This window comes from Heteronotia binoei, chromosome 12 (genome assembly GCF_032191835.1).
Source record: "Heteronotia binoei isolate CCM8104 ecotype False Entrance Well chromosome 12, APGP_CSIRO_Hbin_v1, whole genome shotgun sequence".
NCBI lineage: Eukaryota > Metazoa > Chordata > Lepidosauria > Squamata > Gekkonidae > Heteronotia > Heteronotia binoei.
The window spans coordinates 16,495,962-16,567,774 of record NC_083234.1 but is presented as its reverse complement, the minus strand read 5'-3'; the positions used below and the strand labels follow the sequence as shown (position 1 = coordinate 16,567,774).

General features: G+C 46.7%; 2 long non-coding RNA genes across 3 annotated transcripts; both read right to left on the bottom strand.

Moving 5' to 3' along the window:
* Window positions 1-13,925: 13,925 nt before the first annotated feature.
* Window positions 13,926-19,447, bottom strand: LOC132580076 (uncharacterized). Its single transcript, XR_009556028.1, has 2 exons — window positions 19,116-19,447; window positions 13,926-15,413 (listed from the first exon to the last, which is right to left on the bottom strand). It is a non-coding gene; the product is annotated as an uncharacterized LOC132580076 (long non-coding RNA).
* Window positions 19,448-26,415: 6,968 nt separating this feature from the next.
* LOC132580607 (uncharacterized) lies at window positions 26,416-30,358 on the bottom strand. Of its 2 annotated transcripts, XR_009556070.1 has the most exons (4): window positions 30,035-30,262; window positions 28,703-28,825; window positions 28,307-28,496; window positions 26,416-27,544 (listed from the first exon to the last, which is right to left on the bottom strand). It is a non-coding gene; the product is annotated as an uncharacterized LOC132580607 (long non-coding RNA). The 2 variants fall into 2 exon arrangements; XR_009556071.1 differs by lacking the exon at window positions 28,703-28,825 and having other exon boundaries at window positions 30,035-30,358.
* Between the last annotated feature and the right edge of the window lie 41,455 nt (window positions 30,359-71,813).

Genomic DNA, 71,813 nt, shown 5'->3' with positions numbered 1-71,813 from the left:
AACCTGGTGAAGGTGCGGGGAGAACACCTTTGGATTGGGCAGCTGCTAAGGTTGCCAATCTCCAGGTTGGGTCTGGAGATCTCCCAGAATTACAGCTGATCTTCAAATTACTGAGAGTTTCCATGGAGAGTCCCCCCTGAAGAAAATAGCTGCTTTGTAAACATAGACTCTATGACTTTATACCCTACTGAGGTGCCTCCCCAAACTTACACCAGTTTGGTGTAGTGCTTAAGTGTGCGGACTCTTATCTGGGAGAACCGGGTTTGATTCCCCACTCCTCCACTTGCACCCGCTGGAATGGCCTTGGGTCAGCCATAGCTCTGGCAGAGGTTGTCCTTGACAGGGCAGCTGCTGTGAGAGCCCTCTCCAGCCCCACCCACCTCACAGGGTGTCTGTTGTGGGGGAGGAAGGGAAAGGAGATTGTGAGCCGCTCTGAGACTCTTCGGAGTGGAGGGCGGGATATAAATCCAATATCTTCATCTACCTCACAGGGTGTCTGTTGTGGGGGAAAAAGGTAAAAAAGATTGTGAGCTGCTCTGAGACTCTTCGGAGTGGAGGGTGGGATATAAATCCAATGTCGTCTTCTTCTTCTTCTTCTTCTTCTTCTTCCTCTTCTTCTTCCTCTTCTTCTTCCTCTTCTTCTTCCTCTTCTTCTTCCTCTTCTTCTTCCTCCTCTTCCTCCTCTTCCTCCTCTTCCTCCTCTTCCTCCTCTTCCTCCTCTTCCTCCTCCTCCTCCTCCTCCTCCTCCTCCTCCTCCTCCTCCAGGAATTTGTTAACCTGGAGGTGGCAGCTCTAGGACCCATTTTACCTCTGCGCTGTTTCTATACTCTTAAGAGGCCCCAGCTATTTTAAGCCTCAAGAAGAAAATGAGAAAAGACATGCACAGTACAGATACCTCCCCCCCACAAACCCAGTAGCCAGGGCTTTTTCTTTAAGCAGGTGGTTCTGCTGCATGGACTAAAAGAAATCTATACAATGGGACTAAGAGGTTTCTGCGAACCTGGGTTAACTCCCCAATTTTAACTTTTAAAAGGGGGATGAGGAAAAAACAGATTTCAGACGGCCAGCAAAACCTCATGAGAGTCCCTTGCAAGATCTCGGCAGCCCTTTTCAATGGCCTGGACAACTCAGACTGTATCTGATGGCATCTGTGGTTGCCCAGACAACCTAAAATGGCTGCTGAGATCTCATGAGTCTACCTTACAAGATATCAGACATCATATATTCTGCTATGAAAGCATAATAACTGAACTGGATGATAACATAGGTGGAAAGATCAGGGGTGTGAGTGGAGAGAAGGCAAGTGGGGCTGGAGCAGAGGAAGGGAAAGAGATAGGGTTGCCAATTCCCAGGTGGGGGCAGGGGATCCCCTGGTTTGGAGACCCTCCCCCTGCTTCAGGGTCATCAGAAAGCGAAAATGTCTGCTGGGCACTCCATTATTCCCTATGGAGACCCATTCCCATAATAGGGTATAATGGAGAATTGATCCATGGGTATCCAGGGCTCTGGGGGAGCTGTTTTTTTTGAGATAGAGGCACCAAATTTTCAGCATAGCATCCAATGGCTGTCCTCCAAAGACCTCTAATTTTCAAAAGGATTGGACCAGGAGGTCCAATTCTATGAGCCCCAAAAGAAAGTGCCCCTATCCTTCATTATTTCCAGTGAAGGGAAGGCATTTAAAAGGTGTGTGGTCCCTTTAAATGTGATGGTCAGAACTCCCTTTGGAGTTCAATTACATTTGTCACACCCTTACTCCTGGCTCCACCCCCAAAGTCCCCAGATATTTCTTGAATTGGACCTGGCAACCCTAGAAGGAGAGCACAGATGGGCAAAGTCTGGTGAGGAGGACATATCCCTCTTTGTGAATCCCTGTAGGTTGCTTCCCCCCTTGCATAGCCTATGTTTTCATGAGTGGAAATCAGTAACCCTCCCTGTGCCTCTGCCACACCAGCCCCATTGATTTAGAGGTGTCAAGCTGGAACCTAGCAGTTTATATTTGACCTTTCAGCTCCTTGATGAAGCAGAAGACAATGTGGTTGAGTTATTCCTACCTCATCACCTCTCCTGGTATACCAAGCAGGATTTCTGCTATTCTCACAATAGCATCTGAGATAAGACAGGCATCAGAGCTTGTCAAAAAGTTCAGTGCAGCTCTTGGCCAACTTTACCTTTATCCAACATTACCTTTCAAGGCAGGTTCACAGAATAGAATCATAGAGTTGGAAGGAACCTCCAGGGTCATCTAATCCAAACTCATGGACAATGCAGGAAATTCACAGACACCTCCCCCCCCCAACATACCCCCCAGTGACTGTTGCTTTGTGACCTAAAGAGAGCAAAGAACCTCTAGGATCCCTGGCCAAAATGGCCTGGAGAAATTGCTTCCTGACCCCAAAGGGGCAATCAGCATTTCCCTGAGCATGTAGGAAAGGGCCACGAGAACTGATTCAGCCCTTCCTGCCCTCCTCCTAGGGTTTCCTATTGTACCATAGAGTTTTCCCTCCCAAATTGCTAGAGTGTACAAGAAGACCATAGAGTTTCCCCAGAAATGCCTAGAGCGGCCAGCGAGCTATGTTGCCGGTGCAATAACGTCACTTCCGGATGACGTCATCGTGCCGGTGATGTTGGGGGAGGTTCCCCCCGCTGGTCCTATGTGGGCCGGTGGGTTGGGAACCTTCAGGGCAGGAGAACCCCGACCCAGCCTGGGGGCTTGGCAGCCTACCTCCTTCTTGTGATCTGCCTAAATTCACAGAATCAGTATTGCTGTCTAGCCGTCTATGTTCTTTCCCCCAGCCTTGCTTGAAAGGTTCCCTAGTGGTGCTGAGCAATCCTTCAGCAGTCATTTTAGGGAGGGGCTGTAGATCAGTGGAAGAATATCTGCTTGGCATGCAGAAGTTCCCAGTTTCAATCCCTAGCATCTTTAATTTAAAAGACCAGGCAGCAGTTGATAGATCTCTTCCCAAGACCCTGGAGAGCAGCTGCCAGTCCAAGTTGACAATACTGACCTTGATGGAGCAAGAGCAGTAGGTTCAAGGTGGACAAAAGGGAATATTGCTTTCCGCAAAGTGATGAAATGTGGAATTCACTTTCAGAGGATGTCGTGACGGCCACAGGTATAAACAGCTTTCAAAGGGGATTAGATAAGATTCATGGAGGAGAAGTCTTATCAGTGGCTACTGGCCGTGGTGACTGAGGGGAACCTCCACATTCAGAGACACTAATCCTCTGAATCCCAGAGCCAGGAGCAACTTTCCCTCTAAGCTGCAATGTCTTGTGAGCAAAAATTCTACTTTGTAAACTACTGGCATTAAAGTTGGGAGCTATTGCAAAAATTAAGTGTGCTCTGGGGCCATCCTTCCTGAGCTAAGACAAAAATGTGTGAGCTGGAGGCTAAAAATCTGTGAGCTAGCTCACACTAGCTCAGTTTAAGAGAGAACACTAACTAGGAGGTAACATCAGGGGAAGACCTTGGCCTCTGTGCCCTGTTGTTGGATCTCCAGAGGAACTAGGTGGAAACCGTGTGAGACAAGATGCTGGACTGGATGGACAATTGGTCTGATCCAGCAGGACTGTTCTTAAGGGCCCTGTGGGATCTTTCTCAATTCCACAGGGCCTGCAAAACTGAACTATTCCGACGGGTCTTTAACACCTAAACCGGGAGAGAACTGCCACCTCACACCACTGAGGAGCTACGGACATTATAGGATCACTAACACTATATCAAAGTTGTACAGCACCACAAAATGCTTTAAATTGTATTTTATTGCTTTTAAATTGTATTACAGGGCTTCTGGTTTGGATTTCATGGAGAATTGACGAGCTTTCCAGTGGGGGAGCTCACCAGACCCTCTCTTCTGGACAGAGAAGGTGTTTTAATACTTGTTGTCTACATCATCTAGGCAAGATGATGGCCAAGATATGCTTAAAGTTCTGAGGAGAGGTACTTTGGCTAACGAGAAATCCCAGGGGGGTTTTCTTTTTGGCTTTGAAGAATCTCCAGAGAAGAACCGCTTCCAACGTCTATAGAGGGTATCTGGGGTCGTTAAATCGACATAAATTCAACGTGTGCCAAGCTTCTTAAGGGCTAATTAATCATGGATGAGAAACAGACCAGTGTGTTTGATGTCAGGACTTCAAAGGTAAAGAGATTTTTATCTGTTGCTCCAGGACTAAATTGGGAAATATTTGGAAGGCAAACAAAGGTCTGGACACATAAACAACTTGTAATAATAAAGAAGAAAGTGGAGGGAGAAATCTTGGACTGAGTTAAACAGATATAAGGCTTAAAAAAGGCAAAAGCTGATATTGTTTGGAATTTTTGTGGTCACTCCCCCCGAGAGTGGAAGAACTGCAGATCAACAAGTCATTACAGAAAATGACGTCTGGGAACATCGTGAGACTTCACAACCATAGATAACAAGACTTTGTGACAAGTGTGGGTGGAATAGGCCATCAAGGGAAGGGAAAACTACAGTTTTTTTTAAGCCCCTCTAAGACTAAACCATAGAGAAACATCGAGCCCCATTTTGGGAAATTATAACTTTTTAAAAATTAATATCTGGACCCAAGGGCATAGGAGGATGGCGATTTTGGGCTTTTCTGAAAGGGCATGCCCTAATCTATAAGACTAGATCATTTAAAAAGAACTTGGTGACTTCAATTGTAAAGCCTATATTTATAATGGGAAGGCAGTAATGTCAGCCCAAAAACCATTACAGACAAGATCCAAGACACTAGAAGAGGGCAAAAAGGCTGATAAAAAAGAACATGGAAGCTAGATTGTATAAACTGATTAAAGATTCTATAAGTGATTGTAAGCAGGAATTAAAAAAAGATATAGAAGTTCTCAGTAAAGAGTTTAAATCAGTATCCAAAAAAATCCAAGAGGTGGAAGAGAAAGTGAAAGACCATGATGAAAGAATTAATACAGTGGATTCCACTATTAAAAAATTGCAGGACTCAGCAGTACTGCAGGACTGCAAATCAATGGAAAATCAGATACGTTTGAGAGGTGTGCCTGAAAAGGATGGTGATTTTAGGAAATACATAATAAGGATTATTGCTGAATATGTTGGAGATGATCCTGAGGAGACTAATTACTTTTATGACTATATTTACAGGGTCAATTCAGAATATGCAAGGAAAAATAAACTACGAAGAGATGTGGTAGTGAGATGTGTAACAAGAGACTTGGTGGGAAGGATTCTAAGTAAACAGTATGAAGACAAGCTGATTGTGGAAGGCAGTGATGTTAGAATTATGAAAGAATTACCAAGGAAAGTCTTAAGTGACAGAAGATTATATAAAAAACTGACTGAGCAATTGAGAGAGAGTTAAATGAGATATAGATGTATTCTCCCAGAAGGATTGGTTTTTGAATACAAGGGGAAGAGGATTACCATTACAAGCACTCAGGAGATGGAGAAGTTTTTGGTGGAGAATAAAGAATTTGGAGGTTCAGATTAAAATAGAAAACCATGATGGATTACAAATTATCATCTTGGAATGTAAATGGACTTAATTCACCACAAAAAAGAAAGGCAACTTTTCATTGGATTGGGAAGCAAAAATGTAACATAATTTGTCTACAAAAAGTACATATTAAATGATTGGATTACAAATATTTGTGGAATAAGCAATTTGGTATGGAATTTTTTTCATTGGCTAAGGAGAAAAGAAGAGGCTTTTTTTTTTTAATGTAAAACAGGAATTGGAACCAAAATTGATTTTTGAGGATGATGATGGTAGATATATTGCAGTGCAAGAGATGATGAACCAAAATAAGACTTTGCTATTGGGACTGTATGCTCCTAATGGAGCAAAAGATTCTTTTTTTAAAGGACATTGATCAAGAGACATATGAGCAAATCATGTTAATGGGAGACTTTAATGGTACAGTTAAAAATATTTTGGACAGATCTGAGAAGAAGAATAATGAAGGTAAACTACCAAAGTCTTTTTTTGAATTAGCCAAGCAAGAAAATCTTGTAGACATTTGGAGGGAGAAAAATCCTACAGTTAGAGACTATACCTTCTTCTCAGCTCGACATAACTCTTTCTCAAGGATTGATATGTTATGGAGTACAAAAAATTTGGGACTTACAACAAAAAAAAAATAGAGATTCTTCCAAAAATAAGAGCAGATCATAATCCAATAATGTGGTCTACCAAAAAGACTTTAAGATGGTGAATAAATGAAAATTTACTGCAGAAAGATGGGGTAGTAGAATCTCTGCAAAAAGAGACTAAAGCCTTTTTCCAAGTAAATGAAAATGAGAACATTCAATATCAAACGGTGTGGGATGCTTATAAAGCGGTGATGAGAGGTATTTAAATTACATTAAATAATAAAGACAGAAAAGCTAAAGAGAAACAAATGACAGACATACAGCAGGAGATTAAGAAGGAGAGAGAGCTTATAAAGAGACCGGGGAAAAAGAAGATTTTAAAAGAAATTGGAATTCTACAGGACCAACTAAGACACTTGTTAAATAAAGAAGTAGAATGGAACTTAAAAAGGCTTCAACAAAAATCTTTTGAGAGTGCAAATAAAGCTGGAAAATACTTGACCTGGCAAATGAAAAGAAAAAGGGAAATAAAATTGTTAATAAAATTAGTTTGGGCAACAAAGAAATTGTTGACCAGGAAGGAATCAAAAGAGAGTTTTATAAGTATTATGCAAATTTGTATAAAAGTCATGTGGGGGGAAAGAGAAAATAGATGCCTATTTACAGGAAATTAATGTTAAACCCCTAACGGACAATATGAAAAAGATCTTAAACGATCCAATTGGTAAGGAAGAAATTGAAGCGGCAATTAACTCAATGAAGCCAGGGAAGGCTCCGGGTCCTGACGGTTTTACAGCAAGATATTATAAAGTTCTTAAAGAAACTCTACTTCCAAAACTTCAGAAATTGATGAACGTTATAAGAATAGATGGGAAGATACCTAATACTTGGAAGGAAGCAGTAATCTCGTTGATACCAAAAGAAGACAGAGATGTGACTAATGTAAAAAACTATAGATGAATTTCATTGCTAAATAATGACTACAAAATATATGCTAGAATTTTAGTGGAACGCCTGAAGCAGCATTTGAATAGTTTTGTTAAAGAGGAACAAGCAGGGTTTCTCCCCAGAAGGCAATTAAGAGAAAATATCAGAACTGTAATAGATATAATAGAATATTATGAAAAACATCCTGAAAAAGAAGTAGCTTTGCTTTTCACTGATGCAGAAAAAGCTTTTGACAATGTTCATTGGGACTTTATGTTTGCAGTAATGGAGAAAATGGGATTGGGTGAAGACTTTGTTAGAACGGTAAAGGCAATATATACTGGCCAACAAGCAAGACTTTGTATAAATGCAGATTTGACAGAGAAAATAGCAATTTGTAAAGGAACAAGACAAGGGTGCCCTCTATCCCCTTTGATATTTATAATGATGCTGGAAATACTGCTTATGCAAGTTCAAGAAGATAAGGCGATAGAGGGTTTGAAATTAAAAGGCTTTTCTTACAAATACAGAGCGTTTGCAGATGATGTAATGTTTATAAATGAAAACCCAACTCAAGTTACACCGTTGCTGCTCCAAAAAATAAAAGAATATGGTGATCTGGCAGGCTTTTATGTAAATATAGAGAAAACAAAAATTTTGTGTAAAAATATGTCAAAATCTAAGCAAATGGAATTACAAAATTTAACAAACTGTGAAGTGGCCTCTAAAGTAAAATATTTAGGAGTAGAAATTACAACAAAGAATATTGACTTATTTAAAAACAACTATGAAAAGCTTTGGTGGAAAATTGAGGTGGACTTACAAAAATGGAATAAGTTGAATTTGTCTATCCTGGGTAGAATATCGGCAATAAAAATGAATGTATTACCAAGAATAATGTTCTTGTTTAAAACTATACCAATAGTGAAAGAAGATAAACAATTTCATAAATGGCAGAGGAAACTTTTGGAATTTATATGGGCTGGCAAGAAACCAAGAATTAAGATAAAGATCCTGACAGATGCCAAAGAAAGGGGAGGCTTCCAGGTACCGGATTTAAGACTATATCATGATGCAGTTTGTTTGGTATGGATTAAGAATTGGATAGTGTTATTAAACAGAAAACTATTAATAATAATAATAATAATAATAATTTTTTATTTCTATCCCGCCCTCCCCGCCGAAGCAAGCTCAGGGCGGCTCACAACATAAAATGCACATTACATCAATTTTACAGTATAAAAACATGGTTAAAACAGTTATAAATATTAAAATTAATTTAACAATATGGCGTTATAACATTAGATTTTTAGTAAATTTCAAATAATTAAACCATTTCCAGCAGCATACCTAGCTTTATCATTAATTCTATCATTAGTTATAGGCCATCTTGAAAAGGTGGGTCTTACAGGCCCTACGGAATCGATCTAAACATCTTAGGGCCCTCACCTCCTCAGGGAGTTGGTTCCACAGTGTTGGAGCGGTGACAGAGAAGGCCCGATCCCGGGTGGCCTTCAGTCTGGCCTCCCTTGGCCCAGGGATATTCAACTGGTTTTTCCCAGATGACCTCAGTGCCCTCTGGGGCTCATATGGGGAGAGACGGTCCCTCAGGTAGGTAGGTCCTCGGCCATATAGGGCTTTAAAGGTGATAACCAGCACTTTGTAGCGAACTCGGTACGCCACCGGCAGCCAGTGCAGCCCGCGCAGCCCCGGCTGTATGTGCTCCCACCTTGGGAGCCCCAGCAACAGCCTGGCTGCCGCGTTCTGCACCGGCTGCAGCCGCCGAGTTCGGCACAAGGGCAGCCCCATGTAGAGGGCGTTTCAGTAGTCCAGTCTCGAGGTGACTGTAGCATGGATCACCATTGCTAGGTCACGGCGCTCCAGGAAGGGGGCCAACTGCTTCGCCCGTCGAAGATGAAAAAACGCGGACTTGGCAGCGGCCGCTATCTGTGCCTCCATTGATAATGAAGGCTCCAGAAGAACCCCCAGGCTCCTGACCCTATGTGCCGCTTTAAGCTGCACACCGTCAAGGACTGGCAAGGGGATTTCCCTTCCCAGGGCACCGCGACCCAAGCAAAGGACCTCTGTCTTCGTTGGATTCAACTTCAGCCCACTTAGTCTGAGCCAACCTGCCACGGCTTGCAATGCTAGGTCCAGGCTTTCTGGGACGGAGTCAGGCCGGCCATCCATTAGTAGATAGAGCTGGGTGTCATCAGCGTACTGATGGCACCCAAGCCCAAACCTCCGGGCTATCTGGGCAAGGGGGCGCATGTAAATGTTGAACAACATCGGGGAGAGAACTGCCCCTTGTGGCACCCCACATACTAGTGGGTGCCTCCGGGACCGCTCCCCCCCAATGGCCACCCTTTGTCCCCGTCCTTCGAGGAAGGAGGAAAGCCACTGTAAGGCCAATCCCCCAATCCCCACGTCGGCGAGCCGGCGGGCCAGTAGCTGATGATCGACCGTGTCGAATGCGGCCGACAGGTCCAACAGTATCAGCACCGCCACGCCGCCTCGATGCAGATGCCGCTGGAGGTCATCCACCAAGGCGACCAGCACTGTCTCCGTCCCATAACCCGGGCGGAAGCCGGACTGGTGAGGGTCTAAGGCAGAAGTGTCATCCAAAAAACTCTGCAACTGTAACGCCACTGCCCTCTCTATAACCTTACCTAAAAATGGTAGGTTCGAGACCGGCCGATAATTTGCCAATTCGGCCAGATCTGCTGTACTCTTTTTTAGGAGAGGGCGGACCATGGCCTCTTTCAGAGATGTTGGAAATTGCCCTTCCAAGAGGGATCTATTTATGATATCCCGTATAGGATATCTAAGCTCCCTCTGGCAAGATTTAATTAGCCAGGAGGGGCATGGGTCAAGGTCACAAGTTGTAGGGCGTACAGTTGAGAGGACTTCGTCGACTTCCCCAAGACTAAGTGCGTCGAAGTGATCCAAGATAATATCAGAAGACAGGCACGGAGCCCCGGGTTCATCTACTGCATTCAATGTGGCAGGAAAGTCCTGGCGGAGTGACGAGATTTTATCTGCAAAAAATTTCGCAAAAGCCTCACAGCCTATTTCCAATTCTCTCATATTTGGTCTGCCTTGGAGCAGAGTGGTCAAATTTTTAATTATCTTAAATAATTGTGCTGGGCGCGAATTTGCAGATGCAATCCTAGCCGCAAAGTAATCCTTCTTTGCGGCTTTGACTGCCATCTCATAAGACTTCATAAACGTTCTATAGGATGTTCTCGTCACTTCGTCACGAGTATGCCGCCACCGCCTCTCTAGTCATCTGAGTCCCTGTTTCAGTTGGCGTAGCTCCGAGGTGTACCAGGGAGCCAGCCTACTTCGAGGGCGCAGAGGACGCCGGGGTGCAATTTCATTGATGACCCTGGATAACCTGTCATGCCAGGTATCTACCAGGTCATCAAGGGAGTTGCTAGGAGGCCAGGGGCCCCGCAGAGCCCTCTGGAACCGCTCAGGGTCCATCTGACTCCGCGGGCGAGCCAAAATAGGCTCACCGCCTGTACAGGGTTGAGGAGGCGCACCCATACGAGCCTTGAGGGCTAGGTGGTCCGACCATGGCACCGCCTCTACTGCGATACCGTCCACCGAAATCCCGGACGCAAAGATCAAGTCTAACATGTGTCCGGCCTGATGCGTGGGGGTGGTGACAAATTGGGAGAGTCCTAGTGTCGCCATGGAAGACACTAGGTCCAGCGCCTGATTGGAGGCCGCGTCATCTGCATGGACATTGAAGTCACCCAAGACCATAAGCCTCGGGAACTCCAACGCCCAGCCCGCCACCGCCTCCATCAGGGCTGGTAAGGCGCTGGCTGGTGCGTTAGGCGGACGGTACACCAGCCAGATCGCCAACCCCTCCCCCACTTCCCACGCCAAACCGGCACACTCCAAACCCTCGATCGTTGGGGCCGGGAGAGCCCTGAAGGAGTAACCCTCCCGTATGAATAGCGCCACCCCTCCCCCCCGGCCAGTTGTCCGTGATTGGTGAAAGACCGAGTAACCCGGGGGCGCCATCTGGGAGAGAGCCACTGTCTCTCCATCCCGCACCCAGGTCTCGGTCACGCAAACCAGGTCCATATCCTGCTTAAGCAGGTAATCCCTAAGGATTGAGGTCTTATTATTTATGGACCTGGCGTTACATAACACCAATGACGGAGACTGACTTTCCCTCTTAGCCCCACTACCTGCCACCCTCGGGATGGGACGCAGACCGGACGAGAGCCGAGCACTGCCTTGTCTCCGCCTCCTTCCCACATAATTCTGTCTGCTCCCACCGTCATACCTTCCCCTCCCCATGAGCACTGGGATCCCTAGGCCAGACATCCGCTCCGTACCCGATCCTTCACTAATGTCAGTTAGCTTACTGCCCAGTTATCTTCTCTAGAGCTTCACCACCCTCACCCTCCTCTATTTCACAATTCCAAATTGCCTGGCCCTTTATTAATTAATCTATAGTTAATTAAATTAAGCCTCCCCCTGCCTTATCTCCATAATTTAGTTGGCTAAAAACTTTAGTCATCTATGGCATCTTAATAACTAAATAAATATATATATTCCCCCCCATTAACCTTCCAATTAATCTGCCAGAAATAATAAATATACAATCAATCAAGCCAACAATTAATAAATCACTAATTAATTAACTAATTAACACTTTAATCTCTTAAATTACCGGCAATATAAACTTCCAGTGAGGAGTGGTAGACAAAGCTACTAGTCTGGGTAGTGGTCTTACAAGCTTAAAGTGCTAGTGTTTTTAAATGTCTTCGGTTTCCGACTGGGGTTTCTGTTGACACAGTCTATCTGTTGTCCCAGGTCCGATACTTTCCAGCAGCTAGGGGGCCCAGGAGAGCTGAAACTCCCGCTGTGTCCCCCCAGTAGCCTGGGTTGAGCCCTAATGAACTGGCTCAGAAGGGGTTCCAGCTCCGCCGTCGCTGCCTCGGGGTGCAGTCTGGTCCCTTGTGCTCGGCTCGCCAGATCTCCGCTCACCGTTCGCCCCGTACAGGGCCGCCTGGTTGCGGGCGTCTGGCTGTCGGCTTTGTTCGCACCCCAGCTGCGATCGTCGTCGCGTCGTCCCCACAGCTTCCATTGGCTCTGGTTGGAACGGGCCAGTTGAGCTGCGTCTCGTCTTTGTTGTTGTTTTTGTTGTTTATTTCTCGCCGCCATGCACGGTGCCTCACGTTCTTACCGGCTACTCCGTGCACTTCAGCCCACAGCTCTGCGTCAGCCTGGCCCGGCTCGGTCAATACTCCAGCCTGTGGCCGCGTCTCGTCTCCGCGCTGGCCTGCGTCGGCCCGGCTCGGTCAGTGCAACGCCCCAGCTCTCGGTTTGTTTTTACTTGCGATAGAAAGCCAACGCTGCTTCGGTGTAAGTTGGTTTCTTCTTTCTAGTCACTCCAGTCGTTCCGATATTCTTACTGCTGATGTTTGCTGTTATTTGATGTTGTTTGGCGTTAATTGAGTTTGAATTTCGTCGGAGCCTAATGCTCCGTCGCCATCTTGAACGAACGATAACATTAGAAGGCCATGGAAAGGTTTTTGGTTGGCATGCATATTTGTGCTATGGGAAAAGTAAAATGGATGGTTTTTTCTCACATCATTATGTAAGAAGTAGTTTGCTTAAAACTTGGAGATGAGAGGAAACCGTTGTGGATTGTGCCAACGGAAGTAATAAAGTTATATTCGGATATTGAGGAAGAGAAATGGTTACCATATAAACAATTGTTAAAAATACAAAGAGGCAAAGGAGAATTAAAATCAGTGGAAGAATTGGATTATAAATTTAATTGGTTTCAATGGTTACAAATTAAAAGTCTGCTGAAGCAGGATATTAGGAATGAAGAAATAAGACAAGAACAAACAGAAATGGAGAAAATGCTGTTTGGTGAGGACGTAAAATTGATCTCAAGAGTATGTAAACTGTTACTGAAATGGTCTACAGAGGAAGAAGTGGTAAAATCTTAAATGATAAAGTGGGCAATTAATATAAACAAGGAAATTCAGATGGAACAATGGGAATATTTGTGGAAGAACTCTATGAAAATATCGACATGCAATAACATAAAAGAAAATTGTTACAAAATGTTGTATAGATGGTATATGACACCAAAAAACTGTCAAAAACAAATAATCAGATGTCTGATCGATTTTGGAAATGTAAAAAACATGAAGGGTCCTTCTACCATATGTGGTGGACTTGTGAAAGGGCTGTACAATATTGGCAAATGATCCAGCAAGAAATGTCAAAGATTTTGGGATACAAAGTGAAGAAGGCACCAGAAATCTTTTTGTTGGGATTACAAATAGAAAATTTTCCAAAGCATCACAGAACATTACTTTGGTACATGCTTTCAGCTGCACGGACATTGTATGCGCAGTTGTGGAAGCAAAATAAAATTCCAGAAAAATGGGACTGGTTATGAAAACTATGCACTGGAGTGAAATGGACAAATGAACAAAAAAATGTTAAATTACCTTTATTGCTTTTATATTGTAAGTAACACTGGGGAAGTCTTGAAAGGGAGGAGGCGAGGTGGAAAATGTGATGCAACATATTGACTTTTATTTGAGAGAAGTAAATGAAATAGTGATATAATATGTTGTAGAACAATAAAAATTGTTTTTACACACAAAAAAATTGTATTACAGATGTTTGAACTGACTGTTAGTCACCCTGAGTCCACTTATGGAGAGAGCGGGATATAAATATAAATAAATAAATATTAAGGCTCTGATTCAATATAAGGCAGCTTCATGCACTCATTCGTTTATTGGGCAGCAGACTTTCCCCCTGCAAGTTCATTTTCTATGCCCCCATTCCTCCCAGTTGTACTGATCCAATTGTGATTTTTCAAAGCCATGCTCACCTATCCAGGGACTAAACCCATTCAAGAACATGCAGACAGCAAGACAGGGTTAAAAACTTTATTGAGAGATTAAGACAAAATCCATTTCCAATTAGCCAGGAAAGCTGGGGCAGATATTTTTTTTTTAAAAAAAAAATCCAAATGATCTACAACCTTCTTCGATACCAACAATTTCCATCTAGGTGAACAGTGAAAAACATTTGTCACGTGAAACATATTCCGGCTTTGCCTTCAAGGGTGTATTAGGGAAGGTACTGGACAGATGTTCATGAGATTCCTTGTCAGCTAAGTGTCAGTTCCTGAAAATGTACTATGCCTCACCCTGGTCTGTACAGTTTTACATAGGTGGTTTAGCTAATTGAAGGCGCACTAATAGTTCTTACCGGCTGTTCTTCTGAAAGGCTGACCTCAGGTTTGTACAACTGATGTTGAATCCAAGAGATATCTGGAGGGGGTGCAGCATACCTGGAATCATCATTGCTCTAGTTTTTCAAAACATTTCACAAATAATGGGGAAGGGGGAGAGAAGGAAACCAATTGCACAAGAGATTCACATAATTCTCCAGATTTCTGGTAGCCCACAGTGGAAGAGATAACAAGTGGTAAGAAATTGAGAAAGTGTCCAAAAAAAAAAAAAAGGCAATTCAAAGTAGGGTGCAATTAAAACCAAAAATCCCTGTGGGCTATCAGAAACACTGGGATTTGCTGCATTCCTGTGCTTCACCTTTGTACCTAAAGATCAAGTTCTCCCCCCTCTTTTGGTAAGTGTGTCTCTTTTTCACTTCTTGTTCCGTCAGAGCCAAGAGAGATCTCATGGAATACGTTGCGTAATAACCTCAGCAGCAGTACTCTAAGATGCAATTGTCCAATAGGCCCATTCATATGGAGCAGCTGTGTGACCAGTTTCATATAGTTTTTACTTAGCATGACAGTCCAGTTTGTTTCAGTTCTCATTACATCTAAGTGGAGCTCATCGGTACTAGAATCTGAAGACCCTGGATAGCTGGATCTGCTGCAGAGATCACTGTGGATCTTTCATTTGGGCTTCCAGGCGAGCATTTTTTTCATTGTCCAATATTTCAGATTCCTGAAGGATCTGGGCCAGATTACTTTCGATGGCTTCTTGAAGGACACTAAGCTCCTTCATGTCTCCACTTCCTGGCATTTCTTCTGTCTCTACTTCAATGGTCAGCTTCTCATCGTCATGGTCCGGATCCTGGGGCTTGGAGAGTTGCACGCCCATCATCTGGCTAAGAGATTGGCTTCTGGTGTGTTGACGGACAACAACCGGTACCACTCGGCTACTGGTTGGTTCGCCTGCTAATTGCGCTTCTGGAGTAGTCTCCATGGGAGCAGGGCTTTCTTCAGTTTGGACAGCAATATCCCGTCTTGGTGGCTGATCCCAGTAGGATTCTAGAACTCCACCTACCATGGTATATGAGCGGTTTCGCCTTGCTTGCTGCTGCCTATCTAGGTTGCTGTCCATTCTCCTTCTCTAGCACCTTCCAGTAGCCGTTCTAGCAAAGGGGTGTCTGCCAAAATAAAGGAAATCGGAATGTCAATAATCCTTCCAACTGTACTCAGGGCTTTTTCGTAGCGAAAGCCCAGTAGTAACTCATTTGCATATTGGGCCACACCCCCTGACATCACCATTGTTTCATACAGGGCTTTTTTGTAGAAAAGTCCAGCAGTAACCATTTGCATGTTAGGCCACACCCCCTGAAGCCACACACCCCTGATGCCAAACCAGCTGGAACTCTGTTCCTGCTAAAATAAAAAAGTCCTGGCTGTACTAACACTTCAACAGGAACAGCAGAGAGGAAGTGATAATCTTGTTGACCATATAGTTGCCCCAGCAGATTTAAAAAGGCAGTACAAGTGGATAGGCACAGCCTTTTTTTGCTGGAATCACCATTAGACATCAACACTGTCAAAGAACATGCCCCAGAAGGTAGGACCAGAACCAACAGGTTTAAATTACATCAAAAGAGCTTCTGGCTCAACATTAGGAAGAATTCCCTGAAAGTCAGAGCTGTTCCTCAGTGGAACAGGCTTCCTTGGGAGGTGGTGACCTCTCCTTCCTTGGAGGTTTTTAAACAGAGGCTAGATGGCCATCTGACAGCAATGAAGATCCTGTGAATTTTTTTGGGGGGGAGGTATTTGTGCATTTCCTGCATTGTGCAGGGGGTTGGACTAGATGATCCTGGAGGTCCCTTCCAACTCTATGATTCTAAGAGCTGTCTTGGTTTTTGTGCAAAACATTGTGCAAAGTTAGGCCATGATAAATATACTCCTCCTCACAAATGACTAAACACAGAGGTCATACATCATACACTTTACCAAAATGGAAAATAGACACCAGCTGGACTTCCAAAGGAGAAAGAAGGTCTGCACATGGTGTCTGGATACAATGCAGGACTGGGCTCCTTACCTTTAATAACTCCATACGGATGACACAGCAGGTACATCCTTTCTCCCCACCCTGCACCACTTGCACTAGGGGTGTAACTTGGGTGGGGCAAGGCTCAGTGGTAGAACATCTGCTTGGCATGCAGAGGGTCCCAAGTTCAATCCCAAGCATCTCCAGTTAAATGGATCAGAGAGTAGGTGACAGGAAGGAACTCTGCCCAAGACCATGGAGAGCAACTGCCTGTCTAAGTGGACAATACTGACCTTGATGAGCCAAGGGTCTACTTCAGTATAAGGCAGCTTCACATGTTCATGGAAAGATTACTTGCTGGCAGAGAGTACCAAACAAGAGCATAGGAATTTCTAATTTCCAGCTGGGGAAAACAGCTGGAGGAACAGCAAAGGACATGTTTCTTTAAACCTCCTCCCATTAAGAGAGCCAGTTTGGTGTAGTGGTTAAATGTGCAGACTCTTCTCTGGGAGAACCGGGTTTGATTCCCCACTCCTCCACTTGCACCTGCTGGAATGGCCTTGGGTCAGCCAGAGCTCTCATAGGAGTTGTCCTTGAAAGGGCAGCTGCTGGGAGAGTCCTCTCAGCCCCACCCACCTCTCAGGGTTTCTGTTGTGGGGGAAGAATATAAGGGAGATTGTAAGCTGCTCTGAGACTTTGGTTCAGAGAGAGGGGCGGGGTATAAATCTACAGTTTTCTTCTTCATTAGGTTAGGGATTGGCACTGGAGGCTTCAGGGCCAAGCGATCAGGGGAGGCTTGGAAACTGCCCAGCTCTGCCATCCTTAGCTTTGCCAACCTCCAGTTGGCAGGCAGGTAAGATCAGGACAGACAAAAGGAAATGCTGCTTTACAGACAGAGTGATTGAAATGTGGAATTCGCTGCCAGAGGACATAGTGATGGCCGCAGCAATAAACAACTTTAGAAAGGGAATAGGTAGAATCGTGGAGGATAAGTCTGTCAATGGTGACTAAGGGGAACCTCCACATTCTCTCCAAGAGAGCCAGTTTGGTGTAGTGGTTGAGTGCGTGGACTCTTATCTGGGAGAACCAGGTTTGATTCCCCACTCCTCCACTTGCACCTGCTGGAATGGCCTTGGGTCAGCCATAGCTCTGGCAGAGGTTGCCCTTGAAAGGGCAGCTGCTGTGAGAGCTCTATCAGCCTCACCCACCTCACAGGGTGTCTGTTGTGAGGGGAGAAGACATAGGAGATTGTAAGCCTCTCTGAGTCTCTGATTCAGGGAGAAGGGCGGGATATAAATCTGCAATTCTTCTTCTTCTTCTGAGACATTAAGCCTGTGAATCCAAGAGCCAGGAGGCAACATCAGGGGAAGGTCTTGGTCTCTATGCCCTGTTGTTGGCCATCCAGAGGAACTAGTTAGCCACTGTGTGAGACAGGAAGGAAGCTGGACTAGGAGGACTATTGGTCTGATCCAGCAAGGTTCTTCTTATCTCCTGGGATTACAACTAATTTCCAGGCAACAGAGATCAATTCACCTTGAGAAAATGGCCACTTGAAGGAGACTCTGTGGCATTATACTTCACTGAAGTCCCTCTGCAACTCCACCCCCCCTCCCCAAATCTCCAGGTATTTCCCAACCTGGAGCTGACAACCCTACCCAACACCCAATTCTAGCTTTTGTAGGAGAACTGCTGATACATTTAACAAAACTGTTGAATCGTTACATATCCAAGCTGTTTATGAGCCGCACCCAGAGTTTTCTAAATGCAATAGGCAGTTGTCAAAAATAAAGCCACATTAAGATCTTATGAGATAACAGTAACAGGATAATTCCACGGTTAACGCTGTAGCTCAATGCAAGGGACTTGTGCCTGTAGGGTGGCAGGCTGTTAACTTAATCCAGTAGATTGTAGGTACGATAGAGCCTACAGCTCACACTTGCCAGGTCTAATAGTTATTGACTGGTTGCTTGCTAAGTCTTCAACACAATTGCCACCTTAATGAGTTCTCAGTTACTATGTGACCGAGCTAACCCCAAGGTGAGAAGGAGGGCTTACACAGCAAAACCCCTGGAGAAGAATTAGCAAAAGATTTACCTCCCTGGAACATTAAGTTAGGAACAGGTAGGGTTGTCAGGTCTGACACAGGAAATATCTGGGGACTTCGGAGGTGGAGTCAGGTTGTGACAAGCACGATTGAACTCCAAAGAGAGTTCCGGCCATCACATTTAAAGAGACTGTGCTCCTTTTAGATGCCTTCCCTTCATTGAAAAGAATAGAGATGGGGCACCTTCTTTTGGGGTTCATAGAAATTGGACCCCCTGGGCCAATCTTTTTGGAGTAGAGTGGTTTTTTGGAGGGGAGGTACCAGATGCTATGGTGAAAATTTGGTGCCTTTACCTCAAAACAACAGCCCCCACAAGCCCCAGATACCTATGGATTGATTCTCCATTATACCCTATGGGTATAATGGATTGCCCAACAGGCATTCAACCCCCTCCCCTTTCTGATAACCCTAAAGTGGGGGGAGGGCCTCCAAACCGGGGGGGTCCCCTGCCCCCAACTGGGGATTGGCAACCCTAGGAACAGGCCTTATTTTATGAAGCTTAGGCCCCAACATAGCTCAAGTTTCCATTTTGATTTTTTTAAAAGAGAAAGTTCATTCTCTGTTGTTATGTGGCACACACTATGATATTTATGCTGCTACAAATGACAGTCACGTGACTATCACATTCACCCTACTACAAATGAGAGTGCAGCTTTAAAGTTCAAGCAACAGCAAAACATAGTCTCAAGGCTAACTTAAAGCCCTGCAGACATATGCAGATTGAAGCACTTTCCCATTTTTAAGCCTTACCTGACTCTCCACTGTCAAAGGCAATGGTGTGATGCCTAGTCTTCTGGTTTAAATAGGACCTTGGGGGTCACACTCTAAATCCACCCCACCCCCAATCTCTTAGCATGCCAAACGTCAGCTCCAGCTGAAGGTGGTTTCTTTCCAATTTAATTAGTACACGTGGAGGTTGCCTTTAAGGAGATGATAGCCCATTTCCTTGTTCTACACGTGGAAAAAAGCACTATTCAGGGATGCAGTTACTACAGGAGGAGCAAGTAGACTAAAATTTGGAAAAGTAATCCAAATGCAGTATCTGCCAAAGCTGATCATCTAGTGGGGGCATCAGATGTGATGCAATACAGATTAGTATGGCCAGCATTTTTATAGAGTAATTCAAGGGGCTTTGAAAAGCAATGAAATTGCCAAGTGAGTTTGTGATAAAGAATGCTGCAATCTGCTGTACATTTACTCAAGAGTAAGCCTTGCTGGAGCGAGATGGCACTTGCTTCGTGAATACATATCAGGCCTCATTTTGGGCAGGAAATCACAGGAGTGGAGCTCCAGAACCTCTGAATTTTATTGTGTTCTTTCGTTCTCCCCCCCCCCCTCAAATACTTCTGGGTTCATTGATCAAACGCTCTGTGAGAATGTTGCTGAACTCTAAGATTTGGCAAACTTTCTCATATTCCCCCCCCCCACAAAAAAATGAGGAAATAACCAAAACATATAAAGCAGACTCCATCAGGCCACTGTGGGCACATAGGAAAAAGTAATTTTAAAAGTACGATGGGCAACAGGTTTTATTGTGGCAATTATAATTCAAGAAGCATTTGAAGGTTGATGCTGAGCTGATATAATTTAGTACACCTTCCATGATGTCGGGGGTGTGGGCAGTGTTCCCTCTAAGCTGAGTCAGCGTGAGCTGGCTCACAGATTTTTAGCCTCCAGCTCACATATTTTTTTGTCTTAGCTCAGGAAAAATTGCCTCAGAGCAAACTAATTTATGCAGTAGCTCACAACTTTAATGCCAGTAGCTCACAAAGTAGAATTTTTGCTCACAAGACTCTGCAGCTTAGAGGGAACATTGGGTGTGGGGCATATGCAAATGAGTTGTGCTAATGAGCTCCGGCACCTCTTTTTCTTCAAATTGACCCCTGCATACCTACATAGTCTTATGTTCCATGGGTCTGCGTTTCTTTAAACTTCAGGAAATTTACCATTTACCATCCAAGTTGCTGTTGTAAGTTCCCAGCAACTTTGAACAGGAGCCGTCTATTGGAGGAGTGAACGTCTGGCATTTCTACAGAGAAGTCCAGAAAAGTCCTTAATCACGTCCCCTCTTGCTGTGCTGCCAGTTCTTAGAAAACAGCTTCTCCCAAGCATCAAAATCACTTATTTACCACACAGCGTGGCTCATGCATTCTCAATTCTATGCAGGATTTTAGCTCTGTGTTCCTGAGCTGGCAGAGGTCACTGGGGAGGTGAGGGTGTTCGGCTTGCCACTCCTGTGAAGTGGAAAATAGAAATTCTCCTGACTTTCATGAGGAGCTTCACAATTTTAGCATTCCAGAAGCTCCCTGAGATCAAGGCTCACCATAAAACCCAATCAGAGCAGGAGCAACCTCAGAATTAAGGTTGCTCTGCTACAGAGTCTGTCTGGCCTATTATTTCGTCAGTCGCAATAAGAGAGGTTTTTTTTTTTTTTTTTAGGACAAAAGCAAAGTTGAAGACAAGAGCAGAAGTTAATTCAAGGTGGGATATGACCTCCCTTAATTTATCTCACTCCGGCAGTAGACACTAGGCAGTCATCTTTTATTAAAGAGATCATAACTTTACATATCTAAAGCCCTTATCTGCTTCCTTCAGAAGAGGGAGATATTACAGCCAACTCTTTAGACAGGTTGAGTCAATATGGGTGAAAAACAAATGCAAAAAGGGTTGAGTGCCTTGAGAAGGATCCAGATTTAATAAATGTCATGGCAAAAGGAAAAGGAAATCATTAACATTCAGGTCAGGACTCAAGCAGCCAGTTTGGTTTCACTGGAACCATCAGTTTCCAAAAGCGGCATGTATGGATGCCAGCCTCCAGGTGGGTCCTGGAGATCTCCCAGAATTACAGTTCATCTCCAGAATACAGAGATCAGTTTCCCTGGAGAAAATGGATGCTTTGGAGGGCGGACTCTATGGTATGGTACCCCCATGGGGTCCCTGTCCACCCCAGGCTCAGTTTCCAAATCTCCAGGAGTGTCCCAACCTGGAGGTGGCAACCCTACCCCCATCCCCTGCCAATGACCAAGGGGGACCTGGCAATTCTAGGGACCTACGTAGACTTGCGATCAGTTTGTGTGATAATCTGAAGAGAAGACCTTGAAAACAGGAGGCGTTCCTAGGAAATTAAAGGGACAACTAACCAGGGTTGTTGTTGTTGTTCAGTCGCACAGTAGAGTCCGACCCCGTGGTCCAAGTCATGCCAGGCCCTCCTGTCTTTCACCATCCTCCGAAGTCCAACCAAGGGGGAAATGGCAAAAGATAGCTCCTAAGCAGAAGAACCCTTTGGAAATAGGAAGATGTGCAGAAGTCAAATACATCTTCATTGCAAAAAACTCAATTTGGTTTGCTTATGAAAAAGATTAACAATGCAATGTTAGTCAGAGCTGCTCCAGTTTAAGCCCGATGGCACCAACAACAACCTGGAGTACCTCTACATAGGATTTGGGAGTTGACCAGGAAAATAAAATGGCCCTGGAAGCAGCTCAGTTGAGTAGCCCCATGGAGAGCTACAAATCAGGAAGCCAACAACCTGGAGGGGAAAAAATGCCCTGTCCCTTTAAGAGAGGTTTAATATGTCAAAGTGGGCAGGTTAAGCTTTTCGTAGCATAGAAGCGAGCAGCATCACCTGGTCATGAACGTCCTCGGAGACTCTAGTCAAGGGACAGGATGCTTCTTCTCCAGGCTGTTGGCAACCCTAACTACAAGCCAGTTCTTTAGGGCCACCAATGGGCATTAGCTCACTCATTGCATTCTCCTCCCCCCCCCCTCGGTAGTAGTACAGGAGGAGAACATTGTTGAGCTGATGCCAGTGGTCATTGCTGATGAAGGCTCTCAGCCAGGGCACCTCTTGAGATGTGGGCAAAGGTGCTGGGCCTTGTCGCAGGCCACCAGTGTCCCTCTAGGGAGATGGCCCATTGGAAAACTTCAATGAAAAGATCATCTTCCACAGCCACACAACAGTCTTTTCAGGCATTACTTTACTGAAACTCCTCTCACAAACTGGGAGAGCGTGAGGCGGGCACTTAGAGTATCCGCTGAGTCATTCCTTGCCCAACTTACTGTGAAAACTAACCAGCAAGGCACTAGAATAATAGCTGTAACTGGAGATTTCTAGAGACTGCAGCTGTAACCAGCAATTAAAGGAGAAAAGGGACTGCATGGGGGGGGGGGGTGTTGTGGGTTGTTAGTTAATTTGCAAATTTGCATAATGCATACATGAGTGGTTAGCTATGTGTCACGCATGGTAAACTCAATGGTGATCTATGGTTTTAGGGCCCTCCATAAAGCTGGTCTGTAAAACATCATGGAGGGCCGATGTAACATGGCTCTGTTATTCTCCCCCCCCCACCCCCCCTCCTGCTTTATGGCTTGGTGTAATGGAGTAGGAAATGAAACCAGTAGTGAGATTTATTTATTTATTACTTTAAATTTCTATCCCGCCCTCTCCGCAAGCGGACTCAGATGATAAGAAGTGACACCTTCCCATACATTCCTGCATGGGAGTGTAGACCATCTGCGAAAGCAGGGACGAGATACTGATAACGTAGTGAGAATGTAGACTTTTATGATAGTTCATGTGCCGGCTGGCATTCCTCATCCCTTCCCGTGAGAACCCTTTAAAGTATATCTTAAAAGAAGTGTATCAATGTATTGTTGGTATCACTCTCAAGGTCCCGTACCAAGAGAGCATCTCGATTTAACATTAAACGTAGTTTTGTATCCACTTGACTTGTTCTTTTGAAAATCGCATGCTTGACACTATGTGGCAAACTTCTCCATGGGAGGCAAGTATTGAGAAATTCTGTTAACAAGAACAGACTTTTAAAAAGAAGTTGTGAGCAGAGCAGCACATGCGAGGCATTGCAGTTTCATCAAGTTAAGATAGGCGAGCATCTGCTGCCAAAGTCCAACACTTTGTATGATACACTGGCCAAAACTCAGGTGTCATCAGGATATCCTCCAGCTTCCTTGGTGGCCAGGGCTGGCCTGCCACTAGGCAAATGTGGTGATCGACTAGGGCGCCATCCTTCTGGGGACACCAAATTGGACACCTCCTATGTGACTTAGTGATGTTATTAGTGCAGGTGGGGGGGGCACCAGATATTAGCCTTGCATAGGGTGTCAGACAGTCTAGAGCTGGCCCTGTTGGTGGCTTCTCATCCAAGGAATAACCAGGGCCAACCCTGCTTAAAGCTTCTGAGATATGATGAGATTGGGTTAGTCTGGGCCATGCACGTATAGACTGAAGTTAATCTGACGAGGATTGCACAGTAAGCAATTCTAAGTAAAGGGTGGTGAGAACCAGAGAGGATTGTGAGGCACTCCAGAGGGATCTGTTGAGGCTGGGTGAGTGGGCGTCAATGTGGCAAATGAGGTTCAGTGTGGCCAAGTGCAAAGTAATGCACATTGGGGCCAAGAATCCCGGCTACAAATACAAGTTGATGGGTTGTGAACTGGCAGAGACTGACCAAGAGACAGATCTTGGGGTTGTGGTAGACAACTCACTGAAAATGTCAAGACAGTGTGCGATTGCAATAAAAAAGGCCAACGCCATGCTGGGAATTATTAGGAAGGGAACTGAAAACAAATCATCCAGTATCATAATGCCCCTGTATAAATCGATGGTGCGGTCTCATTTGGAGTACTGTGTGCAATTCTGGTCACTGCACCTCAAAAAGATATTATAGCATTGGAAAAAGTCCAGAAAAGGGCAACTAGAATGATTAAAGGTTTGGAACACTTTCCCTATGAAGAAAGCTTAAAATGCTTGAGGTTCTTTAGCTTGGAGAAACGTCGACTGTGGGATGACATGATAGAGGCTTACAAGATTATGCATGGGATGGAGAAGGTAGAGAAAGAAGTCCTTTTCTCCCTTTCTTGCAATACAAGAACTCATGGGCATTCAATGAAATTGCTGAGCAGTCAGGTTAAAACGGATAAAAGGAAGTACTTCTTCACCCAAAGGGTGATTAACATGTGGAATTCACTGCCACAGGAGGTGGTGGCGGCTACAAGCATAGCCAGCTTTAAGCGGGGATTGGATAAAAATATGGAGCAGAGCTCCATCAGTGGCTATTAGCTACAGTATATATATATGTGTGTGTGTGTGGTTGTGTGTGTGTGTATGTATGTATGTATATGTGTGTGTGTGTATTACACACACACACACACACACATAAAGTAAACAAAAAAACAACAATGTTGCTGATGGCTGGGGGATTAGCCCAGCCATCAGCTACACAACAGCCCTGCAAAGCATGCATTTGCAATGCATTTTGCAAATGCATGCTTTGAATTGGCTGCTGGGGCTCCTTTCCCCCTCCCCTCCCCTCCCCTCCTTGATCCCAGGGAGGCTATGGGAGAGGCGGGAAAAGGCTTCCAAAGGTGGGAAAGGAGGCAAACAGCTTCCCTGAGGCTGCAGAAGCTCCTTTCCCGCCTTCTACATTGACTTCTGAATACTTCCGAATATTGATTCGGAAGTATACGGGAGCCGCATACAGCTCCAGTATAATACCTGCAAATTGGATTCAGAAGTATATGACACTGTATACTTCTGAATCGGGGTATTCAGCAGTCTATTCGGTTTGGCCAAACCGAATGCACAACCCTACTCCCTAGTTTCCTCCGGAGAACACTGCTTTCTCATCCATTGAAATGGAGACAGTGTGCCACAATGGTTAGCTTCAACAGAGAGCCACGTTGGTCTGTAGTGGAACAGCTAGATGGTCTAGTAGCACTTTAGAGATCAAAAAGATTTTGGAAGTAGTTAGGGCAGGGCTGTCAAACATGTGGTTTGGGGGAATCAGGCCCCCAGAGGGCTAATATCAGCTCCCCGACGAACTGGCTGTCATCTGCTTCCTTCTCCTTCTCTCTTGCTTCCTTCTGCATAACGGCTTGCTTTGCAAGGCTTGCTCAATCGCACAGGAGCTCCAGAGCAAAGCCTCTATTTTCTCCATTGGCTGAGGCTCCTCCCTTGGGGAGGAAGGGGAGGAGGCACAGCTTGGTTTTCCAAGCTCTCTCAATTTCTCAGCAGAGCTACTGAGCCAAGTCTCTCTTCTTTTAATTGGCAGAGCTCCCCCCCCCCCCACTAGTCCCCTGGGGAAGGAAGAAAAGAACCGCAGCTTCCTTTGCCCAATTCCCTAGATCACATGGGAGAGACACAAAGAAAGCACCTTTAAGATCAGTGAGTGCTAACGTTTTAAGCACGTTTTAAGGTTTTTTTTTAAAAAATATATGTTTGTGTTTGTCTGTGTCCCTTATAAAGTTTATATCTCTGCTACCTAATCTTAAATAGGTATACACATGGCCTGGTCCAACATGGCTTGGCCAAACCCAACATTGCCTGGCCCAGCAGGGTCTCATTTATGTCAGATCCACCCTGCATAAAAAATGAGTTCAACACCCCTGAGTTAGGGTGTCAGGCTAGGTCCTCAGAGGCCCAGGTTCAAATCCCCACCCAATCTTGAATCTCACTGGGTGACCTTGGGTCACTGCCTCTCAGCTTAGCCTTCCTTTCAGGGCTGTTGTGACAATAAAAGGGGGAGAACATTAACCCCCCTGAGCTCCTTGGAAGAAGTGTGGGATTTAAATCGACTAAATGAAACAAATACAATGAAAGCTAGGGTCACACACCAGCAGTGCCTCACCATCGGGGGAAGAGAAGAAAGAATCCAATACATCAAAGTAGAAATCGAAACTTGAATCATCCTAAATGGGACCCACTGCTAAGACTATTGATATTCATAGTTAAGAGTTCCATCACCTGCAATCTTTCTCATTGTTTTCCACGTCCCTACAAACACATCAGAAATGACAGTTGCCAGGTGGGACCTGGCAATCTCCCAGTATTACTACTGATCTCCAGGCCAGAGATCAGTAACCGCTGAAAACACAGTTACCTTGGAGGTAAACTTTATGGCATTATATTTCACGGAGGCCTCTTTCCCCCAAACCCTGCCTTCTCCAGGCTCCACCCCAAAATCTCCAGGAATTTCCCAACCTAGAGTTGGCATCCTTACATCCGATGTCACACAGATCTCATTCTTTGGTATTTTGCAGTTATAAAAACCTTTTATTGACAGACTAAAAACACACACAGTTTGATTTTTCCAGTGTACCATGAACTTTAAAACAGGTCTTTTCCTTTGTTGCATGTCTAACAATCATCCTTGTACATTCATGTTGTAAGGGGTGAACTTTAAGTGTTTGCAAGCTTCATAGAAGTTTCTTCTTAACACCATCTGGATTATTCCGCTCTAGAGGTAAGGGAACCAAGACCCTTTAGAAGAGAGCTTTGTAGTGAAGAGTGCTGGTGAAGCATTCCATGAAAACTGTGAAGAATCAACCATGCTTTAGAGAGCCCTTCTTCAACCAACGCATAGCACAAGGACACAAAGACATGAATAGCCTTGCCTTATAAGCATGCATGTATACATCCTGTACATATGGCAAAACAAAGTAATTTGATCTTGAACATGTTTTTTCAGGAATACAACTGCGTGCTGCAGAAAGACTACACTGCAATCTCCATTCTCCTTCTGCACCTTTAGTTAAAAACATCTAGGTTCAAAATGAAGTACCTGCAATGCCCACAGGCCTTCTTAGAGGGAAGAGGGTGGTTACTTTGTAAGGACAGAAAGAACACAGTTTTATGTGGTTACAGATTTCAAGACAAAAACAAACTGTTGCTTAACAAGGCTGTGTCAAAGGTGGTTTCTAGGCCCAGTTTATCATCTAAAGCGAGTGTCTAACCCGTTTCGATGGCTCCCAGGATTTCAGATCCTCCAACTCTCTTTTCAAGCTGGCTGTTGTTTCATATGGAGAATTAGTAACTGCTGGAACTCCATCATCTTCCTTGGCCATGGGAGGGTCTCTAACATCTTTCACTGTGACAGGGGCCTGGGAGGCATCGCTGTATTGTTGAGGTCTTCTTTCTGGTGCAGATTCTGCTGCATCCAATTCTTTTGGAGCTGGAATGCCAACAGTGGCTTCTTTGATACATTCAGCCTTGCTGGCTTTCCTTCCCAGAATTCCTCCCATATCTGTAGCAGGCAGGACAGTTACACAGCTAAGAACTTTGGAAACAGCAGTGGTGTTGGCTTGGTCAACAGGTACAAGTAGTGAAAGATGAGTCCTCAGAATGTCTGTACCGCAGCAGGAGTGGGTCAACAAATGTTCATCTGCAAGAGAGAATGTTTCAGGACTCAGAACACTTTCAGTTGAAGATACCAAGCCCAAGCTTTTAGGCTTAAGAACATAAGAACAGCCATGTTGGATCAGGCCAATAGCCCACCCAGTCCAACACTCTTTGTCACACAGTGGCAAAACCCAGGTGTCATCAGGATGTCCACCAGTGGGGCCAAGACTCCAAAGCACTCCTACTGTTGCCTCCCCAAGCACCAAGAATACAAAGCATCACTGCCCCAGACATTATAGTGTTCCCCGTATGCCTTGTGACTAATAGCCACTGATGGACCTCTGCTCTATATGTTTCTTCAGTCCCCTCTTGAAGTTGTCTATACTTGTAGCTGCCAGCCACCACTGCCTGTGACAGTGAATTCCACATGTTAATGACTCTTTGGGTGAAGAAGTATTTCCATTGATCTGTTCTAAACCCACTGCTCATTCATTTCATTGGGTGCCCACAAGTTCTCGTATTGGGGGGGAAAAAGGAGAAAAGTCCTTCTTTCTCTACCCTTTCTATCTCATGCTTGTGCTGCTGCTGACGACTAGAGAAGCTATAGCTCCATAGCCACCACCTAGAACTTTATAGCCAACACTGTTGACTACATATGACAGACTGCTAACATGAAGAAGTGACTCACAAAAGCTCATCCCCCTGCCACAGCTTTTGTTAGTCTTTAAGATGCTACCGGACACTTGTCCTTTTTCTACTGCTACAGACAGACAGACTAACATGGCTACCCATCTTGATAACATACCTGGTCTTGTGTTTTCAGAGGCAGCCTACACCCAGCACAGGAAAGCACCGATGATTTCCAGAAAAGACTCTTGCCCCTTTATAGCAGCATGACAAGCTGCCATCCACCAGGTAGAACTTTTCCAAGCAGAGATGAAGAACCTGACCTGCTGGGTTCCTTCCTTGTCAACTGTTGAGGTACAGCAGCCCTCCTAAAGGAAGAGAGACCTTTAAGAGCCACATCCATCTTTTTTTTTTTTTTTACCCTCAAGGATAGAATGAAAAAAAAAAAATTAAATTGGAGAAAGTGGCTCGGTTTTAAGTAAAGGGAAGAGTAGAAAAGCCACCAATGATTTTTCTAGCTTCCTGTTACATGTCAAGGAATGATATTAGTGAATGTCCAATGCATGAAGGATACCTTGTTCCAAGGCCAACCACTGGTTCATCTACCACAACGTTGTCTGTCTCAATGGGCAGCAGCCCTCCTAGGAGAGAGATCGCCAACAGTCTTTTCCAGGGCTTGCTGCCAGAGGTGTTTTAACTAAAAGGTACAGAAAACTCATCATTAGGATCCTGATGGCACCTGGGTTTTGGCCCCTGTGTGACACAGAGTCTTGGAGTGGATGGGCCATTGACCTGTTCCAACATGGCTTCTCTTCTGGTCTTATGTCTGGGGCAGTAATGCTTTGTCTTCTTGGTGCTTAAGGGTGGCAACAGTGGGAGGGCTTCTGGAGTTCAGGCCCCACTGGTGGACTTCCTGATGGTACCTGGGTTTTGACCACTGTGTGATACAGAGTGTTGGCCTGGATGAGCCATTGATCTGACCCAACATGGCTTCTCTTATGTTCTTATGTGTTAGAGTTTTGCCTCAACTGTACCACTTCCAGGATGTGATTGGAAGGATTCATTGCCTACTCACAAATACCCAGGGCACATAGAAGACAAAACATGTCAAGGTTAGAACAAAATCTGAATCCAGTATTCCTTTAAAGACTAGCAAACTTTTCCAGAATCAAAGGTTTTCTTTCTTTTCTTAGTCAAAGCATATTTGACTCACAAAAACTTACACCCTGGAAAATTGTGTTGGTCTTGTGTGTGTGTATGTGTAACATGTTGTCAAGTTGCAGCCAGCTTATGGGGACTGTAGAGGGATTTCAATGCAAGCAATTAAGCAGAAGAAGTTCACCATTGCCTTCTTCTGCAGAATCTTCCTTGGTGGTCTGTCATACAAGTACAGACCCCACTTAGTTTCTGAGATCTGATGAGCTGCTAGACTATACCGTTCCACATCCCCCTTACTAGAGGGGTTACTGGATTCAAATTTTGTTCTAATCTTGACCCCTTTGGACTCAAATTTCATTCTAATCTTGACCCATTTGGACTCAAATTTATTTCTAATCTTGACCCATTTGGACTCATATTTTCTTCTCCTACTACAGACTTAATATGGCTATCCTCCTGAAACTATGTTAAGAATAAGACTTTTTGTGTGCACAAATTGTTGGGGAGAATCCAGACATGCAGTGGTGGTACAGTCTGGCAGTACAGCCCAGGAAGAGCTTCACCACCCATTTCTACCCAACAAATATCTTGGTCATCATACTCTTTACCAGTAAACAGGGTTCTAGAATTATATATCCTAGATGAGGTCTACCAGGCCACAGACCAAAAAGCTGTTCTGCTGCTCACACTAGAAAGGATTCTTATGCCTTATGTTCTTCTTCAAGGGAAAAAAAGAAAGCTTATGTACCTGGGTCACGTAACAACCATTTTCAAGGTCAAGAAGTTCTAGGGGGAGTAAGAAGAGAGTGTTCTCTATATCAGAGTATTCCTCAGAAGTGTCATCATTTGCAGAATGCTGCTTCTGGGTTGTTGCATTGGTTAAGCCAAATTATTTTTTTTAAAAGTTCCAGTTCTAGGTTAGGGTGGCCAACAATCTGAAGAAAAAAATATCCTATCCCTTTAATAGAAGTTTTGTGTATAGAAATGGGCAGGTGAAGCTTTTTATCATGTAGAGGTAAGTAACTTCACCTGGTAATTAACATCCTCTGAAACCTCAGGCCCAGGGTCTCCAGTGTGATTCCCACCAACACTTTACCTGGCACCCATAAAGTGCTTTTCACCAAGGTGAGGATTTTCCTAGCAAGCTGTCTGGATGAACACTGGAGATCTGATTGCCTCTGCAGGCAAGAATCTTCACTATGTGACTGAAGGTAAACTGTGGCCGCCATTTTGTGGTGGACTCCATCTCTTGCAGCCGCTGATTGTGTCCAGTGTTCCATCTATGCTGAGTTAGTGTGAGCTAGCTCACAGATTTTTAGCCTCCAGCTCACACATTTTTGTCTTAGCTCAGGAAGGATGACCTCAGAGCTCACAACTTCAATGTCAGTAACTCATAAAGCAGGATTTTTGCTCACAAGACTCTGCAGCTTAGAGGGAACATTGACTGTGTCAGAAGTTCAAGGCTCAAAAAGGCTGCGAGCTCTAGATCCAGTTAAGGGACAGGATGCTTTTCCTCCACGCTACTGGCAACCCTACTCTAGCTAGTACACCTTTGCTTACCATGGTTTGGTGCTACTCAGGGGTTGCTTTGTAGAAAAAATAGGTAGTGGACCTCATCCAGGGATTGTTATGTGGCTGCACCTATTATTCAATGGACAAGGTGGGAAGGAAGAGGGGGAACCCTCAGAAAAGTTCAGGAGCTGTGCTCCTGTGAGCTCCTGCTGAATCCGAGGTCTGGTGCTACTATTTATGGGGGAAAACCAAGGTGAAGAAGGAGCAGTTGGAGAAGAAGCAAGAGGGAGTTTCATATTTGGAAGAGTGTTTAGTGTACCTTTTTGAATTTGTTCTGCCCAGTGTTGGTACAGTTCTTTTGTAGAATCAGGGAATTGGAGCAAACCTTATTAGCCAACCCCTCCCCCTCTGCTCAATACAACCGATCGAAAGTTACAACATTTCCCGCAGCTGGATACAGAGACCCCCATAAGGGACAGTCCACGCCTGGCTAGTGGGTTCTGCTGTGAAACTGCTCTTCATTAGATTTCTCTTCCTTGCTTCCTGACATAGTTTACTCAGTACATACTGCTTGGTTGACCATCTACAATAAAACTTTTTAAAAACAAAACCAATACGTACTATCTTTCTTTCCTCAGATGACCCAGATGGCCACATTGCTCTCTTCTTCTGCTTCCAATGAGAAACTCATATGCACCAACTCTGCAAATGGTCCATAGGTTAGCTTTACATAAGTCTAGAGCAGCAGTCCCCAACCTTTTTGGCACCGGGGACTGGTTTTGTGGAAGACAATTTTTCCATGGTGTGTGTGTGTGTGTGATGGTTTTGGGATGATACAATACATACAATTATTTCTGTTAGTTTGGTGTAGTGATTAAGTGTTTGAACTCTTATCTGGGTTTGATTCCCCACTTTTCCACTTGCAGGTGCTGCTGGAATGGCCTTGGGTTAGCCATAGCTCTCACAGAGCTGTCCTTGAAAGGGCAACTTCTGTGAGAGCTCTCTCAGCTCCACCTATCTCACAGGATGTCTGTTGTGGGGAGGAAGATAAAGGAGATTGTGAGCTGCTCTGAGACTCTGAGATTCGGAGTGGAGGGTGGGATATAAATCCAATGTTGTCTTCTTCTTCTTACGTTGTAATATATAATGACATAATTATACAACTCACAGCCCAGTTGCTAACAGGCCACGGACCTGGACTGATTCACGGATCGGGGGTTGGGGACCCCTGGTCTAGAGGATTAGGTGGGTAAGAAGGCAGCATGGTATAGCCCAGTCTCATTAAATCTGAGAAGCTAGGTGGGGTCGAGACGTGGAAGAGAGACCACCAAGGAAAACACTGCAAAGGTAGGCAATGGCCAACCACCTCTACTTCTCACTTTTCTTGAAAGCTCCTCCCTGGGGTCACCGTGAGTTGGCTAAGACTTGATAGCACTTTAGACACCACAGAGGGTTACATGGAAATACTTCCCCATGATTGCCTGGATGTGAATTCCACTGAGTGAATATTCCATTCTATCTCAGTACAGCCTCTCTTCAGGAATGGTTTGTTTGCAACACATTGCTGACACCACAGCTATTAAGGACCCCGCAATCATGCTATGAGAAAACATAAATAAATGCTTGAGTAACCATCTGTCGCTCTGTGTGGTTATTTATTTATATGCAGTCCAGTGTCACGCTGCATTGCCGACGGATTCGCCTTCTGAAATGTATGGAAAAAGGAAAGGAAAGGTCCCCTGTGCAAGCATCAGTCGTTTCCGGCTCTGGGGTGACATTTCTTTCACAACGTTTTCACAGCAGACTTTTTTTTATGGGGTGGTTTGCCACTTTCCCCCCAGCAAGCTGGGGACACATTTTACTGACCTTGGAAGGATGGAAGGCTGATTCAACCTGCCTTGAGGCTCCCCCCCTCCCTTTAAGAATTAAACTGCACTTCCATCTTGGGTTCCAACTTCAGGCTAGAAAATTCCTGGGGATCTGAGGAAGGGAGGGACATACATAGGGTATAATTCCATAGTGTTCACTCTCCAAAGCAGCCGTTTTCTCCAGGGGAAACTCTCATCTGGAGGTCCATTGTAATTCCGGGAGATCTCCAGGTCTCACCTGGAGGTTGAGACATCTACAGTCAGTCACAAATTCTTTCAGAGCTATTCAGAGCAGTTCTCAAAGAGCTCTCTCATGAATAGGGTTGCCAGCCTGAATAGGGTTGCCAGCCTCCAGGTGGGGCCTTGAGATCTCCCACTATTACACAGTTAATCTCCAGATGACCAAGATCAGTTGCCCGGGAGAAAATGGCTGCTTTGAAGGGTGGACTCTGTGGCATTGTACTGTGCTGAGGCCCCTCCCCTCACCAAACCCTGCCCACTCCTGGATCCACCCCCAAAGTATCTGGCTATTTCAAACACAGACCTGGACCTCACAGGGTGTCTGTTGTGGGGGGGGGGGGAGGGAAGGAGATTGTAGGCTGCTCTGAGTCTCTGAATGAAAGGTGGTCTTCTTCTTCTTCTTCTTCTTCTTCTTCTTCTTCTTCTTCTTCTTCTTCTTCTTCCATACAATCCATTATCCAAAGCAACCATTTTCTCCAGAGGAACTGATCTTTGTAGCCCTGACCTCACTTGGAGTTCTGGAAGATCTCCAGGTCTCACCTGGAGGCTGACAATCTTTCTAGATGCATAGTTTGCATCATGGAAGTTTATCCTGCAGGGACAATCTTCCAGCAACCCAATCCTTTGTGTCTTTCTCCAGAAGTAAGGCCCACTGAGCACCAGGGGATTAACTCTCATGCAAACACCACTCAACAGTATAAGCCAGAGAGTGTCCGCATAAATGTCACGTTCTGTTGTGAAACACTGCCAAGACTCACCTGAAGGGGCTGGATTGCTGCATGGACAGGAGAGAGCTTTAGGAGGTCCCCTTCCCCTTGCATAAACAGGGGGATGGTGGGAGCCTCAGGTGACCACACTGGCTGGCCCTGGTTCAGCCTGAGAGGCCAGTCTGGTTAGTCAGTTCAAATCCTGGTGGGCACCATGCAACCGTGATATAGAGCCTGCTCAGGATAATTTAAACCACACTGCTGGTGCATGCAGCAGTGTGATTTTGTGAGATCTCCACCCACCTTCCCCATTTTTCAGGTTTTGGAGTTTCTTTGATGGATCTTTGGTGGTTGAAAAATATCTGGAGATCTGGGGATTGGAGCCCATGGAAGGTGGGTTTGGGAAGGAGATGGAGCTCAGCAGAGCAGCATACCATAGAGTCCAACTTCCAAAGTGGCCAGTTTCTCCAGGTGAACTGATCTAGCCACTGGGGTTAGCTGCCCAAGAAAGCCCCTTTGAACAGCTGAGCTGCGGGATCAGGCTGCCCCTGCGGGTTCAGCTGCTTCAGGCACGAACCTCACAAACCTGGTTCGGTTTGTATGTGAGCTGCCTGGGTTCATGGGGTTCGTGGTTTGTCCACAAACTGAACCATGCTTTTGTGGTTCGTGCCCATCCCTAGTTGTATTCCCAGGAGACCCGGAGGATGGCAACAAGCCTAAATAGGAAGCTTTGCAGCTGTATGGAGTTTTGAACCCAGGTCTTCTCAGTCTTAGTGTGACATTCCAAATGGTCACATGGGGTCTCTTGCCCTCCCTGCACACAGGATTGTAGTTCAATTGGCATTGCCAGCTTCTCTTCCCTATGGGCTCCTGGGTCTTTGCCAGCTACATGATGAGCAGAATTTCAACAAAGGATATATTTTCTGGCCTCAAAACCTGCTTTCTCCATGAAGTCTTTCCTAACCTCATAGCCATCACCCCCTACCAAAATTGTGTGTGTGTAACATGCCATCAAGAAACAGCCAATTTATGGTGACCCCCCCCCCCAGGCTTTTTTTTGTAGTAGGAACTCCTTTGCATATTGTACTGATGTAGCCAATCCTCTTGGAGCTTACAGGGCTCTTAGTACAGGTTCTACTGTAAGCTCTTGGAGGATTGGCTACATCAGGTGGGTGTGGCCTAATATGCAAAGGAGTTTCTGCTACAAAAATGCCCTGGTGACCCCAGCAAGGGGCTTTCAAGACAAGGGAGAAGCAGAGGTGGTTTGCCATTGCCTGCCTCTGCAGAGCCTTCCTTGGTGGTCTCCCTTCCAAGTACTGATCCAGCTTAGCTTCCAGCTTCATGGCAACCACAGCAAGGGGCTTTCAAGGCAAGGGAAAAGCAGAGGTGGTTTCTCATTGCCTTCCTCTTCCCTGACAAGATCGAGCTATACCAAGCAATGTTCACCTAAGCCTGTTTGGTGTAGTGGTTAAGTGCGCAGACTCTTATCTGGGAGAACCAGGTTTGATTCCCCACTCCTCCACTTGCAGCTGCTGGACTGGACTTGGGTCAGCTGTAGCTTTCATAGAAGTTGTCCTTGAAAGGGCAGCTGCTGTATGAGCTCTTTCAGCCCCACCTATCCACAGGGTGTCTGTTGTGGGGAGAGGAAAGATAAACGAGATTATGACCGCTCTGAGACTCTAAGATTCAGAGTATAGGGTGGGGTATAAATCCAATATCTTCTTCTAAGTTGTGGAGTCTTGTGAGCGAAAACTCTACTTTGTGAGCTACTAGCATTAAAGTTGCGAGCTACTGCATAAATTATTGTGCTCAGGGGCCATTCTTCCTGAGCAGGCTGAGCTAAGACAAAAAATGTGCGAGCCAGAGGCTAAAAAGCTATGAGTTCACATGAATTCAGCTTAGAGGAACTCTGATACCAAGCCAGCTTCCCTCCTTCTGCTAAAACTAAGTCTCATTAGTGAACATATTTTCTCCGTTTAGCTATGACCAAATTTTAGACTGTATAGTCCTTGGGGCAAAGACCTTTTCTTGTTATCATAAAGTGCTGTCCACATCGATGATACTCTGGAAGGAATACTAGTGAGGAGGAAAGTTTCAGCAGCTGGCGGTATCTGTCCACCAATCACACGATCAGGAGGGCAGGGCCAGGCCAATCAGCTCTTCCTGATGGACAGCTATTAGAAGGGCCTCTACCAGCGCAAAATGATCCTCCTCCATCTAATTCCTGGGCTTTGGCAAGAGACAGAAAGCGGATATTAAAGATGGTGGGAATAAATCCGGTTCCTCCTCCTATCGATGCCTCCTGTATCTCTTGGCATTTTTCTTTCATTTAGAATTTCCTCCTCCTGTAAATCTGCCGACAGCTTCATTTGCTTTAGTAGGAATATTTCCATAGATTCGGATGCCTGTCTTGCCAGTTTTGTATGAATGTCAGACAAATGAGAAAGAGAAAACTGAAACTTTGCTGCTGCTGGTTCTGAAGGCAATTGCATTAAATGGATGTTCCATGGTCTGTCTTTAACAGGCAGAGCCTGGAGACAGCTGTCCATAGGACATTGCTCTTTTAAGATGAAATGACAGGAGCTCACTGGGGACTGGGTAGAATCAGGGCAGTAGCTGACATCTCCATCAGACCAAAGTGAGATCGTTCCTCTGGACCTGTTTCGATCAGGGAATGCCGGTCCAGACCAAGGTGTGAGTAAGCAGCAAAACCAAAGCAGTTCTTGGAAACATCTCAGCAGCATTCAGAGAAGGAGGAGGAGGAGAGGAGGAGGATTTATATCCCACTCCAGTTCTTGGAAACATCTCAGCAGCATTCGGAGGAGGAGGAGAGGAGGAGGATTTATATCCCACTCCAGTTCTTGGAAACATCTCAGCAGCATTCGGAGGAGGAGGAGAGGAGGAGGAGATTGGATTTATACCCCACTCCAGTTCTTGGAAACATCTCAGCAGTATTCAGAGGAGGAGGAGAAGAGGAGGAGTAGATTGGATTTATACCCTGCCTCATTTCTTGGAAACATCTCAGCAGCATTCAGAGGAGGAGGAGAGGAGGAGGAGATTGGATTTATACCCTGCCCCAGTTCTTGGAAACATTTCAGCAGCATTCACAGGAGGAAGAGGAGGAGGAGAGGAGGTGGAGATTGGATTTATACCCTGCCTCAGTTCTTGGAAACATCTCAGCAGCATTCAGAGGAGAAGGAGGAGAGGAAGAGGAGATTGGATTTATACCCTGCTCCAGTTCTTGGAAACATCTCAGCAGGATTCAGAGGAGGAGGAGAAGAAGAGGAGGAGGAGGAGGAGAGGAGGAGGGGATTGGATTTATACCCTTCCCCAGAGCTGGATTAAACCCTGTGGAGGCTCCTAGGCAGTCAAAATCTCAAGGCCCCCCTAACAAATTATCTCAGAGTCAGTGTGCCTGGTTGTGGCACCAATCCGGCCCTTCCCAGCCGAGCGGGCAATCGCCCGCCTTAGGCTGGGGGCCGTCCATTGCCTCCCCTGTAGGTGGAGAGACAATGGTTTCATCCACAACTGCCTGGGGGCGGGCCGCCTTATATAGGCTGGCCCAGCCCCTCGTGGCGCAGTTGTTTTAGGGTTTGTCGGTGCTGACCTCGGCTGCGTGAGCGTGCTCGTGCAGGCCGAGTGTAGCAGCGGAGAGGCGACCGGCGTGGGACGCTTCAGTTCGGCGGCTGTGTGCTTACAGCCAGGCGGCGATAGCGGCTGAGTATCGGGCACTCGGGCGGCTTAGCGGCGCCGGAGTGCCCTGTTGTGGGGCTTGCTTTCTTTGCGGGCGGGTGCGCCAGTTATCGGGGCCGTTTTGGTGGGAGCCTTTGCTTCCCCCCACCCCCCCCCCCGCGGCATTTGCGAAGCCACTTGCCCCCCCCCCCCCTCGCTACAGCTGATCGGCGGCGTTTGTGACTGGCCGCGGGTCTGGGCGGGTGCTTCCCTCCGGCCTTGGGCGTTTGGTCGTAGCGCCGCTTGCGGACTCGCCCGCGCGGCTGCGCGGCTCGTAGGGGGCATAGGCAGTTGCGAAGCCACTTGCCCCCCCCCCCTCGCTACAGCTGAGCGGCGGCGTTTGGGTCTGGCCGCGGGCCTGGGCGGGTGCTTCCCTCCGGCCTTGGGCGTTTGGTAGTAGCGCCGCTTGCGGACTCGCCCGCGCGGCCGCGCGGCTCGTAGGGGGCATCGGGGGCCTTTTTTCTGTGGCCTCCTTGATCTTCCCACCCACTCCCCGCGCCCCTATTTGGTATTGTGGAGAGGGGGAATCCAGGGTGGGCGTTGTCACGTCGTTCTCTTCATTGTTAGCTCCTGTAGCCCTATAAGGGTTTGCCTTTTCTAGGCCCTTTACTGGTGTTCCTTCCAACACCCCCCCCCACCCTCAACTAATTCTTGGAGGCGTTTTGGGGGCGTTTTTTCTGGGCTTATTTGGGTCTGCTATCCAGCTGCCCAGGGTTGGTTGGCAGCTAGAGGGCTGCTGGTTTTTCTGGTATCACACACTTGTTTGGGATTTTGATTCTTGATTAGGGCCATGGGGCCAAAAAAGGGGCAGGGCCCTTCAAAGGGCAAGCAGCCTGCCAAGAAACCAGTTAAGCGGCCCGCCCCTGTCGAACCGCCGGCGGAAGAGGCGGACGACGCAGTCACACGGCAGGCCATTTTAGATCAGCTTACAGCATTGGAGGGCGAGATGGGGGTGGCAGGGCCCTCCAGGAGGGTCGCCGGGCTCATTGGTTCTGGCAGGGCGGCTACCATAGCCTTCCAGAAGGAGGTACTCGCCCGTCTCTCTGCTTTACAGGGTCGAGAGGACAGCACGGAGCCGGATCCGGCTACCCCATCGGATGAGCCTGGGCAACAGCCTGATGATGTCGTTGTGGTCCCAGTGGATCAAGAAGGTAGGTTACCGAGCCAGCCACGGGGGTCAGGTTGGCCTTGGGGCCCGTGGGGCCCAGTTATCGGACCTGGCCTAGGTAGTTCAGGGCAGCACCATTTTGCCGGCCCACAGGTTGTGGGCGGCTTCCCCTCTTCTGGCCAACAGTCGGTCTTTGGGTGGCCGGTTGCAGCTCAATTTTCTCAGGGGATGGTTGGGCCGTCTTCATCGTGGCAAGCTTCTCCACTAGGGGTGGCACAACCAGTATCTAGTGGTGGGGCAGTAAACCCCCCTACAGGGGCAGTTTCCCCTTGGTGTGTCCAATCAGGGCACATTCCGGCATCTGGTCCCTCGCAGCAGTGCGGTGGGTGGGGTTTTCCAGCCCTTCCGGCTGGGCCATACAGCTCTGTTGCTTTTCACGCTATTCCCTTCGGGGATACGGCCTTGCCTCTGGGCGACCATCTTACTCCGGCCACGAGGGAGAAGATACTAAAGGGTGAATATGTGGATGTATTCAGCCTATTGTTTAGGGAGCTGGAAAAGAAGCCGAAGGAGGAGATGGACGAGAAAGATAAAGAAAAGCTGAGAAAGAGGAAGGTGGACAGATCTTGGTCCAATTGGTTACCAGGATTCTTAATTTACGCGGGGGTCATCGCCAGAGCTCAACCCTGGCGTGCTGCCCAGCTTCTGCAATATTGTGACATCATTTATCGCGCATATAGCGATTTTGTGGGCGGGGCCTGGCTTCAGTACGACGAAGCGTTCAGAATGCGGGCCGCTGTGAATCCTGGTCTCCCATGGGACCAAATTAATCAACAGCTTTGGCTTCAGCTTATGGCGCCGGCCAAACCTAATCTTGGTGACCGATCTGACAGTGGTCATATCGTTCAAAAATCGACTCACCTTCCTGCCGCCCGCGCCCCAGCGGGGCAGCCGGTTCAACCTCGGCTGCTTTGCTGGGAGTTTACCTCCCAAGGGTCGTGCGCCAGGAAGGCCTGTCGTTACAAACATGAATGCCCGTTGTGTGGGGGCCCTCACGCCTTTACGGCATGTAACCGGTCCAAGCCAAAGAGTGGCTCCAAGCGGCCGGGAGGCCCCAACCATCAGTCTGGAAAAGGGTCCCAGCCCCATCAGGGTAATGGTTCTTAGGCGGTTGCTTCACGGCTACCCGCGTTTTGAAGACCAAAAGTTTTTGTTAGAGGGGTTTGAGTTTGGGTTTAGGATCCCTTACATGGGTCCACGGGCTCCGTTTTTGTCCTCCAACCTGAAGTCTGTAAAAGGGTTGGAGCACATTGTTAGGGATAAGATTAGAAAAGAATGCGCGGAAGGACGAGTTTTGGGTCCTTTTCCGGAACCCCCGGTGCCCAATTTACGTGTCTCGCCTTTGGGGGTAGTTCCCAAAAAGGCGGAGGGGGAGTACCGTTTAATTCACCATCTATCATATCCCCGTGGACAGTCGGTTAATGATGCCATCCCCGTCGAACTGTGTTCTGTACGATACACATCTTTTGACAAAGCTGTGGGGATTGTGCGGCGCTGTGGTTCCGGCGCCGAGTTGGCTAAAGCCGACATTAAGTCGGCATTCCGGTTGCTGCCGGTACATCCGGCGGATTTTGAATTACTGGGTTTTTCTTTTGAGGGCGTTTTTTACCTGGACCGGGCCCTTCCCATGGGATGTTCTATTTCTTGCGCTGCGTTCGAGCGCTTCAGTACGTTTTTGGAGTGGGCCTTGCAGCGTCAGACGGGCATGCGCGATACCGCGCATTACCTTGATGACTTTCTTTTTGTAGGTCCAGCGGGCACTGGGCAATGCGCCCACCTGCTTAGAGCTTTTGAGTGCCTAGCGGAGGAGTTGGGGGTCCCGTTAGCCGCAGAAAAGACCGAGGGCCCCTCTACGGTTTTGACGTTTCTAGGGATTGAGCTGGACACTGTGCAGCAGTTGTCAAGGTTGCCTTTGAATAAGTTGCAGGTTTTACGGCAGAAAATCGCAGAGGTTAAGGGCAAGCGGAAAGTCACGCTTGTTGAGCTCCAGCAGTTAGTGGGCCACTTGAATTTTGCCTGCAAGGTGGTGGCTCCGGGCAGGGCATTTTTACGACAATTTTGCGAAGGCATGACTGCTTTACGCTTGCCGCACCATTTCACCCGCGTTACTAAGGGTATGCGCGAGGACCTGGAGGTGTGGGAGACCTTTTTGGAGCGCTTCAATGGTGCGTCCTTTTGGCGGGATGTCATGTTGCTGGAGGCGGAACTGCAGATAGTTTCGGACGCCTCCGGCTCCTTCGGTTTTGGGGTTTATTTCCGGGGCCAATGGTGCGCTGAGCCTTGGCCGGTTGAGTGGAAGAACTCCGATTTAATTCGCAACTTGGCGTTCTTGGAATTCTTTCCCATTTTAGTTGCTGTTTTCATTTGGGGGCACGCCCTGTCAAACCACACGGTTCAGTTTTGGAGCGACAACCTGGCGGTTGTCCAGATTATTAACAACTTAACATCTAAGTCTCCCCCCGTTATGCGGTTGGTTAGGGCATTCACATTACGTTGCCTGCAGCTGAATGTTCTGTTTGTTGCCCGGCACGTGCCAGGTGTCAGTAATGGAGTGGCAGACGCATTGTCTCGCCAACAGATGGCGCGTTTCCGGCAGCTGGCCCCAGAAGCCGACCCTTGTCCAGTGCGTATGCCGGCGGAGCTTTGGCGTCTTGGAGGAGCGAAGTAAGCCGGGCCATTCAACTGGCAATCGCACCAAGCACAAGGCGGACGTATCTTCGGGCGGCCAGTCAGTTTACCACCTTCCGAGCGGGCGCGGGTCTAGAAGATACCTGGCCCCTCCCGGTTGAACACTTGCTGCATTTCTGCGTGCGGCAGAAGGAGCGCGGCCTTTCTGTAAAAGCCATAAAGGGGCAGCTTGCGGGGTTAGCATTCATTAGCAAGGCCCGGGGGCATACTGACACAGTCAGGGACTTCAGGATTGTCAAGGTGTTGGAGGGATGGTCCCGGGAAGCGGGTAGGAGGGTGGATAACAGGCGCCCCATTTCCCCTGTCATCCTCCGGGGACTTCATGCTACTTGGGCCTCGGTTTGTGCCTCAATTTATGAGCAGGAGTTGTTCCATGCTGCCGCACTCACGGCGTTTTTTGGCGCGCTACGTGTATCTGAGTTAGTGGCAACCTCACGTAGTGACGTTTCAGGCAGGGCCCTCCAAGCTGGGGATGTTAAGTTTGTGGAGGGCCAGGTAGTTATACATGTTCGGCGGTCTAAGACAGACCAGCGGCAGCGGGGGTGCTCGATAACCTTGGGCCCCTGCGAGGAGTCCGAACTTTGCCCTGTTCGGGCGCTCACGAGATACGTCGCTGTACGCGGTCCGGACAAGGGTCATTTCTTTTGCCATGAGGATTCCTCTCCTCTGTCCAAGTACCAGTTTTGGGCCATCACTTGTAGGGCCTTGGAGAAACTGGGTCTGGGCGGCGCTAAATTTGGCACCCATTCCTTCCGCATCGGTGCGGCTTCCACCGCGGCGGCAATGGGTTATGGGAGTGACGACATTCGCCGTGTTGGCCGCTGGAGGTCCGGGGCTTTTCGGACGTACATTCGGCCCCTCACAGAATAACAGGTTCGGGTCCCTCCCGTTGTGTTTTTTACTGTTCATGTATTCAAAGTTCTTTGTTTTCTTCCTTAGGTGCTGTGGCTGGCCGGAGAAGGAGGAGGATCCTCATTTGCGGCCACAGTATTGTATTTTGGGCGGCCCATCATGCCCGCCGGACGCCTGTGGGATCGCAGTTGGGCCTAAGTGACCGGGCTATAATTGAGTGGCAGGGCCGGCGGGGTATGCGGTGGGCTGGGCTCCTTTCACTGTTGTTCCGGGAACGCAGGGGCCCTGCGCCGGATATTGTGGTGATTCACCTGGGGGAGAACGATTTGGGCCTCATGAAAGGGAGGGCCCTATCGATTCAGGCCCGGGATGACATCATCAAGATCAAGCGGAGATGGCCGGGCGTCCTGGTCCTTTGGTCGGCCATGTTGCCGCGCCGCGTCTGGCGGGCGGCCTGGGAGCCGTCAGGCTTGGAGCGGGCCAGGAGAAAGGCCAACAGGGCGTTGTGTTTGGCCCTGGAGGCTGGTTTAGGAGTTTATGTGCCCCACCCTGCCATCAAATCCAGTTCTCCGGAGTGGTTCAGGACGGATGGGGTACACCTTTCACCAAAGGGCAATGAGGCCTTTTTGGCCGACTTACGGCAGGGATTAGAACATGTTCTTGTTTAGTGGGGGACAGAGGCCTAAGCTGAGGCTTGGCTCTGTCTGTGGCGGTTTGTTAGGTTGGGAACATGTTCTTCTGGGGTTTCGGTGAGCTCCCTTGGCAACGCACCGCTTGGGTGTACGGTCTCCCTGGGGTGACCTAAGCTGCACGGTTTAAGGTTGGCTTCAGGGAGCCTCGTGATCCCGCCGTTAGGGAGTCGTCCACATCCCAGGCTGCACGGCTGGGACGGGGTGGAGCTCGGCGAACGGGATCTCGTGCCTGGCTGGCCGGGCCTGAGCCGTTGGGTTGGCTCAGGTTCGGGGCCTTGGGGCTCGCCCAGTTCTCAGGTTGAGGAGGTGGTCAGTGAGATGACCCCTGGCTCAACCTGTCCCCAATTTTTCCCTTTGCCGTTAAGTTCAATAAAGTGGCCCTTTTCATCCAACAAGGTTGTATGTCTCTTTATTCCGAATGGGGGGGCAATCCGGCCCTTCCCAGCCGAGCGGGCAATCGCCCGCCTTAGGCTGGGGGCCGTCCATTGCCTCCCCTGTAGGTGGAGAGACAATGGTTTCATCCACAACTGCCTGGGGGCGGGCCGCCTTATATAGGCTGGCCCAGCCCCTCGTGGCGCAGTTGTTTTAGGGTTTGTCGGCCCGCCCGCCCGCCCGTCATGCAGTTCAGGCACAGGCTGGTCGCCATGTTTCCGGGGCCAGGTAGGAATTTTTCGCTTTCAAGCATATTGGCTTGGCTTGAGAGTGTTTTCGCCTACCTTGTACTGCAGTTGGAGCGTTGGCTGATTGGCTTAGGCGGGACCGTTTAATTGGTCACTGGCGGTTTGTTAGGTTGGGAACATGTTCTTCTGGGGTTTCGGTGAGCTCCCTTGGCAACGCACCGCTTGGGTGTACGGTCTCCCTGGGGTGACCTAAGCTGCACGGTTTAAGGTTGGCTTCAGGGAGCCTCGTGATCCCGCCGTTAGGGAGTCGTCCACATCCCAGGCTGCACGGCTGGGACGGGGTGGAGCTCGGCGAACGGGATCTCGTGCCTGGCTGGCCGGGCCTGAGCCGTTGGGTTGGCTCAGGTTCGGGGCCTTGGGGCTCGCCCAGTTCTCAGGTTGAGGAGGTGGTCAGTGAGATGACCCCTGGCTCAACCTGTCCCCAATTTTTCCCTTTGCCGTTAAGTTCAATAAAGTGGCCCTTTTCATCCAACAAGGTTGTATGTCTCTTTATTCCGAATGGGGGGGCAATATTACAGGACTTCCTATCTATGGATATTTGTTTGTTCCCTTTAGGGTTTCTTTTGTAGGAAAAGCCCAGCGGGAACAGATTTGCATATTAGGCCACACACTTGATATCACCATTGTTCCACACAGGGCTTTTTTTGTAGGAAAAGTCCAACAGGAACTCATTTGCATATTAGGCCACACCCCCTGAAGCCAAGACAGCTGGAAGAAGAAGAATATGTTGGATTCATATCCTGCCCTCAGAGTCTCAGAGCGGCTCAAAAATCTTCTTTATCTTCCTCCCCCACAACAGACACCCTGTGAGGTGGGTGGGACTGAGAGATCTCTCCCATAAGCTGCCCTTTCAAGAACAACTCTTGCGAGAGCTATGGCTGACCCAAGGCCATTCCAGCAGGTGCAAGTGGAGGAGTGGGGAATCAAACCCGGTTCTCCCAGATAAGAGTCCGTGCACTTCACCACTACACCAAACTGACTCTCAAACTGTGTTCCTGATTTGAAAAGCCCTGGCTCCCTTCCATTATTGTCTTCTGCCAGCAGATGAAGGGGGCGGGGGGGTTGGCATTCTGTCAAGAAGCCCTCCTTCCTGCTTGCTCTGGAGGATTTTTAAATATATATTTTTAAAACTTTGTTCTTTGTAATATTTGTAATCTGTGGTTTTGTAACCTTCTAATTATGTTCGGTTTTGTAATGGTTAGCTGCCTCAGTGGCCGTGACGGGGTGGAAAGGGCAGGGTATAAATTTCGTAAACCACAGCAACAAGAAGTATTATTAGAAGTACCCGGCGAGGCAGTCAGTTGAGAAATAGTCAAGCCTTCGCAACCGACAATACTCCACTCCGGATTTATGACAGCAAAGTAAATCTTCCCGGCATCCCAGCCCATCTGCTCCCCCGCTCGCTGCCCCCGTTTTATAGGAGCCGTGCTGCAGAATGGCACTAACCATTTGGAGTTGTATGCCGAGTTTAAAAAAGCAATCGGGGCATGTGCGAAAGGCAGCTGATCAGCAGGAGATGGATCTGGCCGTTCTATTGATTTGCTTTCCCTACCCTGCTTGATAGCGAGTGGCAGCCGAGCTTCCCAGCGGCCCATTTTTCATGGGCTCCGCTAATGGTTGCAATGAGTCCCGCGTAGGGATCCGTCAGGCATCCATCTATTTGCAGCCGTCATAAAAAGATATTTATTGGCATGTTCCCACATTAAAGCATCGCACGTTTAAATTCAAATTGCAGTACACAGACTTCCATAAACCCCAGAGCCCCATTACCGTGGGCACGCAATGGTCTTCCTGAAGACGCCCTACCAGATCGCATGGCCTTATTTTGGCTGTTAAATAAATGCCCTTGCAAATCTATCCTCCGTTAATTGGAGAAGTATCCGGCGCCTTTATCTAGCAAAGAAAAAAGAGGAGGGCTTAGAATTGATAGCAGAGGGAGACCTTGAATACCACATCGAAAGCAAGCACCGTTATGCATTAATGTCAGAGACTACGGCACACAAGGTAATTTACATGGCACTTAGAGATAGCAAGAGACAGGGGTATGGTTTTGTGTAACTGTCACCTCCACGCTATACATCCCTCTGTCATTCCTCAATATATTGCCTGTAAGTTTCCAGGTATCCTCCAGAGGTAGACGCCAAAGTGAAATATACAATATTGTAGGCTCTGAAGTTATGGCACCACATAACTTCTTGTACACTTGCAGAGCGGAGGTACTCAAGACAGCTGCAGTCAAGGTGGGCAAAGGCTCTCCCTTGGCCTACCGGCTCTGCTTCTGACACACCTTGTAGATGGTATATGGAGAAGGGCCATGCATCACTAGAAGAACCTCTGCTGGGCACGCAAAAGGTTCCAGATTCGAACCCTAGTATCTCCAGCTTAAAGGACCTGGCAAGAGGTGATGGGAAAGGCAATGTAGCAATCACCTCCTCCTCCTCTTCTCCTCCTCCTCCTTCTCTTCTTCTTCTTCTTCTTCTCCCTCCGCCATGTAAGGTTCAGTAGGAACAAGGCCCAACTTTGTTACCCAGCAGAAATCAAAGTGCAAATTAGAACTGCGGAGTGGGGGGGGAGGGGGGCTGTGGGCTGGATCCAGCAATCCTTACTCAATCTTCCCCAATCCCCCGGTCTATTATAGCTCTCACTGAACATGACTTTTTTTCCCAGCAGGTCCTATTGTTTCAAGCCTAAACAGTGGTCAAAGGAACCTCCCACCCTTTCACCAGTGAAAGGGTTACCTGGTGAGTTTTTCTATGAATTTCCCAACCCCCTTTCTGAGTTAGCCTCGTGGTGCAGAGTGTTAAAGCTGCAGTACTGCAGTCCTAAGCTCTGCTCATGAGCTGAGTTCGATCCCTGACAGAAGCTGGGTTTTCAGATAGCTGGCTTGAGGTTGACTCAGACTTTCATCCTTCCGAGGTCGGTACAATGAGTACCCAGCTTGCTGGGAGGAAAGCGTAGATGACTGGAGAAGGCAATGTCAAACCACCCCGTAAAAAGTCTGTCGTGAAAACGCTGTGAAAGCAACGTCACCCCAGAATCGGAAACGACTAGTGCTTGCACAGGGGACCTTTCCTTTTCCTTTCCTTTCCGAGTTAGTAGCTCTCGCCACCCCTAGCAGCACTACATTTCCATAATTGCGTATTCTGTAGGGAAAGTCTCTTTGCACTGAATTTGCCTTCCCAACAGTTTTCTGCATCTGCATCTACACCATGCATATTTTATATGCCTCTCCTGAAGCGAAGTATGCTAGATAACAGAGATCCCAGGGACTTTATAACTCAAACACAACCATCGCTACATTGCCTTTCCACCAAAAGATATCAAGAAGGCATACAACACACACAGCCAGGGCTTTTTTTGTAGTAAAAGCCCAGCAGGAACTCATTTGCATGTTAGGCCACACCCCCTGGTGCCAAGCCAGCCGGAACTGTGCTCCTGTGAGTTCCTGCTCAAAAAAGAGCCCTGCGTACAGCTAACATTCAGCCAATGATAGGGTTGCCACGGCTCAGGGTTGGAAAATTCCGGGAGGTTTGGAGGTAGAGCATGGAGAAGATGGACTTTCAGGAGGTGACGGAGCTGAGCAGCAATGTGATGCCATGCGGAGTCCCCCGTCCGAAGCTGGATTTGCTCTAAGGCAGGGGTGGCCAACGGTAGCTCTCCAGATGTTTTTTGCCTACAACTCCCATCAGCCCCAGCCATTGGCCATGCTGGCTGGGGCTGATGGGAGTTGTAGGCAAAAAACATCTGGAGAGCTACCGTTGGCCACCTTTGATCGAGGGGAACAGACCTCTCTAGTGAGATCCGTTGTAATGCCAGGAGATCTCCACGCCTCCACCCAGAGGCCAGCAAACCTAACCAGTAGTGTTGCCAAGACCAATTCAAGGAATATCTGGGGATTTTGGGGGTGGAGCCAGAAGACTTTGGGATGGAGTCAGGAGACATTGGGGTTAGAGCCAGGAGGAGGGTTGGGATAAGCATAACTGAACTCCAAAGCGTTTCCTCCATTGAAAATAATGAAAGATAGGGGCACCATCTTTTGGGGCTCATAGAATTGGACCCCCAGGTCCAATCCTTTTGAAACTTGGAGGATGTTTTGAGGAGAGGCACTGGATGCTATGCTGAAAATTTGGTGCCTCTAATTCAAATAACAGGCCCCCCAAAGCCTCAGATACCTGTAGATCAATTCTCCATTATACCCTAAAAGAATCGGTCTCCATGGGGAATAATGGAGTGCCCAGCAGACATTTCCCTCCCCCCCCTACTGCTTTCTGATGACCCTGAAGCAGGGGGAGGGCATCCAAACTGGGGGACCCCCTGCCCCCACCTGGGGATTGGCAACCCGACTAGCCAGTGATCAAGGAAGGGAATCCAACATACATGCACTGGCGGCTGCTTCTTTCAAGGAGCTCTCAAGCAGAAATCCAGAGCGTAAAAGCTCTTTCAAAGCAGACGCTGGAGACGGGCATCGGCTTGCCCAGACAAATGTCAGTCTCAAAACTACAACTTCTGTGTGTTCTACATCTAGCCATGAACTCTTTTGGGTTTCATTTGTATTGCTATTTACAGTGGAGTAAACCTCAATGAACTCAGCTGGTCTGAACGCTTAATGGAATTTCATTAGGAGAACATTGGGCTGCAGAACAAAAGAACTATGTTCAAGTGCACAACAGAAAGCTGGGCATTCAGCTACTAGCTACCAAGTGCCATATCTTCCTGAATGGGGGGGTGGGGATCCCATAATTAGAGCTACAATGGATTTATTCCTAGAGACCTAGTATAAGGTCTTTGAATGGCTTCCATTCTGATGCAAGGACTCCAGTGTTAAAACCTTGGCTATTATTTTCAGTTGTCTGATAGGGAGGGGAAACAGAAGAGCCACACAGAACTCATAACAAGAAACTCAAGAGTTACACAGTCTCTGACCACAGCAATGCGGGAATCACTAGCAGGAATGTAAAAAACAGACTGGTAGGCACTTGCGTTGCTAAAATGTGTGCTTGCATTGGTAAAATGGACACCGTTCACCATCTGCATTAATTGAAGAAGGAGGACGAGGAGGAGAAATTTGATTTATATCCTGCTCTTCACTCTGAATCTCAGAGCGGCTTACAATCTCCTTTACCTTCCTCCTCCACAACAGATGTCCTGTGAGGTAGGTGGGGCTGAGAGAGCTCTCACAGAAGCTGCCCTTTCAAGGACAGCTCTGTGAGAGCTATGGCTGAGGCAATGTCGTTCCAGCAGCCGCAAGCGGAGGAGTGGGGAATCAGACCCGGTTCTCCCAGATAAGAATCCACGCACTTAACCACTACACCAAACTGGCTCTCTGCAGTAAAAATAAAACAGCGTCACACTTATAGCCTTGCCCTGACCTGAATAGCTGTTGCTAGCCTGACCTTGTCAGATCTTGGAAGCTAAGCAGGGCTAGTATTTGGATGGGAGACCTCCAAGGAATAGCAGGGTTGCTATGCAGAGACAGGAAATGGCAAACCACCTCTGAAACATCTCTTGCTTTGAAAACCCTCTGGGGAAACCACCGCTGTGGCTTGATGGGAACACTACGACCACTTATAGCCTTATATGTCAGTAAACGCCCATCTCCTTTTAGGCACACACACCCCTCTCCAAAAGAGCTCAGCATACATATCTTAAACCTCTCTCATTCTTACCCTCTGAACAATCCTGGATGGTAGCTTAGGCTAAAAGAGAACTGATCCTTATAGGGTTGCCAGCTCTGAACTGGGAAATTTTTGGAGATTTGGAGGTGAGGCCTTCAAGGGGGCAACAAGCCCCATGGCGCAGAGTGGTAAGCTGCAGTACTGCAGTCCGAGCTCTCTGCTCACAACCTGAGTTTGATCCTGGCAGAAGCTGGGTTCAGGTAGCCAGCTCAAGGTTGACTCAGCCTTGTGGCCGCCCTGAGCCTGCTCCGGCGGGAAGGGCGGGATATAAATATGAAAAATAAATAAATAAATAAATAAATAAAATTCTATCCTTCCGAGGTCGGTAAAACGAGTAGCCAGCTTGCTGGGGGGAAAGTGTAGATGACCGGGGAAGGCAATGGCAAACCACCCTGTAAAAAAGTCTGCTGTGAAAACGTCATGATGTGACGTCACCCCAGAGTCAGAAATGACTGGTGCTTGCACAGGGGACAACCTTTACCTTTTTACCTTTTACCTTCATGGTGGCAGGTTTGGGACCGTCTCTCCCCATATGAACCCCAGAGAGCACTGAGGTCAGCAGGGAAGAACCTGCTGACTATCCCGGGGCCGAAAGAGGTAAAACTACAGAGTACTGGTGCCCGGACCTTCTCTGTTGTGGCTCCACACATATGGAACCAGCTTCTGGAAGATATGCGGGCCCTGCAAGATTTTGAACAGTTCCGCAGGGCTTGCAAGACCATCCTTTTTCGGATGGTCTTCACCGACTAAAGAGAGAGACTGCTAAGTAAACTTACCATCTATTGTAATAGCACCAGCATATTAATTTTATCAATTTTAGAATTTTAATTAAATTGTTAAAATAGTCTTTGTTTTAAATATCATTGTATAATTTAATGTATTGATTTATGTTGTTAGCCACCCTGAGCCTGCTCCGGTGGGGAGGGCGGGATATAAATAAAATGATGATGATGATGATTTGGGGAGGGGAGGTATTTCAGCAGGGATATATTTCTGTACAATACACCTTCCGAAGCAGTCATTTTCTCCAGGGGAACTTATCTCTGTTGCCTGGAGATTAGTCGTAATTCCGGGACAGCTCCAGACCCCACCTGGAGACTACAACACTAGGAGAATCATTACACCCAGACTTGTAGAAAGAAAATAGCACTGCAACAACATTTACTAAAGAATTAAATATTATAACTCCCTACAATCAAGAATTTACAGCTAGCAAAGTACATCAAAGTTTTCCAGATTTTCAAGTTCAAATACAATTACAATGACAAGAGAATCCAGGAGACAGGTAAAAAGTCCTTGTTCCTTCCCAAATGATCAATTCTCTGATGAACGGTATGTTTTTGGACAGTTCAGTTTCATGATAACCATTCCAAACATCTTATTATTTATTTATTTTTATTTATTTCATTTATATCCCGCCCTCCCCCACCACGGCAGGCTCAGGGCGGCTAACAACATTCTACAATCATACAATAACAAGTAAAACCTTAAAATTACAATATAGAGCAATAAAACATTAAAATATTAACTTAAAACCAATCCAATAATACAGTTGTGATGCGGTATAGATCTTTAGACCGCATTGGCGGACCCTTGGTTACCGTTTTTCCTAGCAGTCCGAGTATGCTAATTTAAAAAGGGTGGTCTTGCAGGCCCTGCGGAACTGTTCAAGGTTCCGCAGGGCCCGCACCTCCTCTGGGAGTCGGTTCCACAGGGTAGGGGCCGCGATCGAACATATGGACATATGAAGCTGCCTTATACTGAATCAGACCCTCGGTCCATCAAAGTCAGTATTGTCTTCTCAGACTGGCAGCGGCTCTCCAGGATCTCAAGCTGAGGTTTTTCATGCCTACTTGCATGGACCCTTTTTAGTTGGAGATGCCGGGGATTGAACCTGGGACCTTCTGCTTATCAAGCAGATGCTCTACCACTGAGCCACCATCCCGCCCCCGAATCCCACAGTAGTTGTAACAAGAACATCGACTTAAGTCTTGTTTCAGTGTTTTAAAGCAATGAAGCTATATATTCCAAGTTGAACTGAAATCAGAGATCTCCGTATGTACTTCACAAAAGGCAACTCACCTTGAGCAGACTTGTAAGCCCTCCCCCTTCAGGTTGGGCCCTGAGAGGTTGGGGGGAAATGGCTGTCCCAAGTCTCTGCTTGGTGTCCATGCCTCTTCCCCTCATTCCTCAGGGTGAGGATACCAGAAAAAAAAAACTGGGTACAGCTAGGGTTGCCAGTTCCCAGTTGGGCATGAAAAAACCATAAGGTTATAGTGACACAATAACTAATGTATTAGTGCAGTAGCTAATATAAGAATTATTCAATGGAATGCCCGTGAAAGAGAAACAAGTCCCTAATAAAAGTCTTTAGCAGCTGAGGTCCGTCACTAATTCCACTGATGACTCGATGAGGATGTCTTTTTCTTAATATAAAGCATTCCTCCAGTGAATACAGAGCAGAACTCCTTGGAAATCCCTGAACAGGTCGTCGATTTCTACTGCACCTGTTTCAAAGCCTTTGTCAAGAAGAAGAAGAAGAAGAAGAAGAATTACAGATTTATACCCCGCCCTTCTCTCTGAATCAGAGACTCAGAGTGGCTTACAATCTCCTTTATCTTCTTCCCTGTGAGGTTGGTGGGGCTGAGAGAGCTCTCCCAGAAGCTGCCCTTTCAAGGACAACTCCAACAAGAGCTATGGCTAACCCAAGGCCATTCCAGCAGCTGCAAGGGGAGGAGTGGGGAATCAAACCTGGTTCTCCCAGATAAGAATCCATGAGCTTAACCACTACACCAAACTGGCTCTCTCTACACCAAACAAGGGATATTCCACTGTATTTAGTGATAAGCAATATGAATACTTCTACATCAACTAACAGGGATCTGAAGTTTCCAGAACAATCTCTCACTGTATGCAAAGCTCAGGGCATCTGCTGTCCAACCCATTCCGTGTAATTAATTTCAGTTCATCGGAGAAATGTAAATGAGCGGTTTGAAACGGTAAATAGTAAATGGAGAGAGGCGCTGAGATATGTTGTCGGCTGCCTCCCTTGGGCTTCCAGTGATATTTAATTTGCTTCTTGATTTGATTATTTATAAAATGCTCCGTGGATTGATGTGGGAGCTTCAGTAGAGGAAGTGACATCACTCCTAAGAGCGCCGCATCCTCCCCTTAACTAAAAAGTGCTCTGGAGGGAGGGGCTCCCTCGTGTGGCCTTGAATCAACGCAACTGTCACATCAAATTCTTGGAGAACGTCAAAATTAAAAGTCTCTGGTATAATATACATGCATTTGAATAGCCTTTGAGATGGGCTTTTAATAGCTACAGGCCCTGTACTCCGGAGGGTTATTGCAAGTCTGTACCAAGATATTTCAAATATGTTTGCAGTGACAGGAACCATTTACTTACTTCTGCACTGCTTAATCTGCTAGGGGACTAGAACGCCTCCTTTTGCACTGATGATGAAGAAGACGACATTGGATTTATATTCCGCCCTCCACTCAAGAGTCTCAGAGCAGCTCACAATCTCCTTTATCTTCCTTCCCCACAACAAACACCCTGTGAGGTGGGTGGGGCTGAGAGAGCTCTCCCAGAAGCTGCTTTTTCAAGGACAGCTCTGCAAGAGCCATGGCTGACCCAAGGCCATTCCAGCAGGTGCAAGTGGCGGAGTGGGGAATCAAACCCGGTTCTCCCAGATAAGAGTCCGCACACTTAACCACTACACCAAACTTGCTCTCAAGAGATTATAAACAAGCCCCTTTCATTGAATTAAGAATGCTTCTCCCCGCCCTTCAGCTCCCATGACCTGCAGAGTTTATCTTCTTTGGAGTTGCGGTGTAATCCTACATATCTCTACTGTAAAGAAAGGTCCACAAAGTTCAGCAGAGTTCGTTCGTAACTGAGTACTCTGAACCGTCAGTAGCTGTCTAGTAGCTCTCTAGCCTTAGCATGGTGGAGGCTGGAGATCTCCCAGAATTATAGCTGATCTCCAGGCTACAGACATCAGTTTCCCTGGAGGAAACAGTCGCTTCAGAGGTTGAATTCTATGACACCACACCCCTGATGAGCCCCTCCAAAACTCCAAGGATTTCCCAACCCACAGTTGGCTGGCTATCCAAAGCCTTAGACGAGTGGCCTGCAAGTAGGGTTGTCAGATCTGTGCTGGGAAATAGCTGAAGATTTTGGGGGTGGATCCAGGAGACGGTGGGCTTTGGAGAGGGGAGGGGCCTCAGCATGGTACAATGGCGGAGAGTCCCCCCTTCCAAGCAGCCATTTTCTCCAGGGGAGCTGATCTCTGCCAGCTGGAGATCCGTTGTAAAAAGCAGGAGATCTCCAGACCCCACCTGGAGGCTGGCAACCCTACTTGCAAGGCTTAAAAACCGTCCAGCACTTTCTCCACTGTCTGCTTTTCCTGTTGCCACATCAGTTGGAGAGACAAAACAGATGCCATATGCTTTTCGCTCTGCGGTTTCGACGTGATAGCCAAAAAAGAAAACCTCTTGCATTTCTTCTGCTTTGAAAATGGCTGTTAGTCAATGTCATATACCCAGTCTGCTTTGTTCCTGACATGAATGAGCCTAGTTCGGCTCTCTGCTCATTATTCCCTCCCTCAACCGCAAAGCTGCAATTCCAGCCAGAAAGCTTTCAAAGAAACCTCAGCGATCTATAAGGCTGGCCTGTAGGCGGCAACAAACCGTGTTTTGTTAGAACACCCCAAGGTGGAAGACTCAACAAACCGATTTCTTTGAAATTGGGAAGGCGTCAGCCTACATTGCATACATAAGGGGAGGAGGGAACGTCCAAGGTCAATGATTAATCAGGCTCACCACAAATGAACCAGAGTTTAGGGGAGGAGCTGTGGGGGGGCAAAGCTGGGGTTGCCAAGGTCCTATTCAAGAAATATCTGGGGACTTTAGGGATGGAGCCAGGAGACATTGGAGTGGAGCCAGCAGCAAGGGTGTGACAAGCATCGTTGAACTCCAAAGGGAGTTTTGGCCATCACATTTAAAGGGACTGCACACCTTTTTAAATGCCTTCCCTCCATTGGAAATAATGAAGGTTAAGGACACCTTCTTTGGGGGCTCATAGAACCAGATCCCCCAGTCCAATCTTTTTTGAAATTCAGAGGGTCTTTTGAGGAGAAGCATCAGATGCTATGCGATAAATTTGGTGCCTCTGCCTCAAAACACCCCCCCCCCCCGCACAGAACTCCAGATACCTGCAGATGAATTCCCCATAGGGAATAATGGAGTGCCCAGCAGACATTTCCCCCCGCCCTGCTTTCTGATGACCTTGAAGTGGGGGGAAGGGCCTCCAAACCTGGAGATTGGTAATCCTAGTCTGCGTAGGCGATACTGACTTTGATTGACCAGGGATGGATGGATTCAATTTAATGTGGATTCATATGTGCAGGTAGGTGTGCATATGTGGCCTAGGACCTGCCTACCTTAGGGACCGTCTCTCCCCACACGTTCCCCAGAGAGTACTGAGATCGGGTTCGCAAAACCTGCTAATAATCCCCGGGCCAAAGGAGGCCCGTCTGAAATCCACCAGGGATCGGGCCTTCTCGGTAACGGCGCCTTACTGGTGGAACCAGCTGCCGGAAGAGGTGAGGGCCCTGCGGGACCTAAGGCAGTTCCGTAGGGCCTGCAAGACAGTCCTCTTCCGGCTGGCCGATAACTAATTTACACTGAGAATTTTTGGATGGAGCTTGAGTGCATGCTGACAGACCGCTGGTTTTTATGTCCTATGTTTTATTAATTTATTGTTTTAACTGTTGCCATGTAATTGTTTTTAAGCCAAACCTATGTACGTTTTATATGTTGTAAGCCGCCCTGAGCCACCTCGGTGGGAAGGGCGGGATATAAATCAAAATATAAATAAATATATATATATATATATACATGCATGGTCTTCTCATCTAGTTCCCAGACATCACAAGGCAGAGACATGATGCAGGGAAGTGAAACAGGTGGTTTAAGAAAGACAAGCTCAAAATGCATACAACTAAGGTGGAAGATTCATTTCTCTTATGAAATGTAGCATTCATAGGAGGCTAGGAGCTGCTGTGGGGGGAGAGGGTGGGAAAAGGCCCACTGGGATAGATCCTTTTTCTTTTACAGGAACCAAGAAGTCCCAGCTGTGAGATGTATGGTGGTAACAAGTGGCCGAGACACAGGAAAGGGAGCGGAATCTATTTTGCATTTGTCACAGTTCCGTGTGGGGCTTAATAACAGAATCATAGTTCCCAGAAGAATGTTAGATGTAGGCCCAGCAAGGCTACCGGATAGGCAAAGACATTTACCCTGTCACGGTAACATTCATCCTTAAACTGAGATGAATTTCTCAGACATGGCTCCTCCACTGTAACCACTCTGGGGATCTGCAATTTATTTATTTGTTCTTTTGCTATCAAGTCACGTCTGACTTGTGGCCAGGGCCGGTGCTAGGATTTTTGGTGCCCTAGACGATCTGCCCACTGGCGCCCTCCCCTGCCAAAAAAACAACAACAGAGAATTGTAGGAGAAATGAAGAAACTTGAAATTATTTACATTTTTAATTTACAGTGTTTTATTTTAAATATTAATTATTTTTTTTACAAAACATTGTGAGATTAAGCAATAAAAGTTGTGAGAATACTACTTGATCCTTTTCGTTGGAGGTGCCAGGGCCAAGACCTTCACATGACCATTTCTACTTGATCCTTTTCGCTGGAGGTGCCAGGGACAAGACCTTCACATGACCATTTCTACTTGATCCTTTTCGCTGGAGGTGCCAGGGACAAGACCATCACATGACCATTTCTACTTGATCCTTTTCGCTGGAGGTGCCAGGGACAAGACCATCACATGACCATTTCTACTTGATCCTTTTCGTTGGAGGTGCCAGGGACAAGACCTTCCCATGACCATTTCTACTTGATTCTTTTTGCTGGAGGTGCCAGGGCCAAGACCTTCACATGACCATTTCTACTTGATCCTTTTCTCTGGAGGTGCCAAGGACAAGACCTTCACGTGGCCATTTCTGCTTTATCCTTTTAGCTGGAGGTGCCAGGGCCAAGACCTTCACATGACCATTTCTACTTGATCCTTTTCTCTGGAGGTGCCAGGGCCAAGACCTTCGCATGACCATTTCTACTTGATCCTTTTCGCTGGAGGTGCCAGGGACAAGACCTTCGCATGACCATTTCTGCTTGATCCTTTTCGCTGGAGGTGCCAGGGACAAGACCTTCGCATGACCATTTCTACTTGATCCTTTTCGCTGGAGGTGCCAGGGCCAAGACCTTCACATGACCATTTCTACTTGATCCTTTTCTCTGGAGGTTCCAGGGACAAGACCTTCACGTGGCCATTTCTGCTTTATCCTTTTAGCTGGAGGTGCCAGGGACAAGACCTTCACATGACCATTTCTACTTGATCCTTTTCGCTGGAGGTGCCAGGGCCAAGACCTTCGCATGACCATTTCTACTTGATCCTTTTCGCTGGAGGTGTCAGGGACAAGACCTTCGCATGACCATTTCTGCTTGATCCTTTTCGCTGGAGGTGCCAGGGACAAGACCTTCGCATGACCATTTCTACTTGATCCTTTTCGCTGGAGGTGCCAGGGCCAAGACCTTCGCATGACCATTTCTACTTGATCCTTTTCGCTGGAGGTGCCAGGGACAAGACCTTCACGTGGCCATTTCTGCTTTATCCTTTTAGCTGGAGGTGCCAGGGACAAGACCTTCACATGACTATTTCTACTTGATCCTTTTAGTTGGAGGTGCCAGGGACAAGACCTTCACATGACCATTTCTACTTGATCCTTTTATCTGGAGGTGCCAGGGTCAAGACCTTGTGCATGCGAGAAAGATGCTCTATCACTGAGCTATGGCTCCCACCCCATGGTTCTGTTCAAGTAGAGTAGGAAGGATGAGTGGCAACATACAACTTCAGCAGGAGCCAGTTTTTAGCAACTTCCAGGCTCTAAGGAGCAGGTGCCGTTCACTTTCATGCAAAACCAGCTGGGCAGCATCTACGCTCCATGGAGCCTGCTTTCCATTGGGGAAGGCAGTTCCAAGGAGCACACACGCTGTGCATGGGGAGAGGGGGTGCCTGGCAGTGCCCCTTAGGCCAGGTGGTGCCCTAGGCAGTCAACTACCTGGCCTACTCCCATTCACTGGCCATGCTTGTGGCAACCCCTAGTGCAGGGGTGGCCAACGGTAGCTCTCCAGATGTTTTTTTGCCTACAACTCCCATTAACCCCAGCCATTGGTCATGCTGGCTGGGGCTGATGGGAGTTGCAGGCAAAAAAACATCTGGAGAGCTACCGTTGGCCACCCCTCCCCTAGTGGGGTTTTCAAGGCAAGATACAAACAGATGTTGTTTGCCATTGCCTGCTTCTGCATCTGAAACCAGGAGGTCTGCCTTCCAAATACTTACCGGGGCCGACTCGGCTCACCTTCTGAGATCTGACTAGATCGGGCTAGCTGGGGCTATCCAGGTAAGGGTGTGATCTGTACTGCCCTTTCTTAAAGGGGATGCAAGAACTGCTGATGTTGAGTAGCTTTTAATTTTACAAATTGCATCAATGTGATGAAGAACCCACATTTTTACCAATTGCTGGATTTGTTCTCTGGAGGATTGTTTTGTGAGAGCCAGCTTGGTGTAGTGGTTCAGTGCACAGACTCTTATCTGGGAGAACAAGGGTTGATTCCCCACTCCTCCACGCGCACCTGCTGATGTGACCTTGAGTCAGTCACAAGTTCTCATAGAGCTGTTCCTCTCAAGAGCAGCTTCTGTCAAAGCTCCTTCAGTTCCACCTACCTCACAGGGTGTCTGTTGTGGGGGAAGAAGATAAAGAAGATTGTAAGCCGCTCTGAGACTCCTTTAGGCGGTGAAGGGTTCCGTATAAATCCAATCGCCTCTTCTTTTCTTTCTTTTCTTTCTTTTTTGCATTGCATTGTCTGTAAATTCCTGAGACCTCTGAGTACAGCTAACCACCAGAATTTAAATCACTGCCTGAAATTATGACTATAGCACATGAAATTGTTTTAAATTGTTTTTATGTTTTATGTTTTTAGTGTTGTTTTATTGTATCGGCCACACTAATGTGTTTGTGTCGACCCTTGGTTTGTGAGCCACCCTGCGTCTGCCTTTGGTGGGGAGGGCGGGATATAAATTAATTAAATAAATTAAATAACTAAATTATTACATGAATAAACTGAGCTTTGAGAAAACACGATGCGCTTCCTTGTTTACCAGGTAGGACTAGTGCGTGACAGTAGCAAGGGTATAAAATGGCAATTTTTTTTTTTGGCAGGAAACATTAAAATATTTTTATCTGTCAAACACACAAGTTATTTCTCCAAACACAGCAATTAAACGGGAAACAAAAATAGTAACAGCGCATTTATTGGAACAACAGCCGTTAATATTTCATAGCGTTTGGGGAACATTTTTGGAATAGTCAATTATGCTATAGTCGCCCTTCAGTTTAGGAGCTCCACAACCTGCATTGGTGTCAGGTGTATGTCGTTTTGCTCTTTCTAATGATCTTCTATCATAAGTTTAGAAGGTTCTTTATGAGCTGAGGATTTTCTGAATCTCCGTCTAGTGCATAGGTAACGGGAAATGGGGCTACATAGGAGACTATTTACATGTATGGTGGTCTTGCCTGGTGACAGAACGGTTTTGGAAACAAATAAGACCAATTATTATCCATATTGCTCCAATCCATTCTCTAATGGCCAATCCCTTCTCTTTTTGCCAGAGGTTTTTCTGTGAGATTTCTGGGATGCTTCATGGGGAACAAAGAATCACTTTTGAATTAATCTCCATTTTACTAGAAGCAGCTAGAACGACAATTGCAACCCACTGAAAGAAACCTACACTTCCACATTCAGAGAACTCGTTCGCATTGCAGTTGGTCACATTTCATCATGGGCAAAATAGCTGTCTGTTCTATGCAACCATACTCTGAAAGAGCATGTGATACTTTCATCTGCAATATGGTTTCCAATTGTTCCATCTGTATAAGAAATAATTTCTTTCCAAATAACTCTGTTTATAAGGACATGATCCTTTTTTAAAGAGCCATGCGTGACTTTCTAGTGTTATTGGTTTAGAATTATGGCACACCCTCTTATTCCTGTAATTTTAATTCTAACAATGTTAACTTTTAATTGGTTATTATGTTTTTAATTTGTTGGGTTTGAGAAATAATTTAAAAATTAAAAAAAACCACCCTAGGGCATGTCATTCTTGAGATAATTCGGTACTGCTTGGGAACAAAAGATTTATTTATTTTAGTGTATGAGAAATTATCTAAGCCATCTAGGACCATGCACCATTAGCTGTTATCTTAACTGCAGTGGAAACACATGACAACTGGCATAGTTAGAACTGCTCAGAATATATACATATTCTGAGCAGTTCTAACTATGGCAGTATATAAAACAGAGCACAGGTCCCACATCTGGTACCAAGTACCGATCAGCATCATGGTGCCCATTGACACTATTCCTGATGCCTGCCAAGCATTTTAAGAAAGCGGGCAGCACCAGGTGGGCTACTGGCCATTAGGATTTTATCAGCTGTGCAGGATTTTTTTTTTTAAATGCTGCTTTAGCAGTGGCTGCCACCACAGCACAGAGATTTTCACAATGTCACTGAAAGTAAGTTGCAGCAGCCATTTTGTGGCTGGCTCCACCTCCTGCAGCAGCCATTTTGTGGCTTCAGCCTCCATGCTGTGTCAGAATTCCAGAGGTGCCCACAGGCTCCAAAAGGTTGGGGACCCCTGCAGCAGAGTGTATGCCTGGACTGGCCTTCTAAGATTGGCCATTTAATTAAATTCCATGCCAAGATTTGTTCACTTTTCATTGGTTATTCAATTTGCCAAATAACTTATTTTGTCTTTATCTAGAGGAAACCTGGAAACTTTGTGTGTGTGGGGGAGAGATTTTGTAGTTCACTTAGTTTCCATTTACGATGAACAAAAACATTTCCCATTCATTTAGAGTTGCAGCTCAAGCTTGCTGGAAGCCCTGTCTGACTCATCCAGAAGCTATTTTCCTCCTTAGTCCCAACTGTGTCTGGGTTAGCTGTCCCAAAGCAAGAACCATGCACTATTTCACAGGTTTTACAGTTAAAACTTTGGCACTGAATGCTGGCCTGGGAGTTCAACTCTATCTGTTTTGTTTCCCTGGTTAAACTTTGGATGCTGATCAACACGTAGCAAAAGCTTTACTGCAGCTTGCATTAGTCTTGCTGTCAGGGCAAGATTTCAAACTGCGAGTGTGGGAGACGAGAGAGGAGGGGAGACATTTTCCCGCACAATTTACAGACCCGCTGCTAGCTATATTTAAGATTAAATCACGTAAGGACTTGTGATGGTGGCTCTAGTTACCGTGAAGCCCAAAATTAATACCATTAGGTTAAAAAACAAACAAACCCAAAACACCTTTTATTTATTGCTAGCTGAAGCTCAACGGTCTCTGGCCTGTTCCAGCCTACAGGTAACTTTGGGATTCTGACACAGGATTGTGTGGGGTTGCCAGGTATCTTGGCAGGGGATGGGAGCACACTTGAGGGGGAAGGAACACTAGTCATTAACATGATGTGTCTACATGACTCGAAAGTGATGCAGATGTTGGGGGATGATACTCTGGTTTTTGGCAAGCCCTATGGTAGAATTAGCTTCTTCCATAGAGTTTTGCCCAAAAACCAGAACACCAGTTCCCAACATGCTTGTGTCACTTCCAGGTCACATAGGCACATTGGATTAATTTCTGACGTTCCTCCCTTTTGAGGGGGGGGTAATTCCACCCCCCGTTGGCCAGTGGGCCAGTGGCAGAGAGGAGTGGGGTGAAAGTGGAAAGCCCCTTCCCCCACTGGGGTATCAGGCATCCTGTAGGGTAGTGGGTGCAACCACAAAATGGCTGTCATAGGAGGTGAAACCAACCACAATATGGCTGCCACAGCTGGTGAAACCAGGGCTTTTTTTGAGCAAGAACACACAGGAACACAGTTCTGGCTGACTTGGTGTCAGGGGGTGTGGCCTAATATGCAAATGAATCCTTGGTCGGATTTTTCTATCTAAAAAGCCCTGCTTAGAGTTATGCAGTGAAGATCCTTGTGTTGTGGTGGCTAGGGTTACCAACTCCTGGTTGGGAAATTCCTGGAGATTTGGAGGGTGGAGTCTGGGGAAAGCAGTTGGAAGAGGGAGCTCAGCAGGGATAGGATATCACTCTAGGACTTCCATTTCTTCTAGGCTCTATGGTATTCCACAGAGTCCACTCTCCACATTTTCTCCAGATGTAGGCTAGGGATCAATTGTAATCCTAGGATCAGGCCACACCTGGAGGCTGGCAATCCTAACGGTGGCAGCTGCCGCCAAAAACAATTTTTTAAAAAATCTACTCAGCCAATCCATTCTCCAGTAGCCAATTAGAAGCCTTGCTGGGGAGAAGTCCACCCACTTTTGACAAACAGTCAGAAGGTGCCACTGCAGGGACTCCTATTTTATGCCCACTGCAATTTTTATTGTAGATCTGGTGTAGAACTGAAACACTGGGTGGGAGACTTATAGGTGTCCTTGAGCAACAGGCTTAAAAACCAAAGTGGTGCGAGGAGAGCACTGCCTTTACCCTCCCTGACTAGAAGCCCTGCTAATTGTGAGGACTGCGGTACCTATAACAGCAGAGACGTTTTAATCTTTGCAAAAGCACACCCAGAGAGCCAAGGCGCAGCTCCTCGAGAGCTTTTACAATTAACTTTATAGTCAATTTGCCTCTGACTGTATATGTTAATGGCATTTTTACATACCATAAGCTATAAGGAGCCAGTTTATTGGTAGTTACATACCTATTCATTATCATCAATATATCTTTGAATAGGAGACATAAACCCCACTCTCAGACACACACCTACTACATTGTTCCGCTCCGTTAGCTCTTCTCTTCATACCAAAATATTATCAATATGCTCTTCTTTCCTCCGGGACCGGATCTACAAGTTTTTTGAGGAGGGGGGGGGCAAAATTAAAAAAAACAATGCCCCCCTATGGCCATTCTATCTTATGGTCTCATAGAATACAATGGACTCTATACCCAATTTGGCATTCCCCCCCCCTCCATCAGCACCTGGGGCAAGCACCCCCCTCTGCCCTCCCCCCCCCCCCCCCCCGATCCAGCCTTGCTTTCCTCTTATCTCCAGGATAGAACGCTAAAAAATGTTCCATCTTCCAACCCGAGGCTGTTCTAAGTGGGAGAAAGCGATGCGCACAGTCGCAGTGAACTGCTGTGGTGACCCCGTAGGGTTTTCAAAGCAAGAGATGTTCAGAGGTGGTCTGCCATTGCCTGCCTCTGTGTAGCAACCTTGGATTTCAGCACTGATCTCCCATCCAAATACTAAGCAAGGCTGGTTCTGCTTAATTTCCAGAATCTCATGAGATTGGGCTAGCCTGAGCCATTCCAGTCAGGACTTAGGCTAAGTAATCACATGCCAATATCTCCCCACCTGTATGTCAGCTATGAGTTCCACCAAACTCCATTTGACTCATGTCGTTTTATTTGGTGTTATGGTTTGGTGTAGTTGTTAATTGTGCAGGCTCTTATCTGAGAGAACCAGGTTTGATTCCCCACTCCTCCACATGCAGCTGCTGGAGTGACCTTGGGTCAGCCACAACTCTGTTGGAGCTGTTCTCTCAAGAGCAGTTTCTGTCAGAGCTCTCTCAGCCCCACCTACCTCACATGGTGTCTGTTTACTTTACTTTTACTTTACTTTATTTATGATTTATATCCCGCCCTTCCCACCAAGTGGCTCAGGGCGGCTCACAACACAAAATCCAACATAAGAATATTAAATTTAAGCATTTAACACAGTTAACACATTTAAAACATATAAAACATTAAAACATTAGGGATAGCCTAAATCTAGAAGAGCTACACTTAGTTTCCTGTGCCGGTTAGTTATAAGCCAGCCTCTGTTGTGAGGAGGGGAAGTGAAAGGAGATTATAAACCGCTCTGAGACTCCTTTGGTAGTGAAGGGAGAGGTATAAAGCCAATCTCCTCCTTCTCCATTTACTGGACTTATATTCTGCCTTCCCCCACAGGCAGGCACAGGGCATGTCCTAACACGCCAATAAAATATATAGAATTAAAACATTAAAAACAATAATGATACAAATTAACATCTAACTATAGATTACTAATCAGATCTAAGATGACAACTACTCTGGGACTTGTGCCACCCGAGGAAGCTGTCGTATTGCCTGGTAATGCTTGCAGGTCTTGTAAGTTTTGTCGATCAAAACATCTGGCAAGCTCAGATGAATGTTCCAGCACAGTGTATACAATATAGTATTTTGCTCTGTTTTTTTTTTTCATTTTATGTTGCTGTTTTGTTTTTCTGTAGAAGATTCTTCAACGTTTAAAATATAAGGAATAAGTGCATACTTTTTTTCCTGGACAGCGTCTGCCTCCAACCAAGATATAATTTAGTACATCTGCTGACAGAAAAATGCTAGCAAAAGATTCAGTCTTGCAAGAGTAATCCACATAAGTATGTGAAAACCAGGGCTTTTTTGTAGCAGGAACTCCTTTGCATTTTAGGCCACACACCCCTGATGTAGCCAGTCCTCCTGGAGCTTACAGTAGGCCCTGTACTAAGAGCCCTGTAAGCTCCTGGAGGAGTGGCTACATCAGTGGGGTGTTGCCTAATATGCAAAGGAGTTTCTGCTATAAAAAAAAAGCCGTGTGTAAAGGTACAAGGCATATTGTAACCAGCTTCATTTTAGCAGAAGGGAAATTTGGGGCAGCAGATTGGTATCTGTAGCTCAGTTTCCCTGAGCTCCATTCAGAACTGCGTAGGGGAGGGGGACAGCCCATTTGTCCTCCTCGATTAAAAACTGTCTGGTTTTTTTTCTGAATGTCACTTCAATGGAAGAGCTGACCTACATTCTAGGAATGCAGACTAAACATCATTGCCAATTATGCAAATCTTTTTAAACAGCGAACCAAAAAAAGATATCATCTCCAGGGTTGGCAATTCTGGCTCAGAAAATTCCTGGGGATCTCAGGGCAGTGCTTGAGGAGGGGAAATGCACTGTCGCTCTAGGACTTCCATTGCTCTGAAGTTCTATTGTATACCATAGAGTGCACTCTTCAAAGCAGCCATTTTCTCCAGGGAAACTGCTCTCCATAACCTGGTGATCAATTGTAATTCCTGGAGAGGTCCAAGCCCAGCTAGGGTTGCCAATCCCCAGTTGGCGGCAGGGGATCCCCCGGTTTGGAGGTCTTCCCCTCACTTCAGAGTTATCAGAAAACAGGGGGGAGGGGAGGGAAATGTCTGCTAGGCACTCCATTATACCCTATAGAGACCGGTTCCCCATATGTTATAATGGAGAATCAACATATAGGTATCTGGGGCTCTGGGGGGGGGGGAGGCTGTTTTTTTTAAAATTTTATTTTTGAAAGGTTGTTTGTTTTTGAAGGCTGTTGTTTAAGGCACCAGATTTTCAGCATAGCATCTGAAGTCTCTCCTAAAAACCCCCAAAGTTTCAAAAAGATTGGACTAGGGGGTCCAGTTCTATGAACCCTCAAAGAAGGTGCCTCTATCCATTATTTCCAATGAAGGGAAGGCATTAAAAGGAGCATGGTCCCTTTAAATCTGATGGCCAGAACTCCCTTTGGAGTTCAACTTTGCTCCTGGCTCCACCTCCAAAGTCTCCAAAGTCTCCAGATGTTTCCTGAGTTGGACTCACCTCATTCTAATCAGCTCTCAGCTACAGTGGTGCAGTTCAGAACTCTGCCAGTTCACTCACTGCCCATTTCTGTATAAGGTATAGATCAGTTCCAGGATCCCAGTACATCAAGCATTCTGAGCAAATGTGGTTATTTTAAATACTTTTATTTTATTTACATTATTTATGGTCCTCCTTTCTCACTCAAACTCAAAGTGGATTACACAAAATCAATACAATCGACAGGACTGGACGTGCAACAAACAATACAATAGGATTAGGGCTGCAGAACCAATTAGAAATCAAGAAAGAACTGAAGCAAAGTACAAATATTAACATGAACAGAGCGTTTTTTGGTAGAAAAAGCCCAGCAGGAACTCATTTGCATATTAGGCCACACCCACTGATGTCACTACTGTTGCACACAGGGCTCTTTTTGGTCGAAAAAGCCCAGCAGAAACTCATTTGAATATTAGGCCACACCCCCTGACACTGAGCCAGCCAGAACTGCATTCCTGTGCGTTCCCGGTTTTTCTTTTTTTAAGTCTGCATATGAAAGCTCTCTTGAAGAAGTAGGTTTTGCATAGTTTTCAGAAAGTTAGGAGAGTGGGAATCTTCTGGATATTTGTGAAATTTCAACACATCTACAAATCGAAGAAACACAGAGGGAGGATGGTAGAGCAGGTAGAAGGTGCAACTCTGCTTCTATTTTATCCCACCTGGGCTGGTATACCCAGCTTGTGGATGTGTTAATTGCCATGAATATTTTCCTTTAGAGGGATGTCGCAAGTATGTATCAAGATCGCCCTAGCATACTGTACACCAGAGAGCACTACATTCAGGGTCCCAAAATCTTCTTAAGATCCCCAGACCGAAAGAAACTTGATTGTCCATCACCAGAGCCAGAGTGTTCTCAGTAATAGCCCCCGCTCTGTGGAATGCCCTCCTAGGCTTCCCAATCCCCAGGTCCCAGCGGGGGATCCCCCAGTTTTACAGGCTTCCCCCCTCCCCCAGCCAGCTGGCCGGCGGGGGAAGCCCCACCCCCACAGCCATTACGCACCTCCATGAACAATTCCCATAAAGAATGATGGGGAATTGATCCGCGGGTATCAGGGGCTCTGGGGGGGGGCTGTTTTTTGAGGTAGAGGTGCTAAATTTTCAGTATAGCATCTAGTGCCTCTTCCCAAAATACCCCCCAAGTTTCAAAAGTATTGGACCAGGGGGTCCAATTCTACGAGCCCCAAAAGAAGGTGCCCCTATCCTTCATTATTTTCTATGGAAGGAAGGCATTTTAAAAGGTGTGCTGTCCCTTTAAATGTGATGGCCAGAACTCCCTTAGAGTTCAAGTCTGCTTGTCACACCTGTGCTCTTGGCTCCGCCACAATGTCTCCTGGCTCCACCCCCAAAGTCTCCTGGCCCCACCCCCAAAGTCCCCAGATAGTTCTTGAATTGGACTTGGCAACCCTATGCCCTCCCCAACAACATCAGGGCCCTGCGGAAGCAGTCACAGTTCCGCAGAGCCTGTAAGACCGAACTGTTCAAACTTGCTTTTAACAGTTAAGGGGAGGTGGCTATCATCCCACAGCACCGACGGTCTCACTGAACTAACATAACTGAAACCAGAAACATCAGAATAATTAGAACATCAACGTGCATCTTGGACTTTTAATGACTATAAAGTAAGTAAGTAAGTAAGTAAAATTTTATTTATATCCCGCCCTCCCCCGCCAAGCAGGCTCAGGGCGGCTAACAACAGCAAAACAACAATACATTTAACAAAACATTAAATTAACCCCAAACCGATTAATACATTAGTTAAAACAGTTACTAAATCTAAAAACATTAAGTTAGATCTGACAGTACCGTTATTAATCGACGCTATGCCTGTCAGTTTGTGAATGATGGCGGATCTCCAGACTGGACCATTTTGATGTTTCTTTGTGGACTTGGTCAGCCGTTCATGAATGCCTGTTTGAAAAGGGTGGTCTTGCAGGCCCTGCGGAACTGATCAAGGTTCCGCAGGGCCCACACTTCCTCTGGGAGTTGATTCCACAAGGAAGGGGCCGCGGTAGAGAAGGCCCGTGCATAGGTAGTCCAATAAAATAGAAATTATTTTATTGTATATTTTGTTTTTAATATTTGATGTTGCTTTATTTGTTGTTTGCCGTCCTGAGCCCATCAGGGGAGGGTGGGATATAAATCTGATGAAATAAATACATAAAATAAATATCCTAGCATATTGCCCCTCTACTTTCACATAAAAAGGCAAAGACAGCAGCTGTTACTGATATTTCCCTCCCCCCTCCCGTGCTGGAAGTTACTTGTGCCGAACATTGGTGCTAACTGCAAGCCCAGCTCATTTCAAAGGACAGATGGAAAAGAAAATGCTCCCAAGAAACCACTGCTCGGTCTACCTTAACTTGGATATCTCCCTCCCTCCCACACACTAGAGAACAGATATCAATGAGAAACCAACACCACTGCCTGTCTTTTTCCTGCATCCCACCAGACCCTTTCAATTTGCAAGTGTTTCTCTGGGATTTTTGGTGCGCTAAGATAAGGAAGAGCCTTATGCTAATGCACTCTGAACAATGCAGGGTTCCTTCAACAACAGCGCCTGTGTTTGCTTGTGACTTCCTCCTCCTTTTGTTCCCCATTCCCCCCCTTTCTTCCTCTGTTTGCAGACGGGGTTAAGTGCATTTGATCACAATACAAAACATGCTGTCCTTGTACATGATGTTGGAGGCTGGAGGAAGGAGCAGCTTGATAGATTACAGAACTAAAGAAGCCTTTTAAGGGGGTATTTGCAAGTGCTGAATGCATGAGACGGGCACCTTTGGAATTCTCAGACATGGTGGCAGGTAGGGTTGCCAAGTCCCCTGTGTTCTCCAGCGAGGGACTTTGTGCGTACAAAGCACACAGGTGATGCAATGACGTCACCCAGAAGTGACATCATTGCGCCGGCGACGTTGCATGTGGCTGCTCTTGGCATTTCTGAGAAAACTCTATGGTTTTCCCAGACGCTCTAGCCATTTGGGAGGGGAAAATTCTATGGTACCTATTGTACCATAGAGTTTTCCCTCCCAATGGCTACAGCATCCAGGAAAACCATAGAGTTTTCCCAGAAACGCCTAGAGTGGCTGCTGCGCAATGTCTCCGGCGCAATGATGTCATTTTCAGGAGGAGATTCTGCCAGCGGGTTGGGAACCTCCCAGGTGGGGGAACCCCCACCTGGACTAGGACTTGGCAGCCCTAGGTGGCAGGTAAGGTTGCCAGTGTCCAGGTGGGGCCTGGAGATCTTCCAGATTTACAGGTTATCTCCAGATGACAGAGATCGGTCCCCCTGGAGAAAATGACTGCTTTGGTGGGTGGACTCTGTGACATTAGACCCTGCTGCGATCCCTCCCCTTCTCAAACCCCACCCTTCTCCAGACTCCACCCCCAAATCTCCAGGAATTTCCCAACTTGGGGCTGTGCAACCATATAACAGTTGCCAGAGGAGGGGGAGCTAATGGCAAAATGGCTGCCTCAAGAGGCGGGGCCAGCCACAAAATGTGAGACTCATTCCAAGAGTAGCTCTTCAAAATTTCAGGCAGAAACTCTTGCATAACAGAATGCCTTTTAAATTTAACACATTGTTTTAAAATGTTTTCTTGCAAGTGCACAAAATATGTACGCATGCTGCTCTAAAAAGCCTCATCTGTCAGTATCTGTCTTCATTCTGAAAGCATCTAATGCACTTCTGCGAAAGAAAGAAGGTGGAAATGTTTCTTTTCTTGGCTACTCCCTTTGCACAAGCTCAGCCATTTTTAACCTGCTCTATTACTTGTTACGGCAGTTGGTGTTGAAGTGCTGATGGGAGCTTCCTGCACAGGTATGCAGAATCCTCACAGTCTAATTGTGTTTTGTCAGGATCAAATTCCACTGTGTTTTGAGAATCACTCCATTTTTTTGCACAGGTACTTTACAGTAAACCACTGTTTGCATTATGCAAAAAACACATCATTTTCTCAGTGCCATCTCTGCCTTGTGAAATGCCTGGAGGTTTCCAGGGAGGGCAAACTGGTCAGGGAGTATGTCAGGGAGCCCAGTTGGGATGGTGTGTCACTCGAGGGCTTCTGTTACTCCTAGACTCCTATAGGAAGTGGTCCATTTAGCTCAGCATTCTCAACTCTGATTGGTGGTATCCAGGGCTTTTTCTGAGCAGGAACGCAGTTCCAGCTGGCTTGGTGCCAGGGGTGTGGCCTAATTTGCAAATGAGTTCCTGCTGGGCTTCTTCTACAAAAAACTTCTGCGTGAAACAATGGTAATGTCAGGGGGTGTGGCCTAATAGGCAAATGTGTTCCTGCTGGACTTTTTCTACAAAAAAAACCTTGCGTGAAACAATGGTGATGTCAGGGGGTGTGGCCTAATTTGCAAATGAGTTCCTGCTGGGCTTTTTCTACAAAAAAAGCCCTGATGGTATCTCTCCATTGTCTAAAGAAGTTAGAGGCCTTCTCAAGACATTCAGCTGGGGATATTTGGGATTGGACCTGGGGCCTTTTGCATGCTGTACCACAATGACAAGGCCTGGCCCTACCCCTAAAGCCATCTTTCTGGGGTCTTCCGGTTTTCGCCCAAATTACTAGACACAGAGCTGCCGGAACAACCCTAATAACCCAAACTCCTCTGATCTCATCCACACCTGGAAGCCATGCAATATTGGTACTTGGATGGGAGACAACCAAGGAAGACCAGGGCTGCAGCACAGAGGCAGGAAACCACCTCTGAACATCTCTTGCCTTGAAAATCCAGTGAGGTGGAACTTCAAAAGGTAGAAGTTTCACCTCAACAATTTACCTTACCTACTAGCAGCGTTCCCACTAAGCTGAGTTAGCGTGAGCTAGCTCACAGATTTTTAGCCTCCAGCTCACTTGTATTTGTCTTAGTTCAGGAAGGCTGACCTCAGCCCAGAGCAGACTAATTTATGCAGGAGCTTGCAACTTTAATGCCAGTATCTCGCAACTTTAATGCCAGTAGCTCACAAAGTAGAATTTTTGTTCACAAGACACTGCAGCTTAGAGGGAACATTGCTGCCAGACTTGTTCTTCTTCTGTGTTCAGCTCCCTCCCTCTTAGGGATCATTTAATAGAAAAAGAGGTGCTGGAGCTCATTAGCACTACGTATTTGCATAATTCATTTGCATATGCCACACACCCTTGACTTTGGAAGATGTACTAAACTATATCAGCTCGGCATCTATCTTAAAATGCTTCTTGAATTATAATGATCATAACAGAACCTTACTACCATCATACTTTTTAAATGACTTTCTCCTACGTGGCCACAGTGGAATGATGAAGATTTCCATCTGTCTGTTTTATATGTTTTGGTTATTTTTGCCTTTTTTTGGGGGGGGGGATATTAGAAGTTTGTCATATCTTACAGTTCAGCAAAATTCTCACAGGGGGTTTCAACAATGGAGCCCAGAAGCAAGTATTTTGGGGGGTAAGTGGGTAAGAAAGAAACAGCACAATAACATTGAGAGGTTCCGGAGCTCTGCTCCTGTGAGCTCCTGCCCAAAATGAGACCTGCTCTCTCTAGCCATTAAATCCTCAGGTAAGGAGTAGATGTGCCATCACACCTAGCATCATTGACATCAAAGCACGGTGCAGTGAACCGCCTGCCAATTAACCCCACCTCCCGAGGAAGCCCGTTCCACTGAGGAACTGCTATAACTGTCAGGAAGTTCTTCCTAATGTTTAACTGAAAACTCTTTTGATCAGATTTCAACCAGTTGGTTCTGGTCTGGCCTTCTGTGGCAATAGAAAACAACTCCACACCATCCTCTCTATGACAGCCCTTCAAGTACTGTTTTGTTTCTTGAAGCATTGTGGTCCTGGGAATGAGTTTTCTATGAGGGAGCCTAAAGTAGTAAAAGAATAAAACAGAAGTCTGTTCACTAGTAATGCTTAAGACATACCGGTGCAAAACTCAGGATACAAACCCATGCAATGGTTATATTCCACTTGCTTGCAGATTAGTGGCTAGTAGTCTTATGGGTAGGGAGCCCCATGGCGCAGAGTGGTACAGCTGCAGTACTGCAGTCTGAGCTCTCTGCTCACGACCTGAGTTCGATCCTGGTGAAAGCTGGGTTCAGGTAGCCAGCTCAAAGTTGACTCAGCTTTCCATCCTTCCGAGGTCGGGAAAATGAGTACCCAGCTTGCTGTGGAGCGGGAAGTGTAGATGACTGGAGAAGGCAATGGCAAACCACCTTATAAAAAGTTGTGATGCAACGTCACCCCAGAGCCAGAAACGACTGGTGCTTGTACATTTACCTTTTTTATCTTTTTAGTCTTATGGGTGCACTGCCATCATCACAGGTTTAATTGCAGCAACCCCATAGAATTTCCAGTGCAACTGAGAAGCAGAGGATGCTATTGCCTTCCCCTGCAAATCTTACTTGGTGGTCTCCCATCCAAGAACCAAACCTGCTCAGCTTCTGGGATGCAATGAGATCAGGCTACACTATAAGAACATAAGAGAGAAGCCATTTAGTTCAGGCCAATGGCCCATCCAGTCCAACACTGTGTCACATGGTGGCAAAAAAACCCCAGGTGCCATCAGGAGGTCCATCAGTGGAGCCAGGACACTAGAAGCCCTTCCCCTATCCCCCGCTGGTAGTCTAAGCCTTAATAAATGAAAATGCTGTATTAATGCTCAGCAATAATTATTACTGGAGAGTCTTGTTTATGGAAACTGACAAAGGTCAGATCTTTTCCAGAGTGGAGAGGAAGATTGCCTACATTCCTCCTCTTATGAATATGGCTGAAATAGCATTCAATTCGATGGACAGATTAAGCAAAGGTCACGGAAGAGCAATCCTTACAATTAGCAAAATAAAAGATTACAGAATAAGAGTTTCTTATTCGCTGTCAAGTGCCTTCCCGGCATCACAGCTCTCGGGGGTTTTAATTAGAGGTGAGAATGCAATTATCAAGAAGGGGTCATC